General features: G+C 43.1%; 2 protein-coding genes across 2 annotated transcripts in view; one reads left to right on the plus strand and one right to left on the minus strand.

Annotated features, from left to right (window-relative positions):
- The first annotated feature begins 12,404 nt into the window (after positions 1-12,404).
- KLF3 (KLF transcription factor 3) lies at positions 12,405-55,090 on the plus strand. The gene is made up of 6 exons (XM_034407256.3): positions 12,405-13,299; positions 41,554-41,637; positions 44,098-44,587; positions 46,511-46,655; positions 50,450-50,610; positions 53,174-55,090. The coding sequence occupies exons 2-6, from the start codon at positions 41,581-41,583 to the stop codon at positions 53,353-53,355; spliced, it is 1,035 nt and encodes a 344-aa protein (XP_034263147.3). The 5' UTR covers positions 12,405-13,299; positions 41,554-41,580; the 3' UTR covers positions 53,356-55,090.
- Positions 55,091-69,252: 14,162 nt separating this feature from the next.
- LOC117657200 (toll-like receptor 6) overlaps positions 69,253-72,089 on the minus strand; it is an 8,489-nt gene continuing 5,652 nt past the window's right edge. The window contains exons 2-3 of the mRNA XM_060694864.2: positions 70,359-72,089; positions 69,253-69,581 (exon numbers count right to left, since the gene is read on the minus strand). The exon at positions 70,359-72,089 is cut by the window's right edge and continues 678 nt beyond it. Of these exons, the coding sequence (XP_060550847.2) occupies positions 70,359-72,089 (1,731 nt within the window). The 3' untranslated portion in view covers positions 69,253-69,581. The remainder of the gene's footprint in view (positions 69,582-70,358) is intronic.

Here is a 72,089-nt window from a genome sequence, read left to right on the forward strand (position 1 = left end):
CCGGTTCTGTGGGTGTGGCTTGGTGGGCATGGCAGGGGAAGGATATTGCAAAATCTCCATTCCCACCCCACTCCAGGGGAAGGATATTGCAAAATCTCCATTCCCTCCCCACTCGTGGGGGAAGGATATTGCAAAATCTCCATTCCCAGCCCACTCCAGGGGAAGGATACTGCAAAATCTCCATTCCCTCCCCACTCCAGGGGAAGAATACTGCAAAATCTCCATTCTCACCCCATTCCTGGAGGAAGGATATTGCAAACTCTCCATTCCCACCCCACTCCTACGGGAAGGATATTACAAAATCTCCATTCCCTCCCCACTCCAGGGGAAGAATACTGCAAAATCTCCATTCCCACCCCACTCCTGGAGGAAGGATATTGCAAAATCTCCATTCCCTCCCCACTCCTGGGGGAAGGATATTGCAAACTCTCCATTCCCACCCCACTCCAGGGGAAGGATACTACAAAATCTCCATTCCCTCCCCACTCCAGGGGAAGAATACTGCAAAATCTCCATTCCCTCCCCACTCCAGGGGAAGAATACTGCAAAATCTCCATTCCCTCCCCACTCCTGGGGGAAGGATATTGCAAAATCCCCATTCCCACCCCACTCCAGGGGAAGGATACTACAAAATCTCCATTCCCTCCCCACTCCAGGGGAAGGATACTACAAAATCTCCATTCTCTCCCCACTCCAGGGGAAGAATACTGCAAAATCTCCATTCCCATCCCACTCTGGGGCCAGCCAGAGGCGGTATTTGCCGGTTCTCCGAACTACTCAGAATTTCCGCTACCGGTTCTACAGAACCTGTCAGAACCTGCTGGATTTCACCCCTGGATTCAGGGTTTTACTGGTTTTGCGTAGAATTATTTTTAAGTTTTGACATATGCTTCAGTTCCAAGCAATGGCCGTATCTGACGCTTCCAGAGAATATCAAATATTGCTTTATTAAAAAGTTGGTAAAAGAATGATGTACTGTCTCTGGATATTGCCAAAGAAAACTGTCAATCATCAGACCAGGTTGGAGGTGTGTGTACTCAGTTGAGAAGGCGTTGGCATCAATGAAAATTGCAAAATCCCGTATTTAAGCAAGGCAATGTTACTAAAAACGCCCTGTAACATTGGTAGCCCGCGACTTACAACCACGGTCGAGCCCAAAATTTCCACGGCTAAGCGAGGCGCATGGTAAGTGAGTTGTGCCTCATTTCACAAACGTTTTGCCGCAGTTGCTAAGTGAGCCCCGGAGGTGGTTAAGTGAATTGTGCAGTCGTTAAGCAAATCTTCCTTCCGCAGATTGATTTTGCTTGTCGAAAACCAGCAGGGAAGGTTAGAAAAGGTAATCAAAGAAACCCAAGACAGTGCAAAAACTACTAGTAGTAGTAGTAGTAGTACTGGCACTAATGAGTGGCATTATTTAAATAAAAGTAGTACTTGCCATCGTTTTAATGTTTTATATGTGCAAACTTCGGAGAAGTGGTAAATGTGTAACAAGCTAAATATTTTTTTTTGGATTGCTTTATTTTGCATTGTGTACTGTATACTAAACTACTCTACAGAGCCAAAAATTTGTGACAATCATGATCTTCTTCTTCTTCTTCTTCTTCTTCTTCTTCTTCTTCTTCTTCTTCTTCTTCTTCTTCTTCTCCTCCTCCTCTTCCTCCTCCTCCTCCTCCTCCTCCTCCTCCTCCTCCTTCTTCTTCTTCTTCTTCTTCTTCTTCTTCTTCTTCTCTGCCTCCTCCTCCTCCTCCTTCTTCTCCTCCCCTCCCACTTCCTCCCCTACTCTCCTGTTTTCTCTTCTCTTCCTTTCTTCTCCTTCCCCTTCCCCCTCTCCTCCTCCTCCATCCCTCTGCAAACCCCCTTTCTCTTCTAGCACTGACGATGTTACCTAGTTTGGTCATGAGAGGTCTTCAAGAAAGCCATCCACCTCAGAGAGCCCCGGGGACCCCACACTCCTCCTCCTCCTCGTTTCTGACACATCAGATATGTTATATGCGAAATCAAAAACCAGCCCTTAAATACAGAAACTGTTATTACCTTCCAGAATAAAATCGAACGTGTATTTTGGTCGGTTCGCCTGACTTGATGATCCTGTCCTCAGTTTCATTGGTTTGACTAGCTGTGCCAACCATTGGGAGTTACCAGCAGATGGGAAGGAGAATCAGAGTTATAATTACTGGCGTTACATTTATGACACCTTATTTCTGAGCGTATATATGTATGTAGCAACAGCAAAGAACTGCCAATTCAACACATCAATTGTGAGCTTTCTATAGGCGGTGAAGGTATGTGTGTACACATATGCATAGACAGGCAGACACACAGAGACCCCATTTAAATAAATTTATAGCCCTCAAAAATACAATCATGCTGTTTCACAGACTGTTATGGTAATCTTTCGGTTAAATTAAAGGTAAAGGTTCCCCTTGCATATATGTGCTAGTCGTTCCACTGGTATGAGCCGTTCCTGCCTTAAGATGTTACCTGTAAGATTAAGATGTTTCCAAGTACATCTCCACTCTGTTGGAAATGTAAAGCGCATAAAGGGACATACTATCATATATGGTGGTCATGTCCCAAAGCTAAAAAATTCTGGAACAATATAAAAATGCAACTGGAACAAATAATAACTCAAAAGGTACCATTAAAACCAGAAACTTACTTATTAGGAATACCTACAAGCAAATATGAAAAAGAAATAATATATTTAATAACACACATTTTGACTGCAGCAAGAATCATATACGCACAAAATTGGAAACAAGAAGAGGTCCCGACTCAAGAGAAATTAATATCCAAAATTATGGAATGCGCTGAGATGGATAGACTCACTAAGGAGATCCAAGGAAACGAAGAATCTGAATATTATCTGGTCTGGCAAAAGTGGTATAAATGGTTAGAGGGAAGTGGAAAAAAAAGAGAAGAAGAAAGAAAGAAAAATTAAATAAAAGAAAAGATATCAATAGAGTAAAATAAATTTTTACATCAAATTAAATTTAAGAAAGAGACACTAGATATCAATAAAATAATATCATTATATAAGGTGAGAGAAATAATGTATACTGAAGAATATAGGATATTGATATTGTAACAATTCAGATATTATAGGTAGATGTCATTAAGATGATGCTTGCTGTAAATTATTTTACTTGCATTTATAAATGTATTATGTGGTTTCTTAAATTAATAAAAGTTTAAAAATTAAAAAAAAAAAGATGTTACCTGTAAGTAACATGGCACTTGAGAACATCAAAGCACCCCTCTCCACGTTGTCACCAAATCCTCAAATAATCGAGCAAATTTAATAAAGAGCAAACGTTTTGTGAGATCTCATGCCAGTTCTGATGAGATTCTGGCATGCCTATCTGAAATCGGGAGGGGGGGAAAAAATACATCAGAATTTTCTGAGTTGCTTTGGCAATCGAAGCGGCATTCCTACGGATAAATAAATAAGACTTGGCCATTTTAGGAGATTTGAACGTAGGTCTCTATTTCTCTTATCCCGGGATCCACATCAATCTGCACAAGGGCCTTGGTGGCACAGCGGACTAAAACTGCTGTTAAAGTAGCACTTAGCTGCCAGCTGCCTGCAATTACTGCGAGTTCAATTCTCACCAGGCTCAAGGTTGACTCAGCCTTCCATCCTTCCGAGGTAGGTAAAATGAGGACCCGGATTGTGGGGGCAATAAGCTGAACTTTGTATAAAATAGAACACCACTTAGGAGGGGGGCAAAAAGCCCTACTAAGCAGGTATATACAAAAGTATGAAGGCTATTGCTTAACGCATTGTAAGCCGCCCTGAGTCTCCGGAGAAGGGCGGCATATAAATCGAACTAATAAATAAATAAGGAAGAAGCAAAACCTGTGACAAAATGCGACCGAATCACCCTTTGCTTCTTTCTTTTTTTGTCATTTTCATCCTTTAAGGTGAAACTGTTCTCATTGGGAATAATCTTATCACCAAAGAGGATAGACCGAAGCCCTACAGAAGGGAGAAGTAGGGACTGAAGGCATGTTTGAATTATTCTAGCCCCGTGATGGCAAACTTATGGCACGCGTGCCACAGGTGGCATGCATAGCCATATCAGTGGGCACGCCAGCTCAGCTCTGGCGCACATGCGCGCGCCAGGCAGCTGATTTTCTGGCCTTCTGGGCCTACCAGAAGTAGGGAAACAGGCTGTTTCCTGCCTCCGGAGGGCCTGCGGCGGATGGGGAAGGCCTATTTTTCTTTCTCACCTGGCTCCAGATCCTCTCTATGCATCTGGGGAGGGCGAAAACAGCCTTCCCCGCCCTCTCGGAGGGCAAAACAGGCCTACTGGGCCATCGCGTGCCAGGAGCGGGGAGGGAGGGGGGGTTGCGTGCACATGCGCAGGGTGGGACGCATAGAATTATGGGTGTGGGCACACCCATGTGCGTGAACCTCCCCCACCCCCACCCCCTCCTAGCCCAGGATGGCAAAAAAATTAGCCAACACTATTCTAGCCTGTGCAATCTTTTAATTCAAATTTGTCACATCCAAGGCAAACCGTCTGCCAAAGTCCAGATTTTACAAAGTCAAATCAATCTCATTTGGCTCAGCAGAGTGGCGTTGCTTGTCTAAAGATTTCTACGAAACAACGTGAAATGGATGAGTGTAATATTAGGTAGTCCTTTGACTAAAAACCGGAAACAAGCCCCCAAATTCCTGTTGCGAAACATAACCGTTGTTAAGTCAATTCGGTCCCGTTTTATGAACTTTCTTGCCGCGGCGGTTAAGTGAGTCACGGCAGTTGTTAAGTTAGGAACCCGGTCGTAAAGGGAATCTGGCTTCCCCGCCAATTTGGCTTGTCAGAAGGTCGCAAAAAGGGATTGCAGGGCACTGCAACCGTCATAAATATGAGTCGGTTTTGATCAAGTGACTCTGGGACGCTGCAACCGTCATAAATATGAACCAGCTGCCAAGCATCCGAATTTGATTCACAAGACCATGAGGATGCTGCAACAGTTGTAAGTGTAAAAGCAGTCGTAAGTCAGTTTATTCGGGGCCGTTGTAACTTTGAACAATCACTAAACGAATGGTGGAAAGTCAAGGATTACCTTTATAAGTCTCCAATTGTTGTTGTTCAGTCACTAAGTCGTGACCGAATCTTTGTGATCCCGTAGAGTAGAACACAGCGTGCCAGCACCCATCCACCCCCGTCCTCCATCGACTCCCAGAGTTTGTCCAAATTTATGTTCATGGCATCAATGAAATTACCTACTGTTCTGCCTCAGCTACGGATCCCAAAGAACACAGCACACACAAAGTTTGTACAAAACTTAATTTACTAAAATAATTCAGTCTTTTTCAAAACAAAGGCTGCCCTGCCCACCCCCTCACAGGAGTCCCCACGCGGCCCGTTTCAAATGCAGGTAAGTGCAGGGCACGCGCGGAAGCTCGGGGAGGACGAAAAACGGGCCTACCGGAATTTCGGGAAGGCCGGAAACGGGCCAGAGGGCCTCTGGAGCCTGGGGAGGCCGCTTTCGCCCTCCTGGAGGCTCAAAGAAAGACTCTGGAGCCTGGGGAGGGCAAAAACGCACCATCACCTCCGCCGTGGTGCAGGAGGCCAACTAGGCCACCCCGACCCAGCAACTGGGCAGAGAACCCCTTGCTAAAATTTGTAAAGCCCAACCCTGAATTAAGGAAAAGCAGTAGATACAGCCGACATCTGTATGCATTGTGGCTCGTGAACATGACTTGTCACATGCTGAGAAACTGGAAAAACAGACTCCTTACCACACCTCTAACTTATGACATATAATAGCTGTATCAGATGAACCAATTCATTATACGCTGGGCTGGCTGTGACACCAAAATGCACCACATCATTGGGCCACACAGATCCCTTCCCGTGGTCATTCTCTTTCGTTCGCACGGAGAATGCGGTCATAAAATAAATTCTTATATTTAATGAGCCGATGAACCTTTGGGATTTCAGCCTGATTAAGTTACATCTTCCATGAAAACCAGCCTAAATTCAGAAACGTGGCCTGTGCTTTTGAACGTTAGAGGCAGTCTCGGCTTACGACCCCCCACGGAGTCCTAAACGTCTGTTGCTAAGTGAGACAGTTGTTAAGTGAGTTTTGCCCCTTTGTAAGACTGTTCTTGCTTCAGTTAAGTTAGTAACACGCTTGTTACGTGAATCTGGCTTCCTCGTTGACTTTGCTTGTCAGAAGGGCACTGAAGAGGATCATGTGACATTCCCAGCCCCGGGACGGTGCGACCGTCATAAATACAATGTCAGACTTCGATGCTATCTCAAAATAAATGAATTTCCAAACTGCCAATCTTTAAGGAAATCTTTTCTTTAATTGAGCACAGCCACCGGATCATGACTCGATGCTGACAAGACTGACCTTTTGCCCCCCAATCCCTCCCTTTCCGATCCCCAAATCTCTGCTTCTCATTGGCTATCTTCCAAGTCATTCTCCAGACTTCTTGTCTCGTCATTTCCCAGGAATGTCCCCCCCCTCTTCATTTCCACGACAACCCGACTTCAAAGGGATTTAGCAGGCAAAAGTTCAGAGCTTATCTCTCTCCTCTGCTCTCTATGCCAGCGTTGAGGCGCTGACATACGAATCAGTTGCCAAGCGTCCAAATTTTGATCACATAACCACCGCGATGCCCGAACGGTCGTTAAGTGTGAAAAATGGTTAAAAATCACATTTCCAATGCCGTTGTAACTTTGGGAGTTACAACGAATGGATGGACACTAAACAAATGGTTGTAAGGAGAGACTACCGGTATGGCAATCAAGACCAGGTACTGAAATACTCAGGTGGTATTTAAAAAGTTACGTGACATCGCTAAATAAAAATTAGACACCAGGTTATTCAAAGCGTATCTTTAAAACTCCCTCGGGTTTACAAACTTCAAACTGTTTAAAATGGTATAAATCTTTATGTTGTTGTTGTTTTAATCATTTGTTTTGGTTAAAACAAGGTAAAATGCAAATTCCAAAAAAAAAAGAGAGAGAAATTTGATAAAACGCAAAACAAAGATAAGACAAAACAATTAAAAAAAATGTGCATTAGATCTTTTGAAGCATTTTTTTTTCCCCCACCTGTTCCTAAATATTTTGAAATCAAGGTTGCATGTCGTGCAAATGTTTTATGTACTCAGGGAAAAAAAACAAAACTTAGTGGCTATGAAATAGGGCGTTGGTGGATTTCTTGATACCCGCATCTGTGGTGCAGGGATGCTTAGCTTAAGTAGGACAGCCAAGGCCATCATTTCCCATGTCAAGGGTATTCTTGCATGGACTTTGCAAGCTGCTGAGATGTATTCCACATGAAGAATCAGGTACCTCCAAAAACCCATTTGAGGTTGCCAATAAAATGGTGTCCATTCCTTTGTTTGTTTGCTCATTTGCACACTCACTCACTCATGTGAAGTCCCATTTGAAGCAAAGGAAGTGTGTCTTCCTGCTTCAGATTCCCAAATATATTAGATATTAGATTAACAGAGTTGGAAGGGACTTTGGAGGTCATCTAGTCCAAGCTGGAGACCCTACACCATTTCTGACAGAGGGCAGTCCAGTCTCTTCTTGAAAGCCTCCAGTGATGAAGCTCCCACAACTTCTGAAGGCAACTTCTGTTCCATTGATTGATTATTCTCACTGTCAAAAAATTCCTCCTTATTTCCAGGTTGAATCTCTCCTTGTTCAGTTTCCATCCCTTGTTCCTTGTCTGGCCTTCAAGTGCTTTTGAAAAATACATGAAAAATATCTGTAGGACTAACCCATCTTATCAACCAAGCCTTAGGGACATGGCCTATGGTTGTAGAATTTTGAACCATGGATGTAAATCCTCAACTTACGTCCACAATTGAACCCAACGTTGACGTTGCCAAGTGAGAAATGTCTTGAGTTCTGCCCCATTTTGCGACTTTTCCTATCACTGCAGTTGTTCAATTAGTAACACGGTCGTTAAGTCAATCCGGCTTCCCTGTTGATTTTGTTTGTCAGAAGGTCACAAAAGAGGATCGTGCCCCCCCCCCGGAATATTTGCAACCGTCATAAATGTGAATCATTTGTCAAACATCCAAATGTTAAATCAAGTGAAGTAAGGATGCCTGCAATGGTCATAAGTGGGGGGAAATGGTCCTAAATCACTTTTTTTGGCACCGTTGTAATTTCGGTCACTAAGCGAACTGTTGCAAGTCAAGGACTGCCTGTACACTTTCATGGGGGCAATAAGGTGTGCGAGGAAGGAAGGAGTAACCGTCTGTCAGAAGGTCAAATGTCAAGGCAAAGTGGACTCTTGATGACTTTATGGAGATTGAGTTGCCAAAATAGGTCTCTACCCTCCTAACTGCCCCATCGCCATATAGAATAGAAATAGAAATAGAAATAGAAATAGAAATAGAAATAGAAATAGAAATAGAAATAGAAATAGAAATAGAAATAAGATAGGATAGGATAGGATAGGATAGGATAGGATAGGATAGGATAGGATAGGATAGGATAGGATAGGAGTAGAGTAGAGTAGAGTAGAATAGAATAGAATAGAATAGAATAGAATAGAATAGAATAGAATAGAATAGAATAGAATAGAATAGATAGGAGTAGAGTAGAGTAGAGTAGAGTAGAGTAGAGTAGAGTAGATTAGAATAGAATAGAATAGAATAGAATAGAATAGAATAGAATAGAATAGAATAGAATAGAATAGAATAGATAGGAGTAGAGTAGAGTAGAGTAGAGTAGAGTAGAGTAGATTAGAATAGAATAGAATAGAATAGAATAGAATAGAATAGAATAGAATAGAATAGAATAGAATAGAATAGAATAGAATAGAATAGAATTCTTTATTGGCCAAGTGTGATTGGACACACAAGGAATTTGTCTTGGTGCATATGCTCTCAGTATACATAAAGGAAAAGTTACGTTCATCAAGAATCATAAGGTACAACACTTAATGATAGTCATAGGGTACAAATAAGCAATCAGGAAACAATATCAATATAAATCGTAAGGATACAAGCATATCTTTGAGACTTATTTCCTCTTCCAGACCACCTTAAATCGCATCCATCTCAACCTCAAAGGCACCTGAGAGGCAAACCTAGAGTAGGCCTAGCTGCACCCCTGTGAAAAGTACCCTTTTCCTATTTGTTGTTGTTAGTTGCGAAGTCGTGTCCGACCCATCATGACCTCATGGACCACATTCCTCCAGGCCTTCCTGTCCTCTACCATCCCCCGGAGTCCATTTAAGCTCACACCGACTGCTTCAGTGACTCCATCCAGCCACCTCGTTCTCTGATGTCCCCTTCTTCTTTTGCCCTCCATCGCTCCCAGCATTAGGCTCTTGTCCAGGGAGTCCTTCCTTCTCATTAGGTGGCCAAAGTATCTGAGTTTCCTCTTCAGGATCTGGCCTTCTAAAGAGCAGTCAGGGTTGATCTCCTCTAGGACCGACCGGTTGGATGGCCTTGCAGTCCAAGGGACTCTCAGGAGTCTTCTCCAGCACCAGAGTTCAAAGGCCTCCATTCTTTGGTGCTCAGCCTTCCTTATGGTCCAAATTTCACAGCCAGACATTGCAATTGGGAAAACCACAGCCTTGACTATACGCACTTTTGTTGGCAGGGTGATTTTTTTTTTCCTTTTCCTAATATTCCCACCCAATCCAAAGGAGCATGGAAGACGGAACCTGTACTACCGGGAAAGAGAAGGATGGACTCGGATCCAATTTTTTTATCTGGGATTCTAGGATTCAGTCAACCTTTGGCCTTGGCCCTGGGTGCAAAGGACCTCAATCCTCTTCATTGTAGACTATGCTCATTGCTGTACCCCCAAAAGACGCTTGGCCTCCGTCCTGGATGCAAGGGACCCTCCCCTTCCCCTCTTCCCTATGGACTACACTCTTTGCCAAACCCCCAAAAGACTCTTGGTCTTGGCCCTGGCTTCAAGGGATCTTCTTCACTGTGGACTATGCTCATTGCTGTACCCCCAAAAGACCCTTGGCCTGGGCCCTGGGTGCAAGGGACCTCCCCCCTCTTCCCTATGGACTACACTCATTGCCGAACCCCCAAAAGACTCTTGGGCTTGACCCTGGCTTCAAGGGATCTTCTTCGATCTGGACTATGCTCATTGCTGTACCCCCAAAAGACCCTTGGCCTGGGCCCTGGGTGCAAGGGACCTCCCCCCTCTTCCCTATGGACTACACTCATTGCCGAACCCCCAAAAGACTCTTGGGCTTGACCCTGGCTTCAAGGGATCTTCTTCGCTGTGGACTATGCTCATTGCTGTACCCCCAAAAGACCTTTGGCCTGGGACCTGGGTGCAAGAGACCCTCTCCCCTCTTCCCTATACTCATTGCCCAATTCTGAAAAGACCCTTTGGCTTGGTCTTTTTTTTTTTTATTAAAAAGTTTTATAGGAAATACAAACATTTTCTCCCCCCCTTCCCCCCTCCCCCCTCCCTCCCCCCTTACCCTCCCACCCATCCCCCCCACCCCCAGACTTCCCAGAACAAGCACAGGGGTATAGCATTCACGAACATAAAACTAAATTATGCTAACAAATTATTGACTTCAAATTCTCTCTAGGTCTTTAACTCCTTATAGCTCAAAGCCCTATAAACATAAAGCTTGAAAATGTTTCATTCATAAGCTAAATGAATCTTCTTAGTCTGATACTTGTTTTGAATATAGTCGATCCATCTTCTCCATTCCGATATGTATCTTTCGTTTGAATGGTCTTTTAAGATACGATGACATTTTTGCCATCTCTGCCAAATGCACGACTTTTAGTGTCCATTCCTCAATAGTAGGTGGATCTTCCTTCTTCCAATACTGTGCCACCAGTAACCTGGCAGCTGTTATTAAATTCAAAAGCAATTTAGTCTCTGTTACAGTACAATCCGTAACTATTCCCAACAAAAAAAAAGTGTGGTGTAAATTTAATCTTTTTCTTTAAAATATTTTGAATAATCCACCATATTTTTATCCAAAAAGCCTTAATTTTTTTACATGTCCACCATATATGAAAATACATAGCATCTTCACACTCGCATCGCCAACACTTAGGTTGTAAGTTTGGATACATAAAGGCTAGGTTTTTTTTTTATCTAAATGCCATCTATAAAACATTTTATAAAAATTCTCTCCTTTGGCTCGGTCTTTTTTTTTTTTTTTTTTTTAATTTGATTTATATGCCGCCCTTCTCCGGAGACTCAGGGCGGCTTACAATGCGCTAAGCAATAGCCTTCATTCTTTTGTATATTTATACAAAGTCAGCTTATTGCCCCCACAAACTGGGTCCTCAATTGACCTACCTTAGAAAGGATGGAAGGCTGAGTCAACCTTGAGCCTTGGCGAGATTCGAACCTGCAGTAATTGCAGGCAGCTGGTCTTAATAACCAGCTTAATAACAGGGTGCCTTAGACCACTGTACTACCAAGTCTTGAGTGCAAGGGACCTTCTTCCCTGTGGACTACACTCATTGCTGAACTCTCAAAAGACCCTTGGGTTCCTGGGTTCAAAGAACCCTCTCCCCTCTTCGGTACAGGCCCTTGGCTTCGGTCCTGGGTGGTAGGGACCCTCCCTCCTTCTTCCCTATGGACTACGCTCCTTGCCCAACCACCCCAAAAGAGCCTTGGTAGTACAGTGGTCTAAGGCACCCTGTTATTAAGCTGGTTATTAAGACCAGATGCCTGCAATTACTGCAGGGTTCGAATCTCGCCAAGGCTCAAGGTTGACTCAGCCTTGCATCCTTTCTAAGGTAGGTCAATTGAGGACCCAGTTTGTGGGGGCAATAAGCTGACTTTGTATAAATATACAAAAGGATGAAGGCTATTGCTTAGCGCATTGTAAACCGCCCTGAGTCTCCGGAGAAGGGCGGCATATAAATCAAATTTTATTTAAAAAAAAAAAGGCCCTCGGCCTTGGGTGCAAAGGACCCTCTTCTTGAGCCGTGGCTCGGTGGCTAAGATGCTGAGCTTGTCGAACAGAAAAGTTCCGCAGTTCAGGGCAGGTTCGAATCCCTAAGTATAGGTCCCCTGGCTGAGCAAGGGGAGGGGGGTTGGCCTAGATGACCTCCAAGGTCCCTTCCCGCTCTTGTTACTGCTGCTCTTCTGTCCACATCCTATCCGAGACTGGCGTGGCTGTTGGGGTGCGATAGTGGTGGCGAAGGCAGGGTTGTTGGCAGGCGTTTCCTCCTGTCACGCCACCCCTCCCTTCCTGCCCTGGGGGGGCATTTTGGGTGGGGGGGGAGGGAGGGAGAGAGGTGGGAGGTGAGAAGGGGGGGGTTAGGTTGGCAAGGGCGTCTACAGCAGCCACTGCCAGCTGTTTTGTTTTTTGCGCCAAAGCTTGCAGCTTTGGCCTTGCAGGACGGGGTGTGTGCCTGCCTCTCCCTCTGGGTGTGCTTATGTGTGTGTTTGTGTGTGAGTGTGTTTGATTGTGTGTCTCATTCCGAGGCGGGTGCCAGGTGCGGCTGACAAGCAAGGGAGGCTGGCGGGGGAGGAAGGGAGGGAAAAGGAGGGAAGGAAGAAGGGGAAAAAAAGGAGGAGGGCGCGCAGAGGCAGCTGGAAGGGCGAGTTTGGCAGCTGGGCGGCTCCTGCAGGGAGGCAATTAAGCCGGCGGCTGGGGCAGGCAAGGCAAGGCAGGCAAGGCAGGCAGTCAGCCGGCTTTCGCTCTGCCTCCCGGGGCCAAGCAGGGCAGAGCTCGCTTGTTTGTGTGCGAAGGTGGCGCCCAGCCCAGCAGGGACTCGAACCGCGCCCTGGACCCCTTGGCTGGGCTTGCGGTGCGCGGAAACCTCGCCCCAGCCAGCCAGCCAGCCCGCCCGCCAGCCAGCCCGCCCGTCCGCCAGCCAGCCGGGGAGACGCCCTGCCTGCTCAGCCGGCTGAGTGATCGGCGCGCCCCTCCCTGACCCTCCCTGCCTGCCTGCCTCTCCCCTTACCTCCCCGCCCTCTTAGTTACCCAGCCGGCCGAAGGGAGCCTGGCACAGCCCGCCAGCCAGCCAGTCCGCCCGCCAGCCAGCCCGCGTCATGTGACAGCGCTGCCTAGTGCCAGGAGCCCGGGTGGTGGGGGAAAAAGCCCAGCGCAGGAGGAGGAGGAGGAGGAGGAGGAGGAAGAGGCCCCAGCCCCACCGAGGTGGCCCGCCCGCTGGAGAGAGAGAGAGAGAGAGAGAGAGAGAGAGAGAGAAAGAAAGAGAGAGAGAGAAGAAGAAGAAGAAAACCCCGAAGGGAAGCGAGGCCCGAGCCCACCGATCACCCCCCCTTTCCCCAAATCCGCCAGCCAGCCAGTCCCAGCAGCGCCAACTTCGGAGGTTGGTTGCTTTGACAAGTCCAAGTAAGTCCTGCCCTGGAGGGGGGGGGGAGGAGGAGGAAGAGGAAGAAGAAGAAGAAGAAAGGGGGGGAGGGGGTGCGAAGGAGGCTCAGCTGTTAGCAGGGGGAAAGGGGTCTTAGGAGGAGGAGGAGGAAGAAGAAGAAAAGGGGGGGATGAGAGGAAGGCTCGAAGTGTCTGTTGCAAGGAGAAAGGGGGTCTTGGAGGGCTCCGGGGAGGGGGGGAGGAGGAAGAGGAGGAGGAGGAAGAAGAAGGAGGATTGCGAAGAAGGCTCGACGTGTCTGTTAAGAAGAGCAAGGGCTCTTGGAGCGCTCGGGGGAGGAGGAGGAGGAGGAAGAAGAAGAAGAAAAGGGAGTTGAGAGGAAGGCTCAACGTGTCTATTGCAAGGAGAAAAGGGTCTTGGAGGGCTCGGGGGTGGGAGGAGGAAGAAGGAGAAAGGGGGTTGAGAGGAAGGCTCAACGTGTCTGTTAAAAAGAGCAAGGGCTCTTGGAGCGCTCAGGGGAGGAGGAAGAAGAATTGGGGTGAGAGGAAGGCTCAACGTGTCTATTGCAAGGAGCAAAGGGGTCTTGGAGGGCTCGGTGGGGAGGAGGAAGAGGAGGAGGAAGAGGAGAAGGGGATTGCGAAGAAGGCTCAACGTGTCTGTTAAAAGGAGAAGGGGGTCTTGGAGGGAGGAAGAGGAGGAGGAGGAAGAGGGGGTGCGAAGAAGGCTCAACTATTACCTGGAGAAAAAGGGGTCTTGGATGCTTGGGAGGAAGAGGAGAAGAAAGAAGAGGAAGGCTCAACGTGTCTATTGCAGGGAGCAAAGGGGTCTTGGGGGGCTCGGGAGGAGGAGGAGGAGGAAGAAGAAGAAAGGGGGGTCTCGGGAGCGCTTGAGCGGAGCAAGTCCGAAAAGGCTCCCCGAGGTGACTCCGCGATGGAGAGCAAGAGAGCGCGGCTCTTTATCGACGTGGCGGGGAACGGGACAAAAGTGCCTCTCGCCTCTTGGGGGGGAAATCTGCAAAAGAGAGAGGGGGGGAGAGAGAGGGGGGAGGGGTGGGGGGCTCAGGGTGGAGAGATCTCTCTCTCCCACCCACCCCCAAGCCGGTGGAAACTCGGGGGGAAGGGGGCTTAGTGGGAGAGTTGGGGGAAACTAACCAGCAGCCTTGCCCCCCCTGGGATCCCTGGCCGGAGGGACATGATCCCAGGGATCTCCTAACCTGCGATTGGCTGGGAGGAACAGGAGTGGGGGGCCAGAGAAAGATGTTTTTTAGGGTTCAGGAAATCTCCCCCCCTCCTGTCAATTGGGTTAGGAAAGGCAAAGCATTTGTACAAAACGCAGAGCTTTTTGCAAAAACACAATTTTAAAAAAAGGGAAGGTTGCAATGCTGCATTGGACCCTTTGATTTTTCGCCCCACTCCCCATTCTTGGGATGGGGGAGGGGACAGTCTTTGTGAGCTTTTCATTCCCCCCCCCATGGGTTGACCTGCTTTCTTGACACCCAATGACCCCTTTTTCAATTCCCAGGCAACTTGAGAGAAATCCATTTAAATCCTGGGGCCGTGTGGAGTTCCTGCTTTTGTTCCTCTCTGTAACACACACACACACACACACACACACACACACACACACACACACACGAGATGAGGGTCGTGATTAATTTTGAATTTGCAATTATACTCCTAAATAACCGGGCATCTGATAGGGAAGGTGTCAATGCCGACGTTTATTCTTTTATTTATTTATTTATTTACTTAGACAAATGTATTTGCCACACTCGCTTGGTCAAAATGAACACACTCTTTAAGAGTTCTGTTAGAATATGTGTTTTCATAAAAAAAAAAATACAATTGGGTCTAATTTAGCTCCCTCAAAACACATATGTCTTGACATGGAGATACTGTGTTGTGGTTTTACATTCCTCCCGGTTTTTAAAGCACACACAAACACACAATCTGCGTGTACGCAACCTTTATTTATGGCACCTGTATTGATTTGTATTAAAACGGCGTTAATAATATTTACGTAACACCCCTACAAAGGCCAGAACGACGTGTAAATAGTACAACATTTAAACCTAATTGAAAAAGACATCGATATTTGACTTCTGTTTTGTTTTTCTCTCTCCAAATATTGCTTTCTGGGTGTTTTAAGAAAAGTGTAATATTGCATATTTGGAAAGCTTGTGAGATGCAGACTTTGGAGCGAGGTGCTAATCATTTGAACATAACTTAGAACCCGGCTTCTTGAATAAATTTAAACACTTCCAGGTGACCAAAACTTCCAATGTGTTCCCTTTTTGATGCAGGCATTTGCGTCAAGTCGGGAAAATTCACTCTCTTCTAAATTATTGTTATCGTTTGGCCGTTCGTTGTCGTTTTAAGTTCTTTTTGCATCGCTTGTAAATGTCTTAGTTTACACTGGGCTCAGGTGCTGTTTGTTTTTTTTTCCAGTTTCTGGGAAAATGTAAACTTTGTCTTGAAGTCATTAGCACTTCGAGTCACAGTTCGTAACTTGTACACTTTTCTTCTGCCGTCATAAAAGATTTGTTATTTATTTTGTTGGCATCGTGGAGTAGTTTTCAAAGCTTGCCGAAGTGTTTGACCAATCCTTAACTACAGACTTGATCAAAACTGGGTTCTATCAATCTAATGTTACTATTGTATTTAGGCTCAATTGTATATTTTGTGTGTGCTTTTTGTGGCACTGATGCTTCCCACCTGACAGCATTCGTGCCACACAGGCACACAATACACAAAATACACGATCATCCAAGCGCTTGTCGAAGTGAACCAGCGAGTTCAGACTTCTTAGCTTTGGCTTTTCCTGAATGCTAGAGTGATAAAGAAACTTGACATGAAAATAAACTCAGAGAAAAGGGCGATTAATAAAGAAAGCAAGCTTATTCTTTAAACCTCACGCCTTTCTGTTTTTTACAAGTAGTCAGAACTCACACGGTGACCTGTTATGTAAAGAAAAGCCTATTTTCTTTTCCTGTCTAGATATTTTGCCCCAGATCCTCCCACCCCTTCTAGTTACAATAACTAGAGCCACTGTTGTTCAGGTTAAGGATAGTGTAATCTACAGGGCAACGGGTTAGGAAAAAACTGGAATATTTCTTTGAAAGGAAAAAAAAAAAAGAGGCAAACACATTAATCAAAGGTTACAGTGCTGTGCATATATTTACTTTGGGGTAAGCTGCATTTTAACCCATTTTGACTCGCTTCCAAATAAACATGTACCGCATGTGAGTGCTTGAGGCCCAGCATTTGTCCTTATTATTAATTTAAGAGTTGGAGCCCCCTAATCTAAGATGTTTTCCACTTCTGAGTAGCTGAGAAAGTGTGAGCTTCGCTGGGAGTCTTTGGCGGTGGTGAAGCTGGGGAGGGTTGAAAACTGTGCTCCCAGTCGTTCCGGTGTCACGTTAAGCTAATGCAAAGCGAAGAAAAGTTGTGTGTCGTTCTGCTTAAGGGTGTGATGGTTAAACATCAGCGTTGTAAAACCAATGCGGAGCGGAGATGCCGCTTTTTAAAAAGAGCTCCGTAGAAATGGTGATCTATGGTTTATTGTGACGGAAGTGTACTGAACGTCAAGTGAATTTAGAAATGGCATTTGCTCCTAAAACGGTGGTTAATCCCTTATTATGCTTTGTTTGGACAGAGCCGGCTTTATAACTAGTATGTGTAGTCTTCGATTACAAGCATTCGTTCAGTGACCGTTCAAAGTTACGACGGCGTTGTGGGGGGAGGGAAAAACAATGATTTACGTCCGTTTTTCACAGTTGCAGCTTTTCCGGTGAATCAAAATTCAGGCGCTTGGCAACTGATTCATATTTATCTCCGTTGTTGCGTCTCCGGGGCTCACGTGATCCTTTTTTGGCGACCTTCTGACAAGCAACATCGATGGGGGAAGTCAGATTCGCTTAACAACCAGGGGGTTACTAACTTATCCACTGCAGTGATTTGCTTAACAACAACGTTGACCAGAAAGGTTGTAAAATGGAGCAAAATTCACTTAGCAAATATCTCACTTAACAACGGAAAAGTTTGGTCTCCGTTGTAAAGTCGAGGACGACTACCTGTGTTTTGAGTTCTGGCTTATTTCAAACAAACGAACTGAGAAGAAACATTTATTGTTCAGTCGCAACTGTCAGGGAATAAAATCCAATAAAGCTTACGCATTTCTCAAACTCAGCTTAGAACAAGATGGATCGATATGTCATATCACTGTGTAGCCAGTGGTGGGATTCAAATAATTTAACAACTGGTTCTCTGCCCTAATGATTTCTTCCAACAACCAGTTCACCAAACTGCTCAGAAAGTTAACAACCGGTTCTCCCGAAGTGGTGCGAACCGGCTGAATCCCACTACGGTGTGTAGCTATCACTAAATCCTGTTGCTCATTTACATTATAAGCAAAAGCTTAGCTTAATGTTTTCAAGATTCGTTTCTGGTGTTTTTTCCCTCCCTTTGAATGTTTCTTGCATATAGATATTAATGTAAATTTTCAGCACTTAGGTGCCTTTGGCTGATTTCCCCCACAAGCATCCATCCTATCTGGTTAATACACCAATAGATCCCAGATCTATAAATCAGATGAGAAGTCAGAAAATGTCCAGAAGTTGATAGTTGTTGTTATCTTGCAGCTAAGAAAACGACATTGGCATCTTTAGATCTGATGGTGGCTTTGCTTATATTTACTCCATAATACCATATACTTTCATTGGGGCATTATCCGCAGAGAACAAAGATTCTTGAATTGAACAGATTTGCATGAATAGATGTAATAAGGTAGGCAAGAGACGGGACAGCCGTTGTGTCTGAAATGATGAGCAGGGGGTTGGACTAGAAGACCTCTAAGGCCCCTTCCAACTCTGTCGTTCCGTTAGCCCTAAAAACAATGCTCTATTTTTTTTTAAAAAAAATTAATTTTATTTGTAAACATAACCCGAATCAAACTCCGCATCCCGACAGCATTGTCGAGCATCTTGTTCATTTATTTTAGATTTGATTTTTAAAAAAAATAAATAAAATACTTTTATTTATTTAGAAGTCACTTAAATATTTTGTGCAGCTCGGCGTGCGGAGTGGAAGAAGCATATCTATGGGGAGGAGGAGGCGTTGCCTCCTGTAGATACTCCACCCGGTTCCCTACGGATAGAGGCTGTTGTTTGGGATACGTCTTGATTGACCAATGGCTGTTTTTTTTTTGTGGTGGGTTTGTTTTGTGGTGGAAGCCATCCGCCCCTCCTTCTCCGTCGGACATGAGCGGGAGAGGAAAGGTCTAGGAAAGGTCAGTCTTTCTTCCTTTCCAGCCAAGAGAGAGAGAAAAAGAGAGAGAGAGAGAGAGAGAGAGAGAGAGAGCCACTAGCACTGTTTCCTGTTCTTTGTTTCAAGGCTGAGTTTTGCGTCACACATTCCAAGTAGCATATGTGTGTTCTTTCCTGTTTCAGGCTGTTTTCTGGTCGATCAGTAGCCCAGACCTGTCCTCTTGTCACTGCCCCAACAACATTCAGTCTCCACCCAGCGAATTATCATGTCTTCCCGCACAGTCTTTGGATTGCTTTTTTTTTAAAAAAAACAACAACAACAAAAACCGTCTGCGTTATGTCACCACAAAAGAGCCGGTCTTAACCTTTTCACTCTTGCGCGCTGCAAGGCTGCAATCTTGTTTATTTTAGAGTATCCAAGAGGAGAGATTATTTTCTGGGTTGGATTTGTGGTGGTGGGAGGGGGGGTTTGTGGGGGGCGAGAAAAGATGTAGATGCAGTGCCTTTTTTATATATATAATGAGGAGAGGTGGGGATATATTTTTGGGGAAACCAAAAGGAAGCCATTCCCTAGGTCAATGATAGTGAATCTTTTCGGCACCGAGTGCCCAAACCAGAATTCGCGTGCATATGTGCACGCCGGAGCACTGGATCTCAAAGACCAGCTTGCCGGCGCACACATGCCTGTTTTTTTGGTTGTTTTGGCTGTTTTTCGGACTGTTTTCAGGCCGTTTTCAGACCATTTTCCGGTGCTCCAGCGCCCGCGAAGACTAGCTGGCCGGCACACATGCGCGTGTTGGAAACCAGAAGAGCAGCTGGCAATGATGTGCGTGCCCACAGAGTGTTCTGCCCCAGCTACGGACCCCAAAGTACGCAGCGGACACAAAGTCTGTACAAACCTTAGTTTACTAAATTAAATCAGTCTTTTTCAAATAAAGGCTGTTAATTAACTTTCTTAACGGCCTACAAGAATCCAAAGAATAAATAATCGTAATCTTACTCTGGTTGGCAGAAAGCCCAGAAGCAATATGCAGGAAACTTATAAGAGAACTAAGATCAGGACACGAAGGAGAGTGAACAAAGTTGTTCCCTGCAAATTGCTTCAGTCGGTGTTCCTCCTTAAATAGGCTAAGGGAGTGGCCAATTAGCTCCAAGCTTTACTCTCGAGGAGACGTCCTCCTGAGGAACCACTCCTGCCTTTTGGCAGCTCTGCGTGCCCGTGCATCGAGAAGAGGCTCCTCCTCTTCATCCTCTTCACCCATGGAAGCTTCTGGAGGTTCTGAAGGCTCTGGCTGAATCCCCGCCTCTGGCACCACATCTTCTTCAGCCTCCTCGCTGTCCGACTCGAGTGCCAGCTGCACAGGCTGCTGGCGCATCACCACACCAGCTTCCTCGCTGTCGGAATCAGCTACTAGCTGCACAAGCCTCTGAAGGGCCACAACACAGAGAGGGCTCTGTGTGCCACAGGTTCGCCATCACGGCTCTAGGTTATATGCATGCGTAATTTCCTCGGTGAGTCAGTGACGCCACTTTTATTCAAACGGTCTTTTTATATGTGCCACCGGTTCAATAATAAAAGAAGAAACCTGCTTCTCTAAAAAGTTTGGCCAAGTTTTGTGTAAGCTTTCTCCCACAAAACAGTTGCTAATGGCTTTGGTTCTTAGGGGATGGTTTTTGACGTTCGTATTATCGCTCGTATTTTTTTTATCGGTTAACGAGACCGACCAGACAGACAGGCGGAAATTTATTCTGTCCGCCCCGTCTGTCTGTCCAGCCGGCCTCCATTTTGCAAGTTTTCCAGGCATCGTTTCGGATGAAGTGTCATCAACGTTGACAACGGTGATCGTGGCACCTCCTAACAGCCACTGTATTCACGAGACAAGAAAACCGAATTTCGGGAATGCAGGATGCAAAAAATAAAAAATCAAAATCAAAAGTGTGTCGGAATTAGGAAGGCAAGTCGGTATTTCGTTCAGTTCAGATTCTGCACTGGGCCCTGTCTGTTCGTCAGAAATGGCTTAAGACGCTTCAGAAAAGACAGTTTAGAAAATTGTTGTAGGCTTATTTGATCAGAAGCACTCCTTGTTGACACAGCGTGGCCTATCAGATGAGGAAAAAACACCACACATTCACACTGAGAGCAAGCAGGCCGAATGTGCTGAAGAGGAAGTTCCGAGTGAGAACTTAAAATATCTACATTATTATGCTCGGTGTTGCTAGTAAATGAGCTGAAGATGCATTTTGCAGGCACCACTTCTTCCTGAGACTCTATGACTATTTATAAATACACGAGGCCAAGGAAGACATTTTCTGGCTGAGGCAATGTCCCCAGTCAGCTGTAATACCATGCTGTTAAAATATTAATTTCCTCACCCAGCTTTGTATAAATTCCAAAAAAAAGTAAAACATAACGAAAGTTGAACAGGCCCAAAGCTCTGTTGTTTTTTTGCACGGAAGGAAAAGTTGCAATTCTCTACATTGGTTTTTTTTTTCCCCTCATCAAAAAAATGACTTATTCAAGGAAACTACATTGTTCCATTATTGGACAAGTTAACGGCTGAAAGCATATCGATAAATAAACAGCTTAAATTATTTTGGCTTTTTTTTCTTTGATGTAATAACATTTCACTACAGGTCGTCCTGGATTTAGGTTTAGGGACCGTTCAAAGTTACAACGACACTGGAAAAAAGTGATTTATGAACACGTTTCACACTTTGTGACCGTGCCGACATCCCTTTGGGTCACCGGATCCAAATTCGGACATTTGGCCACTAACTCATATTTATGAAAGCCACAGCGTCCTGCGGTCGTGGGATCCCCTTTTGCAAGCTTCCGACAAACCAAGTCATTGGGGAAGCCAGTTCCACTTAACAACCCTGTTACTAATTTAACAAGTACAATGATTCACTTAACAATGGTGGAGTGTAAGATGTAAAATGGGGCAAAACTAAGGTCTCACTTTGTAACCAAAATTATGGGCTCAATGGCGGTGGTAAGTCGAGAATTACCTGTAGTATCTTTTACACTGTGCTGTCCCGGTCCAGAGTAAGAAGTTTACGTGGAGTAGCAGGTGTCTATGTTTACAGGAGTTTGAGCAGGTTATAAGGTGTGTATGTGTGTGTGAGAAAAGTCAGGATGGCAGGTGTGGCCACCGGATCGCACTGCCGTGTTGTTTCTTTGACCCACAAAGAAGTAAAAAAAATCTTCATCACATCCTTGAGGAATCATAGTTAAAGGATGTAATTGAAGGGAGATCGGATTATGGGTGTAGTCTAATAGAGATTGATTCACGCATGTGTCGTGGCCTCTCGCTTGCTCCATTCAGGCACGTGAAGCTCTTCCTGGATGCAAAATTGACCTCAGATTTAACAGATTAACAGAGTTGGAAGGGACCTTGTGGGTCATCTAGTCCAACCCCCATCTCCCGCCCAAGTAGGAGACCTTACACCATTTTTTGACAGAGGGCAGTCCAATCTCTTCTTGAAAGCCTCCAGTGATGAAGCTCCCACAACTTCTGAAGGCAACTTCTGTTCCATGGGTTGATTGTTCTCCCACAATTTCTGATATTTGTTAACCTAATTGATTTGAAGCTTGGGGATTGTCGTATTTCCTCACTAAAACTTTGTGGTGCAGTTAGCTGGATTCTTTTTTTTTTCCCCTGGCCATTTATACGATACACTAAAAACCAGGAGTGTCCAATCTTGGCAACTTTTAAGACTTGTGGACTTCAACTCCCAGAATTCCCCAGGCAGCCATGGCTGCTTGGGGAATTATGGGTCGAAATCCACAAGTCTTAAAAGTTGCCAAAGTTGGACACTCCTGTGCTAAACCATAATTTGGGCAGTTCACGTTACTTTTAACAGCATTTTGAGTCCAAAAGACTGGCAAATTGCAAGTCAATAAGCAATGTTTAGTTGAAGAGAACTTTGAGTCTAAGTTGGCTTGTTTGATTAAACCACAGTGAAACATAGCAATAGTCCAAAAACTGAACATGGAAGTAACCCCCCAAAAAAGCAAAATAACTCTTTTTCTGAACTGTACAAAAGAGAATAGGTAGCATTCGGGGCTTGTTGTAGCTTGTTGCTATTTGTGCTTGTCATTCTAAGCCAGGGTTTTGCAGAAGGGATAGGCAGAATAAAGGTATCTATAGCTGAACTTGGGGAAAGTAAGAAAGGGAGGGAGGAGAGGGTAGTAGGATGGATGGAAGGAAGGAAGAAAGATAGGAAGGAAGGAAGGAAGGAAGGCATAATGGAGAAAAGAAGAAATCATGGTGGGAGGGAGGAAAGGAAGAAAAGGAAGGGAGGAATAGGAAGGGAGGGAGGAGAGGGTAGGATGGATGGATGGATGGATGGATGAATGGATGGATGAATGGTGTCAGCACTTCAAGCTGCATTTACTCTAGTGCTGACATAAGAAGGAGAAGCGGAGGTGTCTGGAAAGGGGCGTTTGACTTTTCACCTACTTATTTTCCCTGGAGATAATATCCCCTAGGAGATGGGATGGGAGGGGGGAAATTCCTTTGAGCTGGAGCAGTAGATTAGGGGTAGAGTGACTTGGAAGATGGCCAATGAGTGCAGAGAAGTGGGGAATGGAAAGGGAGGGTTTTGGGTCTGGAAGTCAGCGTTGGCTGCGATGGAGTCGGAGTTATAATGTCGTGCTTAATAAATGGAAGTTTTTCATCAAAGACTTTGTTTGAAATGCAATTTATTTGAGACGACCTCGAAACCTGACAGAAGGAAGGAAGGCATAATGGGGAAAAGAAGAAACAATGGTGGGAGGGAGGGAGGGAGGGAAAAAAGGAAAGGAAGGGAGGAATAGGAAGGGAGGGAGGAGAGGGTAGGATGGATGGATGGATGGAAGGAAGGAAGGCATAATGGGGAAAAGAAGAAACAATGGTGGGTGGGAGGGAGGGAAGGAAGGAAAGGAAGGAATAAGAAGGGAGGGAGGGACGAGAAGGTGGGATGGATGGATGGAAGGAAGGAAGGAAGGAAGGAAGGCATAATGGGGAAAAAGAAGAAACAATGGTGGGAGGGAGGGAAGGAAGGAAGGAAAGGAAGGAAGGAATAGGAAGGGAGAGAGGGATGAGAGGGTCGGATGGAAAGAAGGAAAGGAAGGCATAATAGGGAGGGAGGGATGAGAGGGTGGGATGGATGGAAAGAAGGAAGACACAATGAAAAGAATGAACAAGGGAGGGAGGATGGGATGTATGTATGTATGGAAGGATGTATGAAAGGAAGAAAGGCATAATGGGGGGAAGGAAGGAAGGAAAGGAAAGGAAGGAAGGAAGATTAAGGCGTGATTAGAAAAGGAGGTTACATTGCCAACTTAGAAAGACGGTTTAAAAAAACCCCTCAAAACAATACCTACTTGATTTTTTATTTTTTTTAGTATAAGACGAGACAGACAGAAACATGGCCGTGCTGTCAATATTGGTCCAGAATGCGGCCGCGCGGGTGGTTATGGGCGCAACCCATTATGCCCATGTGACACCCCTCCTGCGCGAGCTGCACTGGCTCCCGGTGGTCTTCCGGGTGCGATTCAAGGTGTTGGTCACCACCTTTAAAGCGCTCCATGGCATAGGACCCGGGTACCTCCGAGACCGTCTTCTGCCACCAATAGCCTCCCACCGACCAGTTCGTTCCCACAGAGAGGGTCTCCTCAGGGTGCCATCAGCCAAGTTATGTCGGCTGGCGACGCCCAGGGGGAGGGCCTTCTCTGTGGGAGCCCCAGCCCTGTGGAACGAACTGCCCCCGGAAATTCGTAAGATCTCCGACCTCCGGGTGTTTCGCTGCGCATTGAAGACCCTGTTGTTCCGCCAGGCCGGTCTATCAACACAATAGTTTTAAATTGGGGTATTTAAATTTATTGGGGTTTTAAATTTGAGCCACTTATTTAATTATTTTAAATTTTATATCATTGTTTTGTCTGTGTTTTTAAATAGGCTGTACACCGCCCTGAGTCCTTCGGGAGAAGGGCGGTATAGAAATAAAATTATTATTATTATTATTATTATTATTATTATTATTATTATTATTATTATTATTATTATTAATATTGCGTTAATTTACTTTTCAACCATAAACAAGCATTTCCGAAGTCCCTACAATGTCTCTCTCTCAATTGGGCCTACTTGGAAGGCCAGAGACGTTGTCTGAAGACCATCAGATGAATCGGAATGGAGACTCGACCAACCTCGCGTCTTCTTTTCCCAAACTTGGAATGTTGGGGCAGCCATTTTGCAGGATTGCCGCAAGTAGCCATTTTCTGAAAACATTTCACCACAGGTCGTCCTGGATTTACGTTTACTGACCGTTCAAAGTTACGACGGCAGTGGGGGGGGGGAAAAGGTGATTTATGAACGCTTTCCACACTCACGATCGTTACGGCATCCCCGTGGTCCCGGGATCCAAATTCAGATGCTTGGCCACCAATTCATGTTTACGACGGTTGCGGTATCCTGTCGTCATGGGATTCCCCTTCTGAGACCTTCTGACAAGCCAAGTCAGTGGGGAAGCCAGATCCACTTAACAACCATGTTATTAACTTCAGTGATTCGCTTAACAAATGTGGCAAGAGAAATCGTACAATGGGGCAACTTCATAAATGTCTCACTTAACAACATAAATTTTGGGGTCTATTATGGTCATAAGGTGAGGACTACTTGTATCCATTATCGGCCAAGCTGTCGTAAACCAGAGTCCACGGGACTCTGCAAAATAGTCATAAGTGTGATCACATAAGCACAGGCAACTGGCCATTGGATTTTAGAATCAGGCGATAAGTACCTCTGGGGACGTCCGTTGTAACTTTGGTCTCTTAAGCAGCTGGTTATAAGGCGAGGACTTCACGAATGCCAGTATAAAATGTATTTCTTCCATGACGCTGAAATTTTGTCATGTCCTTTCATTGCAGTCCTCTTTTTGCACTGACACTTCTCTTTGAGATAATGCTGATCCTGTCCATTTTGTTTAAGGAGGCCCTTATTTGAAGATTTCTTGTTTTTTCAATAACTGTTGCTAATTTTTAAAAAAAGATTTATCATTTCTGTTATTTAAACCCACTTAAGTGCCCTTAAAACCCACTTTTTCCAGCAAGCCGGGCTGGTTTAGGAAGAAATTTTTTAAATGTTTAATTGGTTTGTGGTTTTTTAAATTTTTGGGCCAAATTTATATAGATTTTAATTGTTTTTAATATTTGCATTTCATGTTTTTAATTCTGGCTGTGCACCGCCCTGAGTCCTCAGGGAGAAGGGCGGTATATAAATTGAAAAAAAATATATATATAAAAAATATTTATTTAATTATTTATTTAATTAATTAATTTATATTAATGCGTGTTGTGGAGAGATTGGTCCAAAAGATATTGAATGTATTCATCCCATTAATATTGATAATGGTTATATTATTAATCCCATTCAAGCATAAAGGACAAAATCCTATTTAGGTTTTGCCCTCAAATAAAATTGCTTTGAAAAAAACAGACCGGGCATTTTTCATAAATCCAGGTAGTCCTTGACTTACGACATTTCAGTTGCTGAAAGAGAGATTTGTTAAGTGAAGTTTACGACTTTTCTTGACACCGTTGTTAAGTGAATCACTGCAGTTGTTAACGTTAGTAACATGGTTGTTAAGTGAATCTGGGCTTCCCCCTTGACTTTGAAGGTCGCAAAAGGTGATCGCAGGACCCCAGGACACCGCAACTGTCATAAATACGAATCAATTGCCCAGCATCTGAATTTTAATCATGTGACCATGGGAATGCTTCGGTGGTCATAAGTGTGAGAAAAAAGTCACTTTTTCAGTGCCGTTGTAACGTCGAACGGTCACTAAATGAACTGTCGTAAGTGGAGGGTCACCTGTATTGTATAAACTTGTGTCAAATGGATAAATTATGGAGAATACACAAATGTATATAAGGTAGGCGAATTTTATGAACATTAAGTACATTTGAATTTAACTGAGATTTGGATATCGCCGATACCCATTGCCTTCCGAATAGACTAGACTAGACTAGACTAGACTAGACTAGACTAGACTAGACCAGAATAGACTAGACTAGACTAGACTAGACTAGACTAGACTAGACTAGACTAGAATAGAATAGAATAGAATAGAATAGAATAGAATAGAATAGAATAGAATAGAATAGAATAGAATAGAATAGAAGTAGAGTAGAGCGGAATAGAAGTAGAGCAGAGCAGAGCAGAGCAGAGCAGAGCAGAGCAGAGTAGAGTAGAGTAGAGTAGAGTAGAGTAGAATTCTTTATTGGCTAAGTGTGATTGGACACACAAGGAATTTGTCTTGGTGCATATGCTCTCAGTGTACATAAAAGAAAAGATACGTTCCTCAAGAATCATAAGGTACAACACTTAATGATAGTCATAGGGTACAAGTAAGCAATCAGGAAGCAATATCAATATAAATCGTAAGGATACAAGCAACAAAGTTACAGTCATACAGTCATAAGTGGAAGGAGATGGGTGGTGGAAACAATGAGAAGATTAATAGTAATGCGGACTTAGTAACTAGTTTGACAGTGTTGAGGGAATTATTTGTTTGGCAGAGTGATGGCGTTCGGGAAAACACTGTCCTTGTGTCTAGTTGTTCTGGTGTGCAGTGCTCCATAGCGTCGTTTTGAGGGTAGGAGTTGAAACAGTTTATGTCCAGGATGTGAGGGGTCTGTAGATATTTTCCCAGCCCTCTTTTTGACTCGTGCAATATACAGGTCCTCCATGGAAGGCAGGTTGGTAGCCATGTTTTTTTCTGCCGTTCTAATTATCCTCTGAAGTCTCTGTCTGTCTTGTTGGGTTGCAGAATTGTGGCCGAATTGTGTTTTCCACTGATTCAGGGAACATGAATCAGAAAAAAAGATGGTGTATTTCTGTTAACCATCTTGGTTGGATTTAAGCTGTAAATCTGTGCTTTATTGCAACTTTAATGCTCTTAGTCAGAGGAAGTGCTTTACGAAGAGACAGATTCACTGCAGCCAACACGGAAGTGTTTTCATTCCAAAGAAGTAGTTGATTCCAGTCCATAATTTGATATTTGGCAGGACTAGTCTGAGGAATAAATTTAAATCTTCTCTATGCTATCCAGGGCCAAGCTTTCCTTATATAGGGGTTTATAATAGCCATTGTTTATATGATCCAAGAGGATCCAACGTAACAGTGATAGGACCAAAACACAGAGCTACTGCTAGGGACTTCAAATGCAAACATTAGTTATAAGTAAGGCTTATAAAAAAAGTGATGTTTATTGCAAGCAGCTTAATAGCTTAAGGCGTTCTGGTTTTTTGGGGCGGGAAACATCCCGAGTTCATCGCATCGTTGTTGTTGTTTTAAAAAAAAATAATAATCATGTTCTTTCTTTGTCTCTCGTTTCTTGTTTGTTTCTTTTCATTATTGGTACATTGCCTCTTCTCGGATTTTCCCATCTTACTCATATCAAGAGCATGAAATTTTTGATCGGTTTCTGACTTCAGGCGACTTTTGTTGGTTCTGTCCCCACGTTTCCTCCCCCCCCCCCGTCGACGGGAATGAATTTGAAGCACCTGCCACTCAAAACTCTTCTTCTGCTTAAGCGGATTCTATCGTGCTTTGCAATATCCACAAAGTTGACATAAAATGGGGGATTAATTAATTTTTTTTTAAAATTTGATTTATATGCCGCCTTTCTCCGGAGACTCAGGGCGGCTTACAATGAGTTAAGCAATAATTGTGCTGGAAGGATGAAATTGGCTGCAAGGAAGCTGGGAGGAGCGATCGGAGTTTCTTTCCTTCGTAATCAAACCTTCTTTTTGTAAGTGTGATGACCCACATCAAAGAAGGCTTCGGTGGCACCGTTGCAGCTGCCATCTTGTGTCGTTTCGACCTCCCGTCCCTTGGAGGCCTTTTGCTCCTGGCGTTTTCTGCAGTGGTCTACTTGCATTAGCTTTGAAATTTTATTTATTTATTTTATTGTGTTTCAAATTTATATACCGCACCTTCTCCCAAGGGACTCAGGGCGGTGTACAGCCAGATAAAAAACATACATACAAACATTAAAAACAATTAAATATATATATATATTAATTTGGGCCCAATTTAAAATAACAAACCAATTAAAAATATTTAAAAAAAATATATTAAGCCAGCCTGGCTTGCTGAAAAAAGAAAGTTTTAAGGGCACGGCGGAAGGCACCGAGGTCTTGGATTCTCCTTATCTCTGGGGGCAGCTGATTCCAGAGGGTAGGTGCCCCCACAGAGAAGGCCCTCCCTTCTTATATCTTAATATATTAATTAAAGGGATGGGGTAATGTGAACGATTTATCGTTCTAGGAAACACAAATCTGTAATTTTGTAATGCTTATTGGACGATTGCTGTATAACATTCAGCTTGTGTTTGAACTGCCGTGTTTCCCCCCAAAATAAGACTGGGTCAGGGGTGAAATGTAAAATTTGTTACTACCGGTTCTATGGGCGTGGCTTGGAGGGGTGTAATGTGACTGGGTGGGCGTGGCCAACTCTTTTTTTTTTTTTTTTAACTTTTCAAAGCATTTTTTCTAATGCTTTGAAAAGCCTCTCTGCCGATCAGGCAACTCAGCTGGCATCGTCAGAGACTTTTCAAAGCATTTTTTTTAACCACCTCTTCGGCCAAGAGGTTGCAGAAAAAAATGCTTTGAAAAGCCTCTGACGATACCAGCTGAGTCGCGCGATCCTTAGAGGCTTTTTTTTTTTTTTACTTTTAAAAGCATTTTTTGTCGGAAGAGGTTGTAGAAAAAATGCTTTTAAAAGTTTAAAAAAAAAAAGCCTCTGATGATCGTGCGGCTCAGCTGGGCATGGGGGGGCGCGGGGATTTTTGCTACCGGTTCTCCGAACCACCCGCCTCCATCGCTACTGGATCGGGCGACCCGGTCCGAACCGGGAGCATTTCACCCCTGGACTGGGTCTTATATTAATTTTTGCTCCAAAAGACACATTAGGGCTTATTTTCTGATTAGGTCTTATTTTTAGGGAAATATGGTACTAAATGCATCCATTTGGCTGACAATCTTAACTGGGCCTTATTTTGGGGTGTAGGGCTTATATTACGAGCATCCTGAAAAATCATGCTAGGACTTATTTTCCGGTTGGGTCTTATTTTCGGGGAAACGGAGTACTCAGTTCTGCTAAAGTTGTATTACACTAATATGTGAGTACAGATAGTCCTCAACTTACAACTGTTCGTCGAGTGACCGTTGAAAGTTACAACAGCACTGAAAAAAATTGATTTATGGCTGTTTCTCACTTACGACTGTTGCAAAATCCCCACAATCAAAATTCAGACGCTCGACAGCTGACTCATATTTATGACAGTTGCCGTGTCCCAGGGTCACCCCTTTTGCGACCTTCTGACCAATGAGGAATTCACCTAACAACTGGGTTGCTAACTTAACAACTGCGGTGATTCGCTTAACAACTGCGGCAAGAAAGGTCAAAAAATGAGTCAAAATTGAGCTCAATTGCAGCGATAAGTCAAGGACTACCCCGTACTTCGTTTTGGCTTGCTTATTCAGAATTCGGCTGTTTTAAAGAAAAATGGAGAGGAAATGTTTTGAAATGTCAGAAAACGCACCTTATTTTGAGGTGTGAATTGTTGGGAGCACCATTTAGACCAGGGGTGGGTTCTAAAATTTTTTACTACCGGTTCTGTGGGCATGGCTTATTTTGTGGGCGTGGCTTGATGGTCATGTGACAATTCTTTAGGATTTAGCAGAGATACTGGTCTACCAGGCTTTTAACTGCTTGCAGAGCTGTACCGGTCTACTCATTTGTTTTTGCAGGCACTGGGCTACCCATTTATTTTTGCAGGCATCGGTCTACTCATTTGTTTTTGGAGGCACTGGTCTACCAGCACACTGCCTTTTAACACTGATCAGCTGTAGGGCGGCCCTTTGAAGCCCCGCAACAAGAGTTTGAACAGCTTTTTCTTCTAGCATATCAGCTGGGATTCAGGAGACAGCAATAGATTGGGAGTGGGGCCAAATAAAAGGTAAGAATAACGTGGGAGGGGCAGGGGGTGGGGGGGCAGAACCGTTTTGGTGACGTATCGTCACCGCTACTGGCTCGGTGGAACCGGGCCGAACCAGGAGGAACCCACCACTGATTTAGACTCAATTTTTGGGTGATTGTTTTAATACCTGTGGTTTGTCTTTTTTATACTCGATCAGGGCTAGCGGTCAACTCGCAATCAAAAGAGTTTTAGGATTATACAGCATAAGGAGAAAAAGATCCTTGAAAAGCAACAGCCAAATATTAAGTTTCTCAGTTGGTTGAAGTCCCGTTCCCTTCACTTTGTCACTGAAATTGGACAATGGCCTGGAGAGAAATGGAAGAAGTGTGACAAGATTTTTCTGCTACGAAAATATAACTGTAATTTTTTTTTTTTAAAAAAAAAGAAGAGTACATTTTTACGTATTTGTAGATTTGAAAACCACCCAAATCAAGATTTTTTTTAGGAATCTCGATTTTGACAGCTTGGGAGATCTCGTGTGGAAACACGGAAATCTCTTGAGATTTTTTGGGACGTTTTGTATATGGAACCAAATGTGGGGAGGAAGGGATAAGGCTGCCATTTTGAACTGTCATGGACAACTAGACTGTCATATTCCCGTGGAAATTTCTCATTGGTGGGATTCAGCCGGTTGGCCCCGCCCACCCACCCCTGCCCTATTCTGTTCTACATTTCCATGTTTTTCAGCTCAGCTGATTCGCGCGGCAAGTGGATTCCCGCGCCTCAGCTGTTTTACTCACTGGCGTAAGTGAATAGAAGGTTAGGTTTTGCGCTTAAAATGAGCAATTTTTCAACACTGCAGGCATGCACAAATCGCCCGCTTACCAAACTGGTTATTAAACCAGTTGAATCCCACCATTGAAATTTCTCCATATGTTCCTGCATCAAAACCACTTCACGCACCTTGCCTATAAATCCTGACTCTTAATACAAGCCACCTGTATTTGCGTGAATATCTTTTTTGAATCAAAACCTTTTAATAAATGGATTAAAGCAGTTCTTTCTTCTCTGCTTTGAAGGAGAGGGAGGGAAAACCCTATACCATTCGATATACGGGTAGTCCTCAATTTACACCCACAATTGAGGCCAAAATTTCTGTTGTTCAGTGAGACATTTGTTAAGTGAATTTTGACCCGTTTTACGACCTTTCTTGCCACAGTTGTTAAGTGAATCACTGAAGTTAGTACTGAAATCGAGAGGAGAGGTGGGGAAGGGAGAAAGGTTGGGGGGAAAGGAGAGGGAAGAAGAGGGAAGTAGAGAGGGGAAAGAAGAGAGGGAAGTGGATAGGAGGAGAGGTGTAGGAGAAAGGGAAGGAGAGGGAAGCGGAAAAGAGAAGGGAGAGGAGGAGAGAAAAAGGGAGGAGAGGGGAGAGGAGAAGGAGAGGGGCGGGGAGGAGAAAGAAAGAGGGAAGGAGAGAAGTGGAGGGGAGAAAGGAAGGGAAGGAAGGAGAAGAAAGACGGAAAGGGATGGACTGTTGTAAAATTGGGTAAAATATGGTGTATATGAGAAAGGAAACAGACGGGTAATTTTTTATTTTTTATTTTACTTGATGGTTATGTAATCGACACCATAATGGAAGACAATATATGTTATAATATGATGGATGTTATCGCATATCTGTTTATACGTTACTGCATATTTGTTCATGTATATATGACTATAACGACGATGATGATGATGTTTGTACGTTCACATGTTAACATCTTGGACATGTGGAGAGCACACGGGTCAACATAGAAAGGAAATGTATGATATAAAACAATAAAAATGCAGTAACGCAGTCGTTGAGTGAGTCTTGCTTGTCAAAAGGTCGCAAAAGGAGATCACATGACCTCGGGACACAGCGACGGTCATAAGTAAGAACCCGTTGCCAAGCATCTGAATTTTGAACACTTTGGAGTGGGGCTGCTACAAAGGTTGTAAGTGTGAAAAATGGTCATAAATCACTTTTTTTCCAGTGCCATCGTAACTCCGAACTGTTGCAAATTGAGAATTATCTGTACTTCATTTGCTTTTGAATGTCTGCCTTTTTAATCTTGTTCTCTTTCGTGGCTGTGTTTCTCTCTGAAAGCTGAAGCTTAAGACAGGAAGCCAGATAACTTTCTGCTCCGATAAGGAATTCTTTGTCTCTCAGAACTGGCCGGACGCTCTTAGCAATGTTTCATAGATTTAAACTTGGAAGATTTTTGTTTGCTTACTTACTAACTTGATTTATAAGCTGTTCTAGGCTAAAATGACTCAGAGAGGCTTATGTCCCCATCTTTCAGTAGGAAAGTTAAAAAGAGAAAAAGGGGGGGCAGTATTTTAACCCTGTAACCATTAAGACTTACTGGTGGAATTTCATGGATTTTATACAACTACAGCAATGTTCAGTAGAGATATATACTCTTCAATCAGTAGATGGCAATGTTTATAGGTTTGTAGTTGCATCTATGGTATATGTGCTATGTCTTCCCTCTGAGTAAGATTTCCTGCTTCCTTCTGGCAGTTAAGCAGAAAACCACATGTGGACTGTGCACTGTCTGTTCTGTTGGGTTATATACAGAATTTGTAACAGTTGTAACTAAAATTCTTCTGCAATTGCAGATCCATCACGTTTTCAACAACTTTCCCTAAAAAAAAATGGGAGATTGCAGACAGGAAAATATTTACCTACTGTTGTTGAGTTGAGCAATGGCTTCTTGAGAAGAGACCATCCCAGCTTTATCTTCAAAACAGACAAGGCCACCTTCTCTCTCACATATGCATTCAGTTCCTGAATCAGTTTCCTTTACCTCCCTCAAGATATTCACCAGTCATGAAGGACCCCTGAGGTCTAAACCACAGGTGGCAGAACTAAACAGAACCTGTCTGACATCAAAGGTCCAATTAAACTGATTTATTGCAAAACAACCTATGCACAGGAATCTTCTCAACTAATGGCCATCACCTGATTAGAGTTAGATAAGTAGAATTCAAGAGAGGTTGAATTTACTCTGCTTGTGGCTCAGGGGTGGGTTCTATTTACCTTTACTACCGATTCGCAACAGGATCGCGTGCATGTGCTTGCTTCATTCACACACGCGCCTTGCTTCTGCGCATGCACAGATCACTAATGATGACACCCGGGGCAGTGGGCGGGGCCTCCCGCCGGTTTTACTACCGGTTCTTGCGAACCGGTCCAACCCGGGGGCAACCCACCACTGTTGTGGTTACATAAGAATTCTGGGCTGTGGTATTCAGCAGGTTCTGACAGTTCTAGAGAACTGGTAGCGGAAATTTTGAGTAGTTCGTAGAACCGGTAAATACCACCTCTGAGACTGGACCCATCCCCATCTATTCTCTGCCTCCCGAGTCCCAGCTGATCGGAAGGAAATGGGGATTATGCCTTCCCCTGGAGTGGGGAAGGAATTGAGATTTTACAGTATCCTTCCCCTGCCAGGCCCACCAAGCCACGCCCACCAAGCCACACCACGCCCACCAAGCCACTCCCACAGAACCGGTAGTAAAATAATTTGAATCCCACCACTGGCTGAGCCCCCTTTTAAGAAATCGTTGTTAATTCCTTAATGTCCATGAAGTCAGAAATTATATGATTTGTAACAGTTTTCATCAGAATGAGGACAAGGGAGATTGACATAGAAGTGTCAATTGCATTGTATTGTTCATCAATTTCTTTGCGCTAATGCAGAGTTCCCCAATGTTTTCAGCTTCATGGACTGGCAAGGGGATGGAGAGGGATGGTTCCACCGGAGCTCAAGACCCAGACGTGGCCTGCAGCCCTGGAGGGGGGATTAGAGACCTCTGTGATAATAGATCTTTTGTTCTCACAAAAACTAGTACTACAAACGGGAAGGATCTAATTAGATCACAAAGACACAATGGGAGCATAGCATGCACAAACAAACGCATTCTTTGTTTCTTCTGTTCCGCTGCATTCAAGATCGGTGGAGGAATTTTGACTCAAAATCCTAACTATGTAATTTCTCAGGTTAAAGAATGTTTTCGTTCTTCCGAAATGAAACATGAATGGAATAGATAGCTTAGCGGATGGACTAATTTTTATTTTATTTTTTTAAGTTAGCTTGTATTGCTTGCTCGGGGTGATAAGAGTTTAAAATTAGTCGATCTATGATTTTTAACACAGTTCGTTTGTTGCAGTAATTCCATTACGTTTGACGCTTGCAGAATCTCAAAAATTTACTCAGAAAGAGTTTGTCTGATTTTCAGTGAGACTTCACATTTTAACCTCAAGAGACCCGGCATTGAATTATAGAGTTTGGAACAAGCCATCATCTTTCTTTGAATTTTTAGGCACCGTGTTTCTGAATTTTAAGCTGCGATCGCACGCTAGAAAAAGGTTCAAGGGAAACCAGGATCTTTTTCTCGGTGAGCATCAGCTATGAATAAAAGAAACCTGGTTAGGAAGTTTGAGAGCAATAAATAAGTGAATTTCACAACGCCATTGGAAGGAGTTCCTTCTTCCTTCCTTTCTCCTGTGAAAATGGGAATTAAGCAAAATGTATTTACAGAAACATTTGGGGTATTGTAGAAGCAAGCAAGCAAGAGAGCGATCAAGATTGCAGTCTGGATCAAAGGTGGGTTGCACATAATTTTACCACCGGTTCTCCGCGCACCGACAATGTGAGCACATATGCTCACTTCACTCAAGTGCACACCTTCCATGCATGTGTGCGGGCTTCCAAGCATGTGCTTTGCTCGCGTGCATGGCTTGCGTGCGTGCGTGTGGCTTAGAAAACATGCCTAAGCGTCCCCACTGTCAAGTAATCAAGAGTTCAGGCATTTTATGGTGTTTATGTATTTATGACGTGATCGCCATTTGTAAACGTCCCAGCCGGCTTCCGACAAGTCAAGTCAATCGGGGGGGCGGGGGAGCCAGATTCGCTTAACGACTGCACCACTCCCTTAACCAACACGGTGATGATTCGTTTAACAACCGTGGCAAAAAAAAAAGGCGATAAAACATGACGTGCAACTCCCTTAACAATTGTCTCGCTTATCCGTGGAAATTTTGGGCTCGGTTGGGGTCGTAAGTTGAGGACTCCTATATATATACGACACACACACACGCAAATAAATAAAATAAAATCTCTTTTTTCATCTTGCTTTCGCTGGATCTTTTTTTTTTTTTTTGCCATCCCCGACTTTCTCTCTCCTGATTATCAGACCTATGCCTTAGATCCGTGATGGCGAACCTATGGCACGTGGAGCCATGTTGCCTGGCACGCCAGCTCAGCTCCGGCGCGCATGTGTGCGCAGGCCAACTGATTTTTGGGTCTTCTGGGCCCACCAGAAGTAGGGAAACAGGCTGTTTCCTGTCTCTGAAGGGCCTGGGGGTGTGGGGGTGCGGAAGGCCCGTTTTCCTTTCTCACTCCAGATCCTCCAGATCCTCTCTATGCATCTGGGGAGGGCGAAAACAGCCTTCCCCACTCCCTTGGAGGCCCTCCGGAGGCCCGAAACAACCTGTTTTCCAACTCCCCAGATGCATAGAGAGGATCTGGAGCCAGATGAGAAAGAAAAATGGGCCTACTGGGCTATCGCGTGCCAGGAGCAGGGGGGGAGAGGGGGGTCGTGTGCGCATGTGTGGGGCACATAGAATTATGGCTCTGAGCATGTGCATACATGAACCTTCCCCGCCACACACCCCTTCCTGGCACGTGACGGCAAAAAGGTTAGCCATCACTGCCTTAGATTGTGTTCCTTTCTTACCTTTATACCTGGGCCTTATTTGCATACAAAAATCCCATTTCTTCGCTTAGCACAGGGCGTGAGCAAAATCTTATCGCAACCCATGTCCTGTTTGGACAAGTTGCTTTGCCTTGGCCTCAATCCACAGGGTGGAGCAGCAGGGAGGAGACGGAAAAGTTACACTGTGCAGTTTTGTATTTTTTTTATTTTTATTTTTAACACAAGGCAAGGCCAAGGTTGTTTTCTTAAGGGAGCAGGGTTCATTATCTGATTTCTTATTAATGCTATCTACAATTCTATGTAGCTCAAATGTTGGGCATCGGGGGGGGGTGTCTCTCTCTTTGAACTTGGCCTATTGATTTGACTTTTAAGAACATTGCTGAATCCGCATATCGTTCAGTTGTTTCTTGGGGGAGTTGAAAAAACGTAACTCCCGATTGCAAAAAAATAAATAAAATGTAATTATAGAGATTTTTTTAAAAAAAACAAACAAACAAACCCCATTGAGGGAAAGAGCATTTTGGAAACGCAGGAGGGGGTAAAGCTGCAGTCTTTCGCCTTTAAAAAAAATAATAATAATAATTTCTGATTTTCAAAAACTTTCTGCATTTACTTAAAAGTTTTTTTCAGAAGGGGTTTGTCAGTCACCTCCTTGAAAAGGTTGAGAGAAATGCGATTGTGATATGTGCCCGAAGCAGGACTAGAACCCACAACCTCCCAGTTTCTAGCCTGATGTTGTTCCACCCTAAGGTGACGTCCAATTGGCTGTTCTTTTGTCTTAAAATTTGGCAAAAACTCGTACCGGCGACTGGCTATTAAATCAGCAAGTATGAATTTTAAAGTATTTTACTCTAAGTTTTTCTAATCGGGGATTAGCGGTGGGATTCAAATAAATTAACAATCGATTCTCTGCCGTAATGACCGTCTGGGTGAGCATGGCCATGATGGGCATGGCCGGAGGGTGTGGCAGGCAGCACTCGGCCTCCTGCACCCCCCTGGGAGCAAACACGGGCCACGTGGGGAGCGCCGCCCCTCCGCGCCCTGTTTTGGGCCTAGTAGGCCTCCCTGCAGCCTCCTGGGAGCAAAAACGGGCCATAGGGGGGGCGTACTGCACCCCCCCCATGCCCCGTTTTGGGCCTAGTAGGCCTCCCTGCAGCCTATTGGGAGCAAAAACGGGCCATTTTTGCTCCGTGGGGGCTGCACTGCACACACTCTTGTGCCCCGTTTTGGGCCTAGTAGGCCTCACTGCAGCCTCTTGGGAGCAAAACCGGGCTGTCGCGGGCCTGTTTTCCACCTTCCCAGGTTCCATGCACCCCCTGCACTTACCTGAAATCCAAAACGGGCTGCGTGGGGACTCTGGGGTGGGTCGGAGCCAGCCAGTCATTGGAACTATCAGTTCGTCGAACCGGACATAAAATTAACATCCCAAACTGGTCCAAACCGGCTGAATCCCACCTCTGCCCCTTTTGCAACCCTCTGACGAGCAAAGTCAGTGGGGAAGCCAGATTCACTTAACAACCGGGTGACTAACATATCCACTGCGGTGATTCACTTAACAACTGAGGCCAGAAAGGTCATAAAACCAGGCAAAACTCACTTAACAAATGCCTCCCTTAAAAACATAAACTTTGGACTCAACTGTGGGCATAAGTCGAGACTACCTGTATAGTGAAAACATATAAATATTTGCAAAAATCATAAATACAGATATCCTTCATAGTTAGACATTATGGACAAAGTAGGTTTATAAAAGCAGATGAAAACATACCATGAGCCAGCAGAATTCTGGAGATATTTGGCATCAATTCTGTTTTCCATTCATCTTTCTTACCTTGAATTAATATATCAGAGCGATTATAATACATGATTATATTATAAATCGATTATAGGTTTGCTTAGTGTTTTATAAAAGGCGCATACCTTGCGATTAATCATTCACGTTATACTTGGGATCTTCTGAGCTTGCATTTTTAATTTCAAAAATGCCCAGTTGAAAATGATTTTTAATTTATTGGCCGACATCCTGAACGGAATTCAAAAATTGATAATTATCATGTGTTGGTTTTTATTCATTTCTAGCGCCACCTATGGATGCAAATAAATTATCTCCTGTGAACGGCTGAATACAGGTAGTCCTCGAATTACGACTCCCACTCAGCCCAGAATTTCTGTTGTTAAGTGAGACATTTGTTAAGTGAGTTTTGCCCGGTTTTACAACCTCAGTTGTTAATTGAGGCACTGCAGTCGATAGGTTAGTAGCCCGGTTGTTAAGTGAATCTGGCTTTTCCATGGACTTTGCTCATCAGAAGGTCGCAAAAGGAGATCACACATGATCTTAGGCAGAGGTCATAAATATGAGTCAGTTGCCAAGCGTCTGAATTTTGATCACATGATCATGGGGATGCTGCAATGGTTGTAACTGTGAAAAATGGTCATAAGTCACATTTTTCAGTGTCGCTGTAACTCAATTTACAACAATTTGCTCAGTGACTGTTCAAAGTTACAACTGCACTGAAAAAAAGTGACTTATGTCCATTTTTCACACTTACGACCATTGCAGCATCCCCATGGTCACATGATTTACATTTGGATACTGGTCAGCTGACTCACATTTATGACGGTTGCTGTGTCCCAAGGTCACACAATCCTCTCCTGCGACCTTCTGATGAGCCAAGTCCACGGAGAAGCCAGATTCACTTAACAACCTGGTTACTAACTTAACAACTGCGGTGATTCACTTAACCAACGGGACCAGAACAGTCATAAAATGGAGCAAGAGTCACTTCACCAATGTCTCACTTAGCAACATAAATTTTGGGCTCAGCTGTGGTCATATGGGGCGGATTCCCCCATGCAACATAATGGACAATACCCTGTTTCCCCTAAAATAAGACATCCCCTGATAGTAAGCCCAATTGGGCTTTTGAGCACATGCACTAAAATAAGCCCTTCCTGAAAATAAGCCCTCCCCGAAAATATTTAAACACATGCACAGCCGGTCCCCGCCATTTCCTCTGGTTTCCTCCCCGTGCCCCAAAATAATAAGACCTCCCCAAAAATAAGGCCAAGTGCTTATTTCGGGGTTCAAAAAAATATAAGACAGGGTCTTATTTTCGGGGAAACACGGTAGTTGTATAATTTGAAGTTCTGCAAAAGTTAAGAGTGCTGGAGCGGTGTTAGATAATGTTTGGCACACTCATTTTGGAAGAGCTATTTGCGGTGTTTTGCAAATAAAATCACAACCCCCTTTGGTTTCACCTTTCATAATTCAAGAAGTCGGTTTCAAGATGACAGTACTTGGGTGATTTCCATTTATTTAAAACTCTGACCTTCTTCAAACTTGGGGTGATGCCTCCACCAGGAAAAAAATTGGGCCAATTCCTGCTTTCCAGTTAGCATTGTAGCAGGTCACAAAAGAGTTTATGATAGTGTGTGTGTGTGTGTGTGTGTGTGTGTGTGTAAAAGAGAGAGAGAGAGAGAGGGAGGGAGAGAGAGAGAGAGAATACGGCTAGTCCTAGACTTACAACCATAATTGACCTCAAAATTTCGGTTGTTAAGTGAGGCGTTTGTTAAGTGAGCTTTTTTTCCCCCATTTTACGACCTTTCTTGCTACATTTATTAAGTGAGTCCCTGCCGTTGACACATTACTGTAACCTAGTTGTTAAGTGAACCTGGCTTCCCCATGGACTTTGCGGTGTCAAAAGGTCACCAAAGGGGATTGATTCAGTGGTGGATTCCTCCCGGTTCGGCCCGGTTTGCGCGAGCCGGTAGCGGTGACGCTATTACGTCACCGAACTGGTTCTCATTCTTCGGGAGCTGGGCCCTCCCGCCCGCCCCTGCGTTATTCTGACCTTATATTTCTGCTGTTTTCACCCAGCTGAGTGGTGCGGCAGAGCGGATTGCCGCACCTCAGCTGGGCAGATTCGCAACGCGCTTGCGCGAAGCACTCGTTTGGTGTGCCTGCAAGCGCAAAGCGCTCATAAAAAGAGAACCGGTAGTAAAGCCGGTTAGAACCCACCCCTGGATTGATTGCATGACCTTGGGACATAGCAACAGTCATAAGCGTGAACCGATGGCCGAGCATCTGAATTTTGATCATGTGATCATGGGGATGCTGCAAAGGTCGTAACTGTGAAAAATGGTCGCAAGCCACTTTTTTCAGTGCCCGCTGTCACTTGGAACGGTCACTAAATGAACTGTCGTAAGTCGAGGACTACCCATATGATGGATTAGTTTTTAATCCTTATTATAAACCAATACATAGTGATACAGGTGGTCCTGGACTTACAACCATTCTTTTAGTGACCGTTCAAAGTTACAGCAGCATTGAAAAAAGTGACTTATGACCTGACATGCCTCCCCCCCACTTCCAGCGAGTGAGAGGGCAGCTCTGGTTGGCCTTGGAGGAAACTGGGGAAGGGCAGAGTCAGGCCAGGCAAGGCTATTCGGAGTTAGCAAGGCCTGTAGGCAGGATGGAGAGACAGGGCTCAGACAAGGAGCAAGGGCTAGGAGAGTGCAGAGAAGGCGGGATCAGTGCAGGCAGAGAAGGCCACGTGTGAGGAGAGTGCCCCACCCAGCTTCACCAGGAGCACCTGGGGAATGAGACTTAAGGAGACACCACGGGGAGGGGCATTTGTCGGGAACAAACTCTGAGTTCATGAAGTGTTGTGTGCCGACATTTGAACTTGCCAAGAGTCCTTGCATTCCTTGTTGGCGTTCTGGACTAATTATCTGGATCTTCTGCTCCCTGAACTCCTTGCCTGGCTCTTGTTTTGCCAAATACATTTGGGATTTATTGCCGTGCAGCCTTGGGGCAGATAGCGCTGGGCTGGATTAATTGCAGCCAGAGGCTGCTTGAGGTTTGTGTGGGGGTTTGTTCTCACTCTGCTCTGGGACTTGCCAGAAACGTGGGAGCATTTGGGGGAGATTTGGAGCAATAAAGGAGCTGTTTGAACTGCCAGCTGTTTGTGTTATCTCTGTGCCGTGCCCTGGGTCATCACATGACCAGTTTTCACACTTACGACTCATGAGTATTCAAAATATTGCTTTAAAATGTGTGTCCTTATTCCAAAACGTCATGTTGTAATCATGCTTTTTAAAGGATCTTGGGTTTAGAATTTGAACATGTTGGCATCATAAACTCAGAAACCCTGCAGAAAATGTTTTTAGTTTTTGAAAATGTCTTTAGTCTGAATTTTGCTGTAATCCACAATTGAAATACCGTTTGTTAATCCCATATTGAAGTGATGTAAAATGAAAATTACAACCGTTGTACTTTTCTCCCCCCTGTTTTTAGAATCCAAGCTATTTATCTCGAAAGAAAATGTTAATGTTTGACCCCGTCCCCATCAAACAAGAAGCAATGGAGCCAATTCCAGTGGTCAGTATTTAAAAAGAATATAAATGTTAAATATTTATTCTCATGACATTGTAATAAGGCTGTGTGCAATACCATTCACATTCTTTTTTTCCGGTTCTGAAAGATGCAAGATTAAAAACAGGGTAGAGGTGACCAAATATGCGTTCTGAGCATTTATAACAAATAAATTGGATTTATTTTCCTTTTTTTTTTTTATTGGATTTATATACCGCCCTACTCCCGAAGGACTCAGGGCGTGAACAGCCACAGAATAAAAACACATAAATACAAAAATTTAAAATAGAATAAAAATGAATTAAATAATTTGGCTGAGACAAAATTAAAATACCCAATAATTTAAAAACAAATTAAAATTTACATTTAAAAGGGGAGATTTAGGCCAGGCCAGCTTGATGAAATAAGAAAGTCTTGAGCGCGCAACAGAAGGTGCGCAGATCCGGGATCCTCCATATCTCCGGGGGGAGCTCGTTCCAGATCGTAGGTGCCCCCACAGAGAAGGCTCTCCCCCGAGGGGCCGCCAGTCGACATAGTTTGGCCGACGGCACCCGGAGGAGCCCCTCTCTATGGGAGCATACTGGCCGGTGGGAGGCTATTGGTGGTAGCAGGCGGTCCCGTACATCAAAATTTACTTACTGCGGGTATCAAAAAGCGTTACCTGTTTCCAGACACGGTTGCTTCAGCAGAGACATAGATTTGCAATACAATATTTGGATTAAGAGACACCGACAAAACAAAAACATCTATGGGTATGACAAAGAATAGAAGCCAATTTAGTGTAGTGATTAAGTTGCTGCTGGCCTAGAAACAGGAGACTGGGAGTTCTAGTCCCACTTTAGGAATGAAAACCAGCTAGGAGATCTTCAGACCAATCACCAGGAAAGTGTGAGTTCTAGTCCCGACTTAGACATGAAGGCTGGTTTGTTGGCTTAGGCCAATCACCAGGAAACTGGGAATTCTAGTCTCACCTTAGGAATGAAAACCAGCTAGGTCCGTGATGGTGAACCTATGGCACGCGTGCCTGAAGTGGCACACGGAGCCATGTTGCCTGGCACGCACGGAGGCTCCCATTCCTCTTCCGGGTTTCTGGCACGCATATGCGCACGACGATCAGCTGGCCTTTTTGCGCGTGGCAGTGCCGGAAACTGGAAAAACTGGTCTTCTGTTTTCCTGCGTGAGCATACGTGCCGGTCAGCTGATCATCAAGTGCGCATGCGCATGTCCACCAGAAACCCGGAAGAGTAGCTGGCCACCGCACATGGGCTTACCGGAAACCGGAAGTTCATTTTTGGGCACGCGCATGCACTCTGGGCAGCTCCTCTTCGGGGTTGCGGCCTAGACAAACGCGCTCAATTTGCCATCACTGAGGTAGGTGATCTTGGGACCAATCACCGAGGGAGTGTGAGTTCTAGTCCTGCCTTATGCATGAAGACTGGCTAGTTGACTTTGGGCCAATCACCAGGAAACTGGGAGTTCTACTCCCACTTTAGGAATGAAACCCAGCTAGGTGATCTTGGGACCAATCACTGGGAGAGTGTGGGTTCTAGTCCTGCCGTAGGCATGAAAGCCACCTGGGTGATTTTGAGCCAATCACTCCCTCTCAGCCCAACTCACCTCACAGAGTTGTTGTTGAGGGGAAAATAGGAGGAGGAAGGAGTATTAAGTATGCTCATTGCCTTGAGTTACGGATAAAGTAAGAAAGGCAGGATAAAAACCTAATAAGTGAATCGTTTACTAGAGTGAAATTTTTCATTTTCATTTTTCATTTCATTTTATTAAATTTGTATACCGCCCTACTCCCGAAGGACTCAGGGCGGTGAACAGGAACAAAATAAAACACATAAATACAAAAGTTAAAACATGATTAAAACCGAATTAAATAATTTTTGCCCGAGACAATTTAAAACTCCCAATAATTTAAAACGAATTAAAATTTCAGTTTAAAAATTTAAAAGAAGGGGAGAAAATTAGGCCAGGCCGGCCTGCTGGAATAGGAGTGTCTTCAAAGCACGGCGGAAAGTGCACAGATCCGGGATCCTCCGTATCTCCGGGGGGAGCTTGTTCCAGATAATAGGTGCCACCACAGAGAAGGCCCTCCCCCTAGGGGCCGCCAGTCGACATTGTTTGGCTGACGGCACCTGGAGGAGCCCCTCTCTATGAGAGCGTACCGGCCGGTGGGAGGCTGTTTGTGGTAGTAGGCGGTCCCGTAAGTAGCCAGGTCCTAAGCCATGGAGAAATAAGCGTCTCTGTGCAGTATTGTCATTTGTAGTATGGTTTTCAAAAAAAACGTTTCTGTATATTCACTGGATTTACTTTCATTTTAAGTCCAGTAGAACTCACGTTAGAGCATGACAGAAACAAGTCGCAAAGAAGGAGTTCCTGTTCTCCAGTACATTTTTTTCCCCTTGCTCTTTTCTGCCACTGGTTTCCATTCATTCCTTTCCTCCCCCTTTTCTTCCACAGTCGTTCAACTCTACTTACATGGACCATATGAAGTCCAACAAGTACGGTGTCATCTACTCCACGCCAGATATGATGTCCAATAAGTTTTACCAGATTCCAGATGGACTGTGCAGTGGGGTTCAGGTGGAACCTGTTGACCTTACCATGAACAAACGGAGTTCACCGCCATCAGCTGGAAATTCTCCTTCCTCTTTCAAATTCCAGACTCTACCCCGGAGATCTCCCCCTGGATTATTAAATCTTCCCTCATCCAGCCCTCCTATGAAGAAACTGGGCCCACCGGGAATGCAGCCTTTTACTATGCCCTTAACGATCCCTCCGGTCATGGCGGCTCTTTCCCGTCACGGACTAAGGAGTCCCGGAATACTCCCAGTTATTCAGCCGCTTGTCGTTCAACCCGTCCCTTTTATGTACGCCTCTCACCTTCAACAGCCTATCATGGTGTCCACCGTTCTTTCCGAAGAGTTGGAAAACCCAAGCAGTGTCCCAGGTAAAACAGCTGTCCTCGGGTCTGTTTTGCACTTTCTTGTCTTATTTTTTGGGGTGGGGAAGTCAACCTAAAAGAATTTTGTTCATCTTCTACTTTAAATGATGGCAATAGCACTAAGGCTTAGACTTATATACCGCTTCACAATGCTTTACAGACCTCTCTTAAGAGTCAGCCTATCGCCCCCAACAATCTGGGTCCTCATTTGACCGACCTCGGAAGGATGGAGGGCTGAATCAACCTTGAACCGATGAGAATCGAACTACTGACAGTCAGCAGAATTAGTCTGCAATGTTGCATTCTAACCACTGTACACCATGGATGGATGGAATGAAGGAAGGAAGGAAGGAAGGAAGGAAGGAAGGAAGGAAGGAAGGAAGGAAGGAAGGAAGGAAGGGCTATAGCACTAGAAATAGCACTTTAGAATATACTGCTTCACAGTGCTTTATAGACCTCTCTTAAGAGTCAGCCTATCGCCCCCAACAATCTGGGTCCTCATTTGACTGACCTCGGAAGGACGGAGGGCTGAATCAACCTTGAACTGATCAGAATCGAACTGCTGACAGTCAGCAGAATTAGCCTGCAATGCTGCATTCTAACCATTGTGCACCATGGAAGGGAGGGAGGGAGGGAGGAAGGAAGGAAGGAAGGAAGGAAGGAAGGAAGGAAGGAAGGAAGGAAGGAAGGAAGGAAGGAAGGAAGAGCTATAGCACTGGAAATAGCACTTTAGACTTATGTACCGCTTCACAGTGCTTTACAGCCCATTCTAAGCGTTTTACAGAGTCAACAATCTGGGTCCTCATTTTACCAACCTCAGAAGGATGGAAGGCTGAGTCAACCTTGAGCCTGTCAGAATCGAACTTCTGACAGTCAGCAGAGTCTGCCTGCAATACTGTATTCTTACCACTGCGCCACCACTGCTCTATAAATTATCCTAAGCTTGATGGTGTAACTGGAAGCTTATAAAGAGAGATACTGAACCATAGGGAGCATCCATAAGAACTGAAGAAAATGCTTCTCCTTAAGCAATCTTTAGCTAGCTTTCCCTTACTTTAAGGTATCCCATTGTCGTAGTGAGAAATGCGGTGATAAATGGAAGGGCAGAAAGAAATTGTAGGCTGACCTACATTTCTTGGAGGAATGGAATCTCTCAAAGATATATAGCTAAAGTGTTTCAAATATATTTGCTAGGTGCTAAATTGATTTTTTATTATTATTATTATTATTATTATTATTATTATTATTATTATTATTATTATTATTATTATATATAAATTATTCTACACCATTATTATTAACACCAAGCACTTGGTGTTCCTATAGAAAGCAAAGCAATAGAATGGAAGTTATGTAGATTAATTCAATTATTCTTAATAGAATAACTGATATTATTCTATTAATACTTGGTGTTCCTATAGAAAGCAAAACAATTCAATTATTCTTAATAAAATAATTGATATTATTCTACGGTGTTAAACACTTGGTGTTCCTATAGAAAGCAAAACAATAGAACAGAAGTTATGTAGATTAATTCCATTATTCTTAATAGAATAATTGATATTGTTCTATTAAGCACTTGGTGTTCCTATAGAAAGCAAAACAATAGAACAGAAGTTATGTAGATTAATTCCATTATTCTTAATAGAATAATTGATATTGTTCTATTAAGCACTTGGTGTTCCTATAGAAAGCAAAGCAATAGAATGGGAGCCACAGTAGATTTTTCTATAGAGACCAGAACAAAGAGCTGGGTTATAAGGTTTAGTATAGAACGGCATTGTCATTCAGCTATGTAAATTAATTCAAATGATTTTATTTGCAATTTATATTTTTAAGAACGATGTAGCAAGAATGCGGTGACAGAAGACTCCAATGCAAGCTGTTTTCCTCTTTCTTTACCATTTACTGACTTCTTCCTCCGCACAGTATCCGTCATCGAATCTTACGAAAAGCCAGCACTAACGAAATCTATCAAGATTGAACCAGGCTTGGAATCGCCAAGAAACGACTACTATCCGGAGCAAATGTCTCCTCCTGTGATGACCTCCTTGTCACCTCCCATGCTACAAGAGTAAGTAGTTTAGAAGTAGTTTTCGAATCTCGCCAACGAAAGAGCGAATGGCGGTTGAAAGCTAGTTGACTGGCCTTTGAGGCAAGCTCAGCAACGTTGGGCGCCTTTCGTTAGCCTAATTCACAAATCTCATTTGCATAGGTATGGGCCCATTCAAATATTGAGCAAAGAAGAGCAATAAAGATGATTAGGGGACTCTGGAGGCTAAAACATATGAAGAACCGTTGCAGGAATTGGATACATCCAGAGGTGATATTCAGCCGGTTCGGATCGGTTTGCCTGAACCGGTAGCGGAAATCGTGGTGAGCCTGCCCACTTGCCCCAGCTCTCTGCCATCCTATTTAGTCATGTTTTTGAGACTGGGTGCAAGTGCGGAAGGCGTGCGCACCAGCGAAGTGCATGCATCGAAGGCTGGGCGCATGCATGGGTTCACATTTGTTCTGTCCCTGTACCACACACGCACCCCCACAGACGGCCCAGAGTTAATAAGCCACACGACAAAATTCTTTGAAGATAAAGCTGGCAGCAACCCAGTGGCTAGCTGCCAATTCAGACTTTACTCACACAAAACAAAGATTAGACTGCAAGCATTCCGATAAAGCAGGCAGAGTTTCAACAATACAAGGATTAATCCAAATGCAGTCCGATAAAGCAGGCAAAGTCCAGTAACGCAGAGATCATGGATTATTTCTAGTTTTTGCTCGTCACAAACTGAACCGGCCACTGCACCCACATTTATACCCTGTGGGGTGTGGTCCAGTGACTCAGCTAATCTCTGGCACGCCTTCCCCTCTGCTGTGCACGCTTCTCCCTGCGCCTCTGCCGAGGGTCCAGCCAGCACTTATCTCCTTCGTCGCTGTCCACCTGTGGCTGCGGGGACGTGCTTGGCTCTGAGCCTATCTTTTGGCCTTCGGTGTCCTCCGGAGGCATTGCCAGAGAGGAGGGTCCTGGAGAGGGAGGCCTTGCCAACTCCTCTTCCTCACTCTCAGAGTCTGCATCTGTCGATAGCCCAGGCTCAGGCAACAGAGCCACAACAACATTTGTGAACTGGTAGGGAAAGTAAGTGAATACCACTCCTGGATACTTCTAGTTTAATGAAAAGAAGGACTTGGGGTGACATGATAGCAGTCTTCCAATATCTCAGGGGGTTTCCACAAAGAAGAGGGAATCAGGCTATCCTCCAAAGCACCTGAGGGCAGGACAAGAAACAAAGGATGGAAAGTAATCAAGGAGAGAAACAACCTAGAACTATGGAGAAACTTCCCGACAAAACAATCAGTAGAACGACTTGCCTCCTGAAGTTATAGGTCAGTGATGGCTAACCTTTTTGCCGTCGCGTGCCAAAAGTAGGGGGAGCATGGGGGGGGGTCGCGTGCATGTGTGCCCAGAGGCTTTCTAGGAGCCTGGGGAGGGCAAAAACTGCCTTCCCCACCCCCTCAGAGGCCCTGCGGAGGCAGGAAATAGCCTGTTTCCCAACTTCCAGTGGGACTGAAAGGCCCGAAAATCACCTGGCCGGCACGCACATGCGCGCTGGAGCTAAGCTAGGGCAACGCTTGTGTGCCCAGGTGGCACGCGTGCCGTAGGTTTGCCATCATGGTTATAGGTGCTCCATCACTGGAGGTTTTTATGAAGAGATTGGACACCCGTGCGTCTGAAATGGTATACGGTTTCCTGCTTGTTCAGAGGGTTGGACTAGAAGACCTCTAAGGTCCCTTCCAATTGTTAAATCTCAGGGGATTTGTTCAACTGAGATTATTCTTTATCATTGGCCAGAATAAAAAATAATCTCTTCCATGTCCTAATTTTGGTACGGCCATCAGGTTTTCATTGATTTGTCATCGTCTTATCTTTCCTAGCCAGATCCAATTTCAAATGTATATCTCTAGAACCGTGGTCTGTGTGAACTTCAAATATACCCCGCTGTGCATCTTATCTGAATTGTAGTCTTCAGAATAAATGTTACAACCGTCATTTATGGAAGCCAAAGGCTTTCTGTTTTAGAAAGACAAAGAGTGCATTTCTGTGCAAACATAAGTCTTAATTCTACTTGTAGGAAAGTCCTTGGTGGTAAAAGGAGTTTGCATCCTTGTGGTTGCGCCAAATCAGAAATTCTGATTTGGGCTCTGAAGAAATAGATGAAGAATAAAATCTGATGAGTTTATGTCGGTAGAGCAAAGGAAGTTGATAGCATTCATAGCATCGGGGGTGGGGAGGGAGAATCTGTATCATTTAAAAAAGAAGAATACTTTGCTGAGATATTTAGAAAAATGTGTAAACCAATAGAAGAAGGGGTGGTATTTACTTACTTTCCCTACCGGTTCGCAAATGTGAAGTGCATGCCCCTTCCGTGCATGGACCCGGCCTCAAAAAAGGTGCCTATAGGACGGCATAGAGCCGGGGGGGGGGGCAGGCCCACCCGTGATTTCCTCTACCAGTTCGGGTAAATTGGTCCAAACCAGCTGAATACCACCTCTCAATAGAAGCACTGAGATTTCTGAATTCTGCTTTCCTGGAAAACAAGATTGCGGCTTAAACTATTCGGTCAAATCCTACCGTTCTAAAGATAGATAGATAGATAGATAGATAGATAGATAGATAGATAGATAGATAGATAGATAGATAGATAGATAGATAGATAGATAGATAGATAGATAGATAGATAGATAGATAGATAGATAGATAGATAGATAGATAGATAGATAGATAGATAGATAGATAGATAGATAGATAGATAGATAGATAGATAGATAGATAGATAGATAGATAGATAGATTGATTGATTGATTGATTAATAGATGATAGAGAGATAGAGAGAGATGAGAAAGATAGATAGATAGATAGATAGATAGATAGATAGATAGATAGATAGATAGATAGATAGATAGATAGAGATAAGAGAGAGAGAGATGTGATGATAGATAATAGATAGATAGATAGATAGATAGATAGATAGATAGATAGATAGATAGATAGAAGATAGATAGATGATAGATAGATAGAGATAGAGATAGATGATAGATAGATAGATAGATAGATAGATAGATAGATAGATAGATAGATAGATAGATAGATGTGATAGATGTGATTGATAGAAATAGATAGATAGATAGATGATAGATAGATTAATAGGTGATAGAGAGAGAGAGAGAGAGATGTGATAGATAGAGATAGAGATAGATGATAGATAGATAGATAAATGTGATAGATAGATAGATAGAGATAGAGATAGATAGAGATAGAGATAGATAGATAGATAGATAGATAGATAGATAGATAGATAGATAGATAGATGATAGATAGATTAATAGATGATAGAGAGAGAGAGAGAGAGAGAGATGATAGAGAGATTAATAGATGATAGAGAGAGAGAGAGATGAGAGAGAGAGAGAGATGTGATAGATAAGATATAGAGATAGATGATAGATAGATAGATGTGATAGATAGATAGATAGATAGATAGAGAGAGAGAGAGAGAGAGAGAGAGAGAAAGAGATGTGGGGGGGAGAAATAGGGGAGGGGGGGAGATGGCTTGTTCATTCCAGCGAATAAATGAAACCAAATCTTTATTAGGAAAGCAAGCCAAAACTATTATACCACAGAAGCCCATGAAATTTCCTAAGCTTGCTTGAATTTTTTCCACATGTATGTAATGTTATTGATGCCGGCAGAAGACAAATGGCCATTGAGGAAGTGAACTCTGGGGTGTGGGCCCTTTTTTAAAAAAAAAGAAGAAGACGAAAGAAGATTTTAATTCAAAAAGTTGCCCTTTTAACATATGATTCAACTTAACGCAGGAATCATCCTTCAGTTATAGTCCAGCCTGGGAAGAGGCCTCTACCTGTGGAATCGCCAGACACGCAAAGGAAGAGAAGGATACACCGGTGTGATTACGAAGGCTGCAACAAGGTGTACACTAAAAGCTCTCACTTAAAAGCCCATAGAAGAACACACACAGGTAAGGAAGCAAATGTTTATTTTCTTTTGGCGGGGAGCGGAGGTTGGAAACCTTCATGAAACGATTTTTTTTAAAAAAAACCTAGCTCCTACTACAGGTAGTCCTCGACTTACAACAGTTTCCTGAGCGACCGATCGAAGTTAGAACGGCACTGGCAGAAAGTGACTTAGGACGGTTTTTTCCACACTTAACGACCGTTGCAGCATCCCCACAGTCAGATGATAATTAAAATTCAGACGTGGGTTTCACTCACCTTTGCTACCGATTTCGCTCGCGCATCCGCAGAGCGTATTTGATGACATTCTGGGCCTGTGGGCGGAGCCTCCCGCCGCCGCTACTACTGGTTCGTGCGAACCGGTAGCCACCCACCACTGTCGGCAACTGATTCACATTTATGATGGTTTCCGTGTCCCCGGAATCTGGATTCAAATGTTATTCAGATGTGTTGCTAACTTTAACAAATGCAATGATTCACTTCATTAACTGCCTCGCTTAGCAACAGAAATTTTGGGCTGTCGTTGCAGTTGTAACTTGCGGTCGTAAGTCGAGGACTTCTTTCTTGTATATCCTATGCAAGCTTGTTTTAGAAGCCGGCTTTACTGTGTTTAGTGATTTATTCCCCCACAAGTAGATTCAAGAGGCTGATATTTATTTTCCCCTTGGTACATTTTGCTTCTCTGTCTGGTAGCTAAACTTATTTTTTTGGCCTTCTAAGTATGACTCAGTGGAATATTCACCAACACACCCAACTATATTGGCAGTAAACGACTTCCTCAAAGAACTGATGGTATTTAAAAGTTTATGATGTGCTTTTTAAAGCAAATAAAGGGTTCTTGGGAAGAGAATTATGGATCTTTTTTTTTTCCTTTCCATCTTTCCAGTTTTTTCCATTTAATGCAGGGGTGAAATCCAAATTTTTTCGCTACCGGTTTTGTGGGTGTGGCTTGGTGGGCGTGGCAGGGGAAGGATATTGCAAAATCTCCATTCCCACCCCAATCCAGGGGATACATATTTATGTATTTATTTATTCATTTATTTATTCATTTATTTATTCATTTATTTATTCATTTATTTATTCATTTTTTTAATTTGATTTATATGCCACCCTTCTCCAGAGACTCAGGGCGGCTTACAATGCGTTAAGCAATAGCCTTCATACTTTTGTATATACCTGCTTAGTAGGGCTTTCGCCCCCCCCCAAGCGGTGTTCTTTTTTATACAAAGTCAGCTTATTGCCCCCACAATCCGGGTCCTCATTTTACCTACCTCGAAAGGATGGAAGGCTGAGTCAACCTTGAGCCTGGTGAGATTCGAACTTGCAGTAATTGCAGGCAGCTGGTGCTACTTAATAGCACTTTAGTCTGCTGCGCCACGAAGGCTCTTTGTCATTGCAAAATCTTCCAAAATCTTGCAAAATCTCCATTCCCACCCCACTCTGGGGCCAGCCAGAGGTGGTATTTGCCGGTTCTCCGAAGTACTCAAAATTTCCGCTACCGGTTTGCCAGAACCTGTTAGAACCTACTGGATTTCACCCCTGATTTAATGGTAGCATCATTGAAAGCCATTTGAAATGTTGCTTTGATGTTCCTCAAATTTAGAAAGTTTGGATATTGGGTTTTGGGCCCAAGTTTAAATATTCATTGGCCCAAGGACTCACGAACACCACTGGCGATACAGGTAGTCCTCGACTTATGACCACAAGAGAGCCCAAAATTTTATGTTGCTAAGTGAGACATTTGTTAAGTGAGCTTTCCCCCCCTTTTTACCATCTTTCTTTCCACAGTCATTAAGTGAAACATTGCAGTTGGTACATTAGTAACCCGGTTGTTAAGTGAATCTAACTTTGCTTGTCAGGAGGTCACAAAAGAGGATCACATGACCCCGGGAACAATGCAACGGTCATAAATATGAACCAGTTGCCAAGCGTCCGCATTTTGATCATGTGACTGTGGGAATGCTGGAACTGTTGTAAGTGTGAAAAACAGTCGTAAGTCACTTTTTTTGGTGCCGTTGTAACTTTGGACGGTCACTAAATGAACTCTTGTAAATCGAGGACTTCCTGTATATTTTTTAAATTAAATAAGGAGACGAAACCTTTAGTCACATTGCAAAGGTAATAATATATACATTTATCAAATCAAATAAGTAATAAACATGATATTGCAAAAGATTTGAGGTCCTACATAAAAAATTGACAAAGGTGTAATTGGTTTGTGTATAAAAAGTTCATCCGGAATTGACTGTGCAAATTATCCATCGCTGGCAAGAGAGCAAATGTACACATTTTGTGGCACATTTTAAATGTACAAGGACCTAGTTTACTAATGTTTCCACCCAGAATCAAAACATCTGCCGGAAAAATAGATGTAGGGGAAGAAGTGGCAAAAGTTGAGGGCGGAGTTAAAAGAGGTACCAGCCTAGAATCCCATAGGGACGTTCAGTGAAATTACCGGCGATGAAGAAATATTGCTCTTCTCGTACGTTTTTTTTTTATGTATCGTTAAAATAATCTCGTTTGTGTTTCTTAAAAAGTATTTCCTTTTTTTTAAAAAAAAATCCACAGGTGAAAAGCCTTACAAATGCACTTGGGAAGGTTGCACATGGAAGTTTGCTCGATCGGACGAACTAACACGGCACTTCCGGAAACATACCGGCGTCAAACCGTTCCAGTGTCCGGACTGTGATCGCAGTTTCTCTCGCTCTGACCATCTTGCCCTCCATCGGAAACGCCACATGCTCGTCTGAACTTCTCACTTCTCTGCCCTTTTTTGGGGTTTTTTTTTTTCTTTCTTTTAATTTTTTTTTTTTTTACCTCAGCATTTTAATTCAGATTCAGCTGGACTGGATCTTTGGATTTTTATCTCCTCGCAACCTTTCTTGATGGTCAGTAAAATAAAAAAATAAATGTTTGCTTGGCCCATCTCGGATTCTTGCCTTCGGACAGACCGAAAGAATGTGAACATTTTTTGTGTGTTTTGTTTGTTTCCTGGGGGATGCTAAGCGCCCCCTCATTTGCCAGCAAATAGATTATATCTCCTTAAGACAATTTATAATCAAGCTGATTAGTTTTGCCATTTAATCAGCCAGTATATATTGATGATACAGTTACTGGTTTGTTTGTTTTTTCTTCCTGAAATCCAGTTTGCTAATCCTTGCCAGAGACTCGGTGTGCCTGTCGTAAAAGGATGCACGTCTCCTTTTTATGCCCAGCAATGCAATGAATGGATTTGTTTTGAATATGGTTGGTTCGTTAGAGAAGCATGTTCCAGAAGACATAATTATTTTTTGGGGGGGGGGATGCAGAAAATGAATTCCTCAACCCTGGGAATGAATGAAAAAAAAAATTTCTCCATTTATCAGCAGAAAACAGACGTCCACGCAGATGTCACAAATCCTGATCAATGTTGCCTTTTTTGTGTGTGGGTTGGGGTGGGGGTTATGCAAGTTGTTTTGCCTGAGAATCGAGTGTCTTGGTAGATTCACTGAGCAAACCCTTTCGGTGGGATGCAGTGATCTGTTTTTTGTCATGCAACTGTGTGAATGGGACACACACGGTACTCCTTGTGGTGTGACATTCATTGATAAAAATTGATTAAAAATCTACCTCGCTGGGGAAGCGTGGCAGGCATAGAAATTTTTCTCCACGCCTCGGCATTTTCCTGCCCTCACGAGAACACCTCGACCTGCCTTAGCGGAGAAAAAGCCACCGTTCCAGCAAAAATAAATTCAGCTCTTCCTTGTTGGAAATGAATTTCCATCCGAGACCTTTTCCAATATTCTTATGATCCCGGATGAAAAAAGATTTGCTTAATTGAAGCACTTCCAGAGAGCATAGGATTCGGTCACAATGATCACCAATTAAAGACTTGGAATCCCGTCAAATCGTTTTTATCAGCCCGTATGAAAACTTCAGCGGACAAGCCCTCGCCAAGTATTTTTGTAATACCTTCTCAGTATCGATGATTTTCCAAAAAAAATAATAATAATAATAATTTTGAAAGATTAGATAGTTTCATCCTATAAATCTTCCGTATCTTCAGAGATGCAAATTTTTATATTTATATTAAGGAAATGAGACTCGCCGTAATCCACCAGCATTTTGTCCTTTTGCAACCTATGGTTAAATTCGTGGGAATTGTTTCTCTCGTATGTAGAAAAAAAGGAAAGATTTTTTTTTTATATTAAAAAAAGGAAGCCAACGATGACGACAACAGCCAGAGGAATGAGCAGGAGAGGAAGGGATTGCAGAATATAAACTAAACACTTTATAAACTAAAAAAATCACATACATTTCGAGTAAATAATTGCTCAGGGGCAACTTGGCTTACTCAAAATTGCTTGTTGTATTGTTCCATAAATTGTATTTAGCTTCAGTTGTTCTGGTATAAACTTTTTCTAGCACTTTCATCATCCTGTTCCCTCTCTTACTTTTTAAAAGTTGTATTACCGAACTCTCATTAAACCGGTGTGTAATATGGAACACTGTGACTAGACCACGTCCATTGTTTCTGGTACAAAGATTCTCACGCCTTAGTTAAGTCTTGCTCAGTTCCTCAAAAAAAAAAAAAAAATACTATTTAAATTCCAAATTAGCTGGCCTAGTCTCCTCTTCCCCATCCTCACATTTTTGATATTTCTGAAATAAGGTTCTCACAAAAAGTAAGTTATAGGTAGCCGTTGACCGCAATCGGAAGCAGAATTTACATTACTAAGCAAGGTCGTTCTTAAGGAAGTTGCGTCCGATTTGTTAAGCGAATCATTGCATTTGTTAAGTGAATCATGGGTTCATTAACCGAATCCCGACTTCCCCCATGAACTGGGAAGGTCAGGAATGGTGTTCCTATGACCTTAGGTTGTTTTCGCAACCCCGAGCAACCAAATTTTGACCTGTAGTTGAGTAGAATTGTGTTTCAGTGGTGTGCAACCAAATAGGCAGCTGAGAGCTTGACAGAAAATTCAATTTATTTGATACTTCAGAACAAGGGTGAGCAAAAGCTCCTTTCTGGCAATTGAATTTATGCAATTAGTTTCTTAAGGTGCATTTTATTATTATGCCAAGAATTTGAAAATTGTGGAAGGCGTACAGAGGTAATCTTCGACTTCTGACCGCGATTGAGCCCACAATTTCCGTGGGATAAGCGAGACAATTGTTAAGTGAGTTTTGCGACCGTTGTTAAGTGAATCGCTGCGGTTATTAAGTTAGTAATACGGTGGCTGAGTAAATCTGGCTTCCCCCGTTGACTTTGCTTGTGACCCTGGGACACCGCAACTGTCATAAGTGTGAATCCATTGCCAAGCGTGCGAATTTTGACCACGTGGCAGCGGCAACAGTTGAAAGTGTGAAAAATGATCAAAACTCACCTCAGTGCCATTGTAACTTTGAACGGTCACTAAATGAATCATCATAAATTGAGAGTTGCCTGTATGTGCTTCTAATTGTTCTTGCCCTAAGACAAAGAAACCATTGTCCATTTCAGCGAAAGAGGCAAAAAAAAGAGTCACTTTTGGAGCTAAATGGCATGATTAGCCAGTACTAGTAGTCCTCAACTTGCAACGGTTCAGCTTAATGGCTGTTCGGAGTTACCACGGCACTGAAAGAAGTGACTTATGACCGTTTTTCACACTTACGACCATTGCAGCGTCCCCAGGGTCATGTGATTTGCATTCATATGCATGGCAATTGACTCACATTTATGACAATTTTAGCGTCTACGGGTCAGAGGATTATCAGACAATAATTAGAACTGCAGAAAAAAAACATGGCTACCAACCTGCCTTCCATTGAGGACCTGGATACTGCACGAGTCAAAAAGAGGGCTGGGAAAATATTTACAGACCCCTCGCATCCTGGACGTAAACTGTTTCAACTCCCATCCTCAAAACGAGGCTATAGAGCACTGCACACCAGAACAATTAGACAAAAGGACAGTTTTTTCCCCAACGCCATCACTCTGCTAAACAAATAATTCCCTCAGCACTGTCAAACTAGTTACTAAGTCTGCACTACTATTAACCTTCTCATCGTTCCCACCACCCATCTCCTCCCGCTTATGACTGTATGACTGTAACCTTGTTGCTGGTATCCTTAACATTTATATTGACCGTTTCCTAATATGATTCGATTGCTTATTTGTACCCTATGACTATCATTAAGTGTTGTACCTTATGATTCTTGAGGAACGTATCGTTACTTTTATGTACCCTGAGAGCATATGCACCAAAGACAAATTCCTTGTGTGTCCAATCACACTTGGCCAATTAAAAAAAAAAATGCTACCTTCTGACAAGCAAATGAGCCTTGGTAGTACAGTGGTTTAAAGCACCCTGTTATTAAGACCAGCTGCCTGCAATTACTGCAGGTTCGAATCTTACCAGGCTCAAGGTTGACTCAGCCTTCCATCCTTTCTAAGGTAGGTGAAATGAGGACCCAGTTTGTGGGGGCAATAAGCTGACTTTGTATAAATATACAAAAGTATGAAGGCTATTGCTTAACGCATTGTAAGCCGCCCTGAGTCTCCGGAGAAGGGCGGCATATAAATCAAATTAAAAAAAAAAAAAAAGTCAATAAGGAAGCCAGGTTGACTTAACAACCGTGTCACAAAAGAACTGCAGCAATTCACTTCACAAATGTGACGAGGAAAGCTGTAAAACGGGATAAAATTCACTTAACAACATAAATTTCGGGGCTCACTTTTGGTCGTGAGGACTGCCTGTCTAGTCCTGTATATAATCTCCTAGCATTTTCAAGGTATCGGAGAAATACCAGATGGAAATAAGCATATCTTTGTGCGTTCAGAACAGGGTAATGCTGAATTCAAAATTCACGGAAAATTGCAGATCAACAACATGAATTTGCAGTAATTTGGAAGAAGGAAGAAGAAGGAAACAACTCACTTTAGTGACCAACTCACTTTAGATTTGATATAAGGGTAATCCTCGATTTACGGCCACAACTGAGCTTATAATCTCTGTCGCTAAGCGAGACAGATGTTGAATGAGTTTTGCCCCCATTTTGATTAAGTGAATCACTGCAGTTGGTAACAGGGTTGTTAAGTGAGTTTGGCTTCCCCGTTGACTTTCCTCGTCACAAACGGGGGATCTCGTGACCCCGGGATACTGCAACCGTCATAAATATGAATCAGTTGCCAAGCGTTCGGATTTTGATTACGTGACCACGTGATTGTCATAAGGGCGAAAAACGGTCAGAAGTGCCGGCGTAACTTCGAAAGGTCACTAAACGAACTGTCGCAAGATAAGGACTGCTTGTAGCCTGTTTCCAATTCGGTGTCAAACTTTAAGGTAACCGTGCTCTACGGGGACATGAGGACTAGTCTCTTTGAGGTTCATTGAATAAGGCACATTCATGTTGCTGTTCTGATATCAGTTTATACCAGGGGGAATTGTTCATTTATTGGAATATAAAGTAAGACTACGATATCTGCCCGGCAAAAATCTAGATGATCGATCGCAAACAGCGGAAAATTATTAATTCGGCTCTCTGGTTTAGTGGTTATCTAGAAATCATCATTTAATAATCCCTTGTGGGGTGGAGTCTGGGCAACTGAATGGAGCTAGCAGAGTGTTTTAATGGCCAGATGCTTTTCCTGTTGCCAATGAGGAGTTTTGTTCAGCAGATATATTCTCATCGTGCCCAGAGAGAGAAATATCTGCCTCTACCTAGGATTGAACTCACAAGCCTCCTGATTGTGAGGCGAGAGCTCCAGCTCTAGGCCGCCGCCCCACTCTGCTTAGCGGCTATCTAGAAACGGTCGTTCTAAATGGAGCAAAGATCTCTTGCGTTTTCTGCTGTATTGTCAAACCAAATTGATGCTTAGACATTTCACACTAACCTTTTTTTTTTTTAATTTGATTTATATGCCGCCCTTCTCCGGAGACTCAGGGCGGCTTACAATGCGTTAAGCAACAGCCTTCATCCTTTTGTATATTTATACAAAGTCATCTTATTGCCCCCACAAACTGGGTCCTCATTTCACCTACCTTAGAAAGGATGGAAGGCTGAGTCAACCTTGAGCCTTGGCGAGATTCGAACCCTGCAGTAATTGCAGGCAGCTGGTCTTAATAACCAGCTTAATAACAGGGTGCCTTAGACCACTGTGCTACCAAGGCCCCTTTGAGAAGGGAAAGGGGGGGAAAAAATCAGAAGAAAATGAATTAGTTTTGAAGTGTCAGGAACTGAACCCTGGGACATCCAAGCGGAGAAAATCGGAAGTCTAAACGGATCCTTAAAAATAATCAAGATTTTTAAAATGGAAAGCATCTGAAAGCATACACCGAGAGCTGAAATGGATATATAATTTACCAAGTTGTGCCTTTTGCATAAAACGGATGCTCCATTTTTGAAGCTTCTTAGTCACCAATATCTTTTTTTAAAAAACAAAGAAGTGCTTATTATCATAAACTTATTTCCTACAGAGCGTTTTATATTTTTTTTCCCTCCCCAAACCCCTGTCTTCAGTGGATTGATGCTGTCCCATATTTACCATACAATGAACGAAGAAGAAGAAGAAAAATTTGCTCCTGCCCCTAATTCTAAATTGCTAGTAAAGCTTCAGAATCTCTTCATCTAATTCCCTATTTTAAATGTGTCGGGGTATTTTCCCCCTTTGTTCCTTAATTCTGAGCAAAAAAAAAAAAGAGAGAGGATACAATGGCAAATGGACGCTATGCTGATTTTAATCTGTATAACCAGCTAATTAATTTGAGTCTGATGCTATTAAAGATTCTTTGTATTGATGTGGCCAAATATGTGCCAGGATTGAGGGGGGAAAAAAACAGATTTACACAATTTGCAGTTTGGTTAAAACGTTTGGCTGGACTGCAGGAAAACTAAGGATGCAAAATACTACAGGTAGTAATCAACATAGGCCCAAAATTTATGTGGTTAAACGAGACAGTTGTTGAGTTTGGCCTCATTTTACGATCTTTCTTGCCACAGTTGTGGTTAAGTTAGTTCTTAAGTGAATCTCGCTTCCCCATTGATTTGGCTGGACAGAAGGTCGCAAAAGGGAATCACATTAATCTGCGACACTGCAACCGTCATGAATGTGAACTTATGCATATGAATGCAAACCACGTGACCAATGGGGATGCTGGGACGGTCGTAAGTGTGAAAAACGGTCATTGGTCACTTCTTTCAGTGCCGTGGTAACTTCAAACGGTCAGTAAATAAAGTGATGTAAGTTGAAGACTAGCAACTGAATACTGTGTAGGTAGTCTTCGACTTACAACCGTTCATTTAGTGACCAAAGTTGCAACGGCACTGAGCCACGGGATTTACGACCATTTTTCACAGCTACGCAGCATCCCCATGATTTACATTCGGATGCTCGACAACTGACTCATATTTATGACGGTTGCAGAGTTCAGGAGCCATTTTGAGGCCTCCCGACAAGCAAAGGTCAACGGGGAGCCCGGATTCAACTTACTAATGTTACTAATTTAACAACCGCCGTGATTCGCTTAACAAAATGGGGCGAGGAAAGTCGTAAAACGGAACGAAACTCACAACTAATTTTTCACTCAGCCACATAACGTTTTGGGCTCAGTTGTGGTCGTAAGTTGAGGACTACCTGTAGTTCTCAAGATCTTGACTACCAATCAGATTTGGACCTAAAATAACAGAGTTGGAAGGGACCTTGGAGGTCTTCTAGTCCAGCGCCACTCACGCGGCCCAATTCTAAATAATCCACGACCTGGTATTGGGCAGCGGCCAATGGGTTGGGGACCACTGTTCTAGTCCAACTCCCTACTCAGGCAGGAAACCAGTGATGGCTAACCTTTTTGCCAGGAAGGGGGGGCGGGGGAGGTTCACGTGCGTGTTTGCCCACACCCATAATTCTATGTGCCCCACCCTGCGCATGTGCATGCGACCCCCGCTCCTGACATGTGATGGCCCAATAGACCCATTTTTCTTTCTCACCTGGCTCCAGATCCTCTCTATGCATCTGGGGAGGGCGAAAACAGCCTTCCCCACCCCCTCGGAGGTCCTCCGGAGGCCCGAAAGGGCCCGTTTTCCAACTTTCGGTTAGACAGGAAGTGACTTTTTTGCTGTCCCCAGCCTCCAGAGTCTCCTAGAGAGGCTGAGAGCTGAGCCGGTGTGCCAGGTGACATGGATCCGTGTGCCAACTGTGGCACACATGCCATAGGTTCACCATCACGGCCCTATACCATTTCAGACCAATGTTTGTCCAATCTCTTCTTAAAAACTTCCACAACTTCTGGAGGCAAGCTGTTCCACTGATTTATTGTTCTCGCTGTCAGGAAATTTCTCCTTAGTTCTAGGTTGCTTCTCTCATTGTTGAGTTTCCATCCATTGCTTCTTGTCCTGCCCTCAGGTGCTTTGGAGAATAGTTTGACCCCCCTCTTGTTTGTGGCAGCCCCTCAAATATTGGAACTCTATCATATCACCCCTAGTCCTTCTAAGTCCATCTAAACTTCTAGTCAGAGTTTAGATTAGAGCCGAAGACTAGAATGGACGATAGAAGAAACATTCTAAAAAATTACTTGCGTATTTATGTCATGTTAAGTTATGACACGAGATCTCTATACAGAGACTCTCATTCTTCCAGGTGATAATTATCCCAATGGTGTTTTTATTTTAAAGGCAAGTAGACTTTCTAGATTTTTCTTTTAAGATGTCTTGCTTCATATCCGAGAAGCTTCTTCAAATTCTAACTATCTGGGGGGAAGTGGAACGGAAATGAAGAAGATTCTTGGATGAGAAGCGAGCCATTCGTAAAGAAAAATCAGAAAGTCAGCTGGCTTTCAAATAGAAGCGTCTTTGAGATATGACAAAGGCAGAGGCGGTATTCAGCCGGTTCGGATCGGTTCGCCTGAACTGTTAGCAGAAATTGCAGGTGGGCCCGCCCATTCGCCCCGGCTCCATGCCATCTATTTAGGCACATTTTTGAGGCCAGATGCATGCGTGAATGACAACATCCGGGGCGATGGGCGGAGCCTCCCACCAGGGGGCAACCCACCATTGAATCATAGGTCATAAATCATAACATACAATCGATTTTCCTAAGATTGTATCCTATGATTCATAAATTATATGATACAATCTGGGGCCAGTATAAATCCATGCTGGCATCAGATGTCCAGAATTTGACCAAAGACAAGAAGGCATAGTTATAATAACACGGAAAGTTCAAGAACAAGAAGAGAAATTGCTGACTTTGGGAAATTGTGTTGCTAATCCAGAGACTACAGTACAAAATAAATACTTAAAATGTCTGTTTCTCAGCCTCCTCGCTCACGAGTTAGAATTGCACTGTATAGGATACGTGTTTTAGGATGCCTCTTGTAGTCACGTCGTACGAAGCATGATGAAAAATAGCTTCTTCCCCAGCTGTACTGTTCAGTGGGCTGCTGAGATTTCCAAAATCTTGTTTCCAGTTACGGCTGTTTTTACACATGCAGATAGCAGGGGAATACTTTCATGATAGAATCGAGTTTGTATTTTGACTTCCGGCTTAGTAAAATATATATATATATTCCAACAGAACTACAGGAAAACTATTTTACACATGTTAAAGGGCTATAATAATTCCCATTAATGTTTTACAAATATTAGCACTTTCTTAACTATTTATATATTTTAAAATGTTACACAGACAGAATAATCGCCTTGCTTTTAGCATCTTTTCCGATTTCTCCTGCAAATGTAGCAGGAATATTACATTTATTCTACTTCCTGTATAAAACTATGCAGAATTTTTTTTAAAAAATAAAATAAAATAAAATGTAATATATTTTATAAGCTAATCATAATTGGGTAAATAAAGGTTTTTAGTATGTCTTCCTATCATTTGCGGATACTGAAAATTTTGGTAATCTTTCTCACAAAGGATGTAAATGTTTTAATCTTCCTTTACCGTTTCTTCTTTCTTGGTAATGGGATGGGGATTCAGTGATGACATTTTGTCATATCAAACTGTGAATATAAATTTGTACTGTACGGTCCTCATATGTTTTATATATAGTATACAAAAATGTATAAAACTTCTTAATAAAATAAGGCATATAATAAATGTCAGTATGTAAATAACACTCCCTGCAAAGTTGTATTTTAAAAAGGAAAAGAAGATGAAAGTAATAATAATAATAATAATAATAATAATAATAAGAAGAAGAAGAAGAAGAAGAAGAAGAAGAAGAAGAAGAAGAAGAAGAAGAAGAAGAAGAAGAAGAAGAAGAAGAAGAAGAAGAAGAAGAAGAAGAAGAAGAAGAAGCTGACTTTAGCACAGAAGGGATATTTAGAGTAGATCCATTCAATTTAAGAGAGCTTAATTACAGATAGTCCTCAACTTATGACCACAATTGCTCCCAAAATTTCTGTTGCTAATTTGAGACATTTGTTAAGTCAGTTTTGCCCCATTTTACGACCTTTTTCGCCACGGTTCTTAAGTGAATCACCGCAGTTGATAAGTTACTAACCCAGTTGGTTAAGTGAATCTGGGTTCCCCATTGACTTTGCTGATCAAAAGTTTCCAAAAAAAAGATCACGTGATCCCAGGGACTGCCACTAAGAAAATGGGATCAAATTATTCTCCAAAACACCAGAAGGCAAGACAAGAAAGAATGGTTGAAAACTTATCAAAGAGAGAAGCAACCTGGAATTAAGGAGAAACTTCCTAACAGTGAGGACAATTAACCAGTGGAACAGTTTGCCGTCAGAAATCGTGAAGAAGAGACTAGACCAGGGGTGTCAAACTGGATTTCTTTGAGGGACGGATCAGCATTGTAGTTCTGCAGGGGCCAGCCGGGGGGGGAGGGAGGGTGAGGAGACGGGACGGACACCTCCTGCAGCACCTTGCCGGCCAAAACAGGATGCAGGGGGGTGGGCTTGTACGCCCCCTGCAGCCCTTTTTCAGCCTCCACCAGCCTTCTAAAACGCTCTGCCAGCCGAAAACGGGGGAACCTCGCGCAGCCACCCCGCGGCCTGTTGTCGCCACGGCAGACTGCTGCAGGAGGCCATGGAGGCCAAAAATGGGCCACAGGCCAGTCTTTTGATATTGCTAGGCCAACCCGCGGACCGGATCTAAGCACCCCGTGAGCCAGATCTGGCCCGCGGGCTTTGAGTTTGTCACCCTTGGGCTAGACAGTCACTTATCTGAAATGGTATAGGTTCTCCTGCTTGAGCATTGGGCTGGACTAGATGACCTCCAAGGTCCCTTCCAACTCTGTTATTCTCTTCTCTTCTCTTCTCTTCTCTTCTCTTCTCTTCTCTTCTCTTCTCTTCTCTATTCTATTCTATTCTATTCTATTCTATTCTATTCTATTCTATTCTTTCTATTCTATTTTATCCTATTCTAATTATTCTCTGCTATTTAATTCAATCTATGATCCAGATGAATAGCAAGCATACCCTCCCAACAAATCAACCTACCAGCTGGTTGAGGGGTCCTTGGTATTCTCTGAGCTTGGTTGTTTTCTTGCTGATGTTTTGTTACCAGACTAGGTAATATCATCAGTGCTGGGTGTCAAGGCTCCGACTAAACAACCCAAGCAAATCAGAACTCATTCAGAAGTTGACACTAGGAGGAAGCGGGGTTTGCAGAGTGGAGATGGAAGAGGAACGTGGGGGTCATTGATGCTCTTTCTTGCTTTCTTGAAGACATTTTGTTACCAAACTAGGTAACGTCATCAGTGCTAGAAGGGAGTGAGGGTTTGTAGAGTGGAGGAGGAACACTGTAGGGTCCTCAGTGCTCTTCGACCTTGATAGTTTTCTTGTAGACATTTCATTAGCAAACAATGTAACAAACTCAAGAAAACAAGCTCAGAGGGAATTAAGGACTCCTCAGTTGCAAGCAGAGCTGGAGGTAATAAATGCATCATCAGTTTAGAGTCTTTGCATTGTCATGGAATTTAAATCTAGCCTCCTTGAATTCCCTGGAGTTTTCTGAACTACAGCTCAATCTGTGATCCTAATCCTTTGACAAGACTATTTTGCGGTCCTTTGTATTTTAGATACTTACCCAAGGAAGTAGCTGGTCTTCAGATGAAGGATCTTTAACAGTAACAGAGTTGGAAGGTACCTTGGAGGTCATCTAGTCCAGCCCCCTGCTCACGCAGGAGACCTGTACTAGGGATTCGAACCGCCGAACTGCTGACCTTTCTGATGGACAAGCTCAGTGTCTTAGCCACTGAGCCACCTAGTCATCTTTTTTTTTTTTTTTTGCTTTAATTTATATGCCGCCCTTCTCCAGAGACTCAGGGCGGCTTACAATGTGTTAAGCCATAGCCTTCATACTTTTGTATATTTATACAGTCAGCTTATTGCCCCCACAATCTGGGTCCTCATTTCACCTACCTTTGAGAGGATGGAAGGCTGAGTCAACCTTGAGCCTGGCGAGATTTGAACTTGCAGTAATTGCAAGCAGCAGTTGTTAATAACAATGCTTTAGTCCACTGTACTACAAGCATCTTACCTGATGCTTTCAGTAGAATGGACCTACTGTTACTTATTTCTCCTGCAACCAAGAGCATTTTGTAGCCAACATGTCCTAAAGTCATAAAAAGTGCCCCATATGAGTAAATCCAATGTGTTTCTTCTTATTCCTTCCACTAATAATAGTTTATTTTCCTAGAGACAACATAAACTTCTCATTTTCCAGGAATATCTAACACCACTAGATGTCACCAATGTTCCATGAAGATTTTATACATTATACAGTGATGGCATTGGGGGAAAACTGTTCTTGTGTCTAGTTGTTCTGGTGTGCAGTGCTCTATAGTGTCGTTTGGAGGGTAGGAGTTGAAACAATTTATGTCCAGGATGCGAGGGGTCTGAAGATATTTTCACAACCCTCTTTTTGACTCGTGCAGTATACAGGTCCTCCATGGAAGGCAGGTTGGTAGCCATTTTTTTTGCAGAATGAAGGGACAGATGCAGAAAGGAGGAACAGAATGAAATGTGAGTGGCAAAAAGTAAAATAATTTTTAAATTTATTTTAAATAATTAACTAGAATTGTTAAATGGTCCCGCAGCGAGTTTTCCCACGGTAAATTGGCCGTGGCGAGTTGGCCATGGTGAATTGGTCGCAGCGAGTTGGCCACAGCAAGTTGTCCCATTCCGCCAATAGTAATAGGCGCCTTGGGTGCAAATCCCAAAACATCTGGAGTGCCATTTGAATACCATCAGTGTTAGGATTTCTAATTTAGTAGTTGGAACAGCAAAGTGTACAATAAGCCAGAACACACAGTTGTAGTCGATTAATTAGAATTTGCTGACTCATACATGAGGCAATCTACGCTCCAATTGGTTGCTGTAAGTATGAAGGGGGAGTTTCCCTTTTTTCCCGCCTTTTTGGTCTGTGTGTTCTGCGTGCTGTTTAATTTACCTCAGGATGTTCCAGTGTTCTTGACTGCCTTATGTTCTTCCTTTTCTGCATGATGACAAAGACGGCTGTAAATTTGAACAGTTTATACACTGCTCAAACAACTAAAGGGAACACAAAATTACTGTATGTAACGAACAAAGTATTTAATAAGGCTATTTCATTCATTCAGATCTCGGATGTCTAATATCTATCTATCTATCTATCTATCTATCTATCTATCTATCTATCTATATATATATATATATATATATATATATATATATATATACACTTTTTAATTCATAGGTTTAAATGTATGATATTTTTGTAATCAGGGTTTTTTTCCTATGTAGATAAAGTTGTTAAATGGCCATGGTGGGATGAAATCTCCAATCATCACTTTCAGGCCTGTCAGACATTTTGTGTTTTTTATTCTGAGACTTATGGGAGACTGGGATAGCACTATTTTGGGTTTTTTGAACCTCTTCAGCCAGCCACACCCATATTTTATGACTCCTCCCTGTAAAGGTCAAATATTTATACTTTTTAATTCATAGGTTTAAATGTATGATATTTTTGTAATCCAAGATTTTTATGCAACCATAGTTCAGTGAAATCACAATCCACTAGTTTCTAGGCTTTTTTCAGGCACCTTGCTGCCCCTTTTGGGAGACTTTTTACAAACTATTCTAAAAATACGAGTTCCAGGTATATTAGTAAAGAAAGAAGCAATGGCCAAATTGATTAATGGCATATAAAAACAGAGGTCTCTGTAATGGTAGTTTAATACTCTGACAATGTCAGAAGATGGCTGACTAAAGCTTAGTAAAATAAAAATAGTAATTATTTTAAAATTTTAAATTCCGGAGCTCGCAAGATGTCTGCTCCTTTCTTTACTAATATATCTCTGTGTGTGTGTGTGTATGTGTGTGTGTGTATCTGTATATATATATATGTGTGTGTGTCTGTCTGTCTGTCTGTCTACAGGTTTGTCTCTGACAGGTGCTGCGCAACTCCATGACAATCAGCATTGACAAAACCACCAACGGTACCTTTAACGCCATCAGTCAACATCTGCCTATCCCAAAACCTTGGGAAAGACTCGATCAGTGGCTAAAAATGCCAAATCCAGTCAAAACATCTGGCTTTGAGACAACCCATGAATATTATCACATTGGTTGGAATTAGCCTTCGCAAATCCTAATTCTGTTGGCCTTGTAAGGTGTATTAAAGAGAAGTTGGAGATGATACAACTTGATTTTTTCCCTCCATCCTTTTTCTTTTTGAGGGGCAATTTCCTTTTTAATCCAGAAGATACCTCGGTGAGATGGGATTGCACAATGAGTCATGTCCAGATCTGTTTAGATCAGCGAGGGCTTAAAAGTAGATCAAAACAGACATAAGAGCACTACACGCTACACTACACAGTTGCCACACACTACAATCAATCACCTGCTCTGTTTTACAATCCAAGCAAAAGATTATTTCAGAAATGATCACTTTGTCATGGCGGTCAGAGGGGACAATTGCGCGAAAATGTTTTTTGATTACAATCTGATTGTCATTTTTCTTGGACTAAATCCCATGAAATTAACCTGGATTTACTTTGGATGAGATGTTTATAGGTTGCAAGAAGATCGATATAATTCAGTTGATATCTACAGAGAAAGAGCAACTGAAGAGATTTTTTTTCATGATTTTTTTTAAAAAAATTGTAGAACACCTAGATAATTTTTAAACAAATCCAAGATGACTTCTAGCAAAAATCAAGCACAACAGAAAAACTAGGAAGTAGAAAAGTCAGCAAAATTACACCTAATAAAAACCCCATTTTTAAAAAAAACAAAAAGATATTTACTTACAGCATTGTTTTCTTCACAAAACCCAAATGCAAGCAGTTGAAATCCCCCTCTTCTTTGCAGCAGCCCCTCAAATACTGGAATATTGCTATCATGTCACCCCTAGTCCTTCTTTTCTCTAGACTTCCCAACAGAGGTGGGTTTCAGCAGGTTCTGACCAGTTCTGGAGAACCGGTAGCAGAAATTTTGAGTAGTCCGGAGAACCAGTAAATACCACCTCTGACTGTCCCCGCCCCATCTATTCTCTGCCTCCCGAGTCCCAGCTGATTGGGAGGGAATGGGGATTGTGCAGTAACCTTCCCCAGCAGTGGGGAGGGAATGGAGATTTTACAGTATCCTTCTCCTTGGGGTGGGGAGGGAATGGGGTTTTTGCAGTATCTTTCCACTGGAGTGGGGTGGGAATGGAGATTTTACAGTATCTTTCCACTGGAGTGGGGTGGGAATAGAAATTTTACAGTATCTTTCCACTGGAGTAGGGTGGGAATGGAGATTTTACAGTATCCTTCCCCCTGCAGTGGGGTGGGAATGGAGATTTTGCAATATCCTTCCCCCTGGAGTGGAGTGGGAATGGAGATTTTGCAGTATCCGTCCCCTGGAGTAGGATGGGAAGGGAGATTTTGCAATATCCTTCCCCCTGGAGTGGGAAGGGAATGGGGATTTTGCAGTATCCTTCCCCTGGAGTGGGGAGGGAATGAAGATTTTGCAGTATCCTTCCCCTGGAGTGGGATGGGAATGGAGATTTTACAGTATCCTTCCCCTGCCATGCCCACCAAGCCTTGCCATGCCCACCAAGCCACGCCCACAGAACCAGTAATAAAAAAAAATTGAATCCCACCACTGCTACTCATACCCAGTTCCTGCAACCATTCTTTATATATGTTTTAGTCTCCAGGCCTTTAATTTTCTTTGTCACTCTTCTCTGTACTCTTTCTAGAGTCTCAACCAGTGGTGAAATCTAAAATTTGTTACTACTGGTTCTGTGGGCGTGGCTTGGTGGTGGTGGGGTAATGTGACTTGGTGGGCGTGGCCAATTTTTTTTTTTAACTTTTAAAATCATTTTCTTTACAACCTCTTCAGCAAAAAGGTTGTAAAAAAATACTTTCAAAAGGCTCTGACGATCCCAGCTGAGTTGCCTGATCGTCAGAGCCTTTTTTTTTTTCTTTTAAATGCTTCTGACGATCAGGCAACTCAGCTTGGATCGTCAGGCATCGTCTTGGATCGTCAGCTTGGATCGTCGAACTCAGCTTGACGATCAGGCAACTCAGCTTGGATCGTCAGAGGCGTTTAAAAGAAAAAAAGCCTCTGATGATCGCGCGGCTCAGCTGGGCATGGTGGGCGGGCAGGGATTTTTGCTACTGGTTCTCTGAACTACCTGCCTCCATCGCTACCGGATTGGGTGATCTGGTCCGAACCGGGAGCATTTCACCCCTGGTCTCAACATCTTTTTTATGATACGGTAACCAAAACCGGAGGCATATAAAGCAGTATTAATCCTTCTAATACTAATACTGCTCGTGGATGACCATGAGCAGTGTTTCCCAACCTAGGAACTATCTAGGAAAATAGATAAGATATATTTCTGCAGAGGTTCTTTTGGACATGGATGTCACTTGCTCTTCGGGAGGGAACTATGAGTCCAGATTGTGTACCAGTTTCAGACTGGGAGATGTCACTCCCATTAAAGAGGGCGAAATACTGGGAAACATAAAAACCACAGTCATCAGCTCTTGTCGATATTACATCAGATTCCTCTTCCTCCACGCAGTTCCTGTAATAAAAAAACAAAGTAGATTAAATGTAGATGAAAATGTGTCAAAATGAAAATGCCGGGGACAAGACAACAGGTTACTCTGTAGAAAATGGACACGTTTTAAAAACACGGAAGTGATTTTCTTATGGATCTGTACAGGACAATATATAAGGGCTGCCCCTTTGCCTTACAATTTGAAGTCAAGCGGTTATTGTCCTTTGTATAAAGAGAAAAGTAACAATAGTGAATGCAAAATCTACAGTGCGATGAATCAATGAAGATTCTCTTGTCATCCAGGTAGACTCGTCTCGAATTGATTTATGGCAACTGGACTTAATTATGCAAGTTAAATTTTAACGTATGTGATGAGGGGACTGGAGCTTAAAACATACGATGAACAGTTACAGCAACTGGGCCTGGCTAGTCTACTGAAGAGAAGGACCAGGGGAGACACGATAGCAGTCTTCCAATATTTGATGGGCTGCCACGAAGAAGAGGGGAGTCAACCTGTTCTCCAAAGCACCAAAAGGCAGGATAAGAAGCAATGGATGGAAATGAAGCAAGGAGAGAAGCAAGAACCAGAAAGGGGGAAATTATTAATTTAATATTTAAAAAAATATAAAACTAGTATGGATAACGTTGAGTTAAACATCCCTCTTCTCTTTAAGTCACAACCCAAAAGAAAACTTGTAACCAGCCAGCAAAATGATTTTTTCTGTAATTAAAAAACAATGAGCACCAATGTGTTGGATTGTTCCAACTTGGTTAATCTGTTAAAACTGTTAGCATTCTTACCTAAAGCTCTTTCATTTCTTCAGGATTGGGCAGTTTAATCTGAAGAGCTGCTCTAAGATTATTCCAGAAAAATGGATGCTTCCTCTTGTCTTCTGGCCATTCCAAATAGGTCCTCTTGGCCATGAGAGCTTTGAGTTTGTAGTACCTGGCGGGAATGATGTAGGCCGGTATGGACTCCAACAAAATCAGAATTAAGCCGTCGGCGTTTTCACTGAACAACTTGTGATGAGCAAAATACAGCTCGTAATGGCACCATTCGCTCTGCACGAAATTGGGAGATAGCACGAAGATGGACTTGTAACTTTTCTCGATGCAGTCGATGATGTTCTCCACGATGCTCTTCCCTGGAATGAAGTTCCTCTCGTGTTGGCAGATCCTTAAGGACCCTTCTTCCTTCTCCAGATTGGGGATGAGTTCGGTTTTGACCCAGTTAGCATCATGCTCGCTGTAGGAGACAAATGCGTGGTATTGAATGCTCTCGGGGATCTCTTCCGATTTCTTCTTCCATATCCGATGTTTTACCTGGCTCCACCGACAGATCATCTTGAAATACCAGGGGACGTCGAAGCGGACGCAGAGGAAGGCAACAACAGCTATTACGAACAGCGAAACCGCTAAAACGACTGTAATCAAGAGAGCCACGTTGCACTGAAGTTCAGAAATACGGAAATTTTTTAAGAGAGTTCCCTTTAAGTCGCTGGGATATTCACACATATAAATATCAGGCCAACCAACTAACACCACCGATTCTTCTTTTTGAAGATTAATGAGCTGCCTTAATTCACAGTGGCACCCGAAGGGATTACGTCCTGCTTTTAATCTTCGAATATTCTGACAGGTCTGGAAGAATTCAGAAAACTCGTCAAGAACAAAATTATTCTCTACGTTAAGCGCCTGAAGGTTTTTAAAATCGCCGCATCCTGGAAAAGCATTGAGTCTATTAGAAGCCAAATTTAACTCCTTTAAAGCAGTCAGTTCAATGATGTCTTTAGGCACAGCTGAAATCTGATTACTTTGTAAATCCAACATTTGGATATTGTTCGGTAAACATCTAAAAACAGAGTCTGTTAACTTGTTGGATGACAAATTCAGTTTAATTATATGTTCGCCCCAGTTGCATTTGATTTCACTGTCTTTGTAGTACAAGCGATTCTGACTTACATCCATAGATTTCAGAGACGTCATGCTAGTTGTCATTAAGCTCACTTTGGTAAGATCTTCAAGTCTATTCTTTTGTAAAATGAGCGTTTGTATCATAATTAAATTTTTGCAACCTTGAAATATGGTGTCAGTCAATGTGTTGTTTTTAAAACTTAAATACTTAAATCTACTGGGTGTTTCAGGACAATATATAAATAATATACCAGAATCAGAAATAGTCAAGCTGTCAATGTTCAAGTTTGAAAAAGTTGAGTACACAATATTTTGGTCAAATATTGTTGTCTCGAAAAGTCCATATTGGATGGTTACACTTTTTAATGAGGGATCTGCATTTTTAAAAGATTCATCATTGAACTCGATAATGGTTGGATATAAAACGATTAAATGATTAATGCTGGATTTCCCCACTGCTTTAAAGACATCAAGGAGGTCTTTCCAACTCAATTTCATATCGATTATTGTTAGATTTAGCAATGTGCTTTTTTCATCCAGCCGTGTCAGAAATGTTCTTAAGTCTTCCATTTGCTCCAATGGGATCTTAGAAAGTTCTAAACTTTCTGTACCGTTGAA

This window comes from Pantherophis guttatus, chromosome 8 (genome assembly GCF_059756535.1).
Source record: "Pantherophis guttatus breed Tessera chromosome 8, ASM5975653v1, whole genome shotgun sequence".
In the NCBI taxonomy this organism is placed as follows: domain Eukaryota; kingdom Metazoa; phylum Chordata; class Lepidosauria; order Squamata; family Colubridae; genus Pantherophis; species Pantherophis guttatus.

Excerpts from the sequence above, each read along its gene's own strand:
- KLF3 (XM_034407256.3), top strand. The coding sequence starts at position 41,581 with ATGTTAATGTTTGACCCCGTCCCCATCAAACAAGAAGCAATGGAGCCA. Across the intron at positions 46,656-50,449 it reads TCACCTCCCATGCTACAAGA|GAATCATCCTTCAGTTATAG; the intron begins GTAAGTAGTTTA and ends AACTTAACGCAG. Across the intron at positions 50,611-53,173 it reads CCATAGAAGAACACACACAG|GTGAAAAGCCTTACAAATGC; the intron begins GTAAGGAAGCAA and ends AAAAATCCACAG.